Here is a 67,738-nt window from a genome sequence, read left to right on the forward strand (position 1 = left end):
ACAGTCATTCAGAATAAACAATTTAATGGAAAAGTGCAGAGCCCACAGGGGGACAGTGAAGGAAAAACAGATGCACAGACCTCTGCAATCAAGATAATCACAGCCCCGAATATTATATTTCCAATATATGCATCTTCCATTGTCCTTGATTTGACCTCACAGAGACAAATAAGTTCCTTAAGTTTTGAGTGTGGTGGGCAGGTTCACACAGAGGAAGCAGGCGTTATGAAAATGTTTAATTGATGCAGACCTTCGGGACAGAGATTCTGGACCTCAGCTTGCAGCACATAAGGTGTGATGCGTTGATGTTTAAAGGTCTAAAACTCAAGTCCTCATGGGCCACATTTTCCTCCCCTGAGAAAGTATACCAGCACTGAATGCTGCAATATGGGGAGGAAAACAAATCATTTCTGGTTAGGGCTGCAGAAACCATGTGTGAAATTATGTATCTCCACAAAACACCCTCCTTATTGAAATTAAAGGGATTGAAATTCAAGTTTCTATGTATTCAGCATATCAATTAATTATTTAAACAGTTGCTGGTATCAGGTTTTGACTAATTCCTGCTAATGCTAATTTCTAATATATATAAGGAAAATAATCCTTAGCTGCAAGAGTCATTGAGACAATCAATTGTCTATTCAGACAATAAATTATACAATAATTGTCTATAGAGAGACTTAGTAATGGATGAGGAGTGGTGGGAAGGGCAGGCAGGATAGAAGATGTCCTAGAGGAATAAGGAAAAATATCGAAAGAGGTAGCAGTTAAAATGTTGATAGACGATCATAGTGTTTACACTATGAGCTCTCATTGGTCAGAGCTCAAACCTGCACTGATAACACATCACATATAACCCCGAGGAGATTTCCTCTATAAATATACAAAGGACTCAGTCTACAGAGCACTTACTACCATGGGTCTCAGTTAACACAGGGCTATGTCTCTTAGACTGATGCAGTAATAACAGCCACGGTGAGGCCGACTCTGCACACAGGCTTATTTGTGCAAGACTGTGAAGGTTTGACTGGTGCTTCATCAGATAAACAAGAAGACTCCAGGATTGTTTTAACAATGGGAAAGTGATTTGGCTTTGTGGTCGTACACACGGCTGGACAAAGCATAACTGGCTGGATGAATGTTTCAATGGATTGGTAATAACAAAATTAGTATTCTGGTCCTCGCAATAAAACAGGTGAGAATTACGTATTAATCTTGATTGGATCATCATCGGGTGAAAAGATTCTTCATTGAACTCCAGTTAGGCATCCAATTTTGTGATTTTCCACATTTTCACCAAGGGCCTGATATTTTTAATGAGGACCACCAAATAATGGACGATTCCAGTTTACCAGATTTATTACGAGGACGTTGACGACATGAGATTTTCATGTCTTCATTTCTGCCTCGTTTTGTCCTCCACAGGAAACAGACGTCTGCGTGGACATCTGCTTTCAATTCCTACAGGTTTACTTTGACCAATCTGGCAACCCCACCTCCAGTCCGGTGTGCTGTGTTTTCATAAGACCCATTTTCTTGTGTGATTGCGTTTGAAGGAGTAGATGTCTGTCATGAGCATATTTATGTCATATTGTCGTGAACGAGGGGAAGGTTTTGCATGATGTGATTTGTCAAATTTGTTGAAAATTCACCTATTTATACAGATATTACTTTAATTACAATTTCGAGTGTGGGCATGTGTTCATGTTCATGTAATGCAAAGGTGATGTTGACCCAAGTGATTCCGCTTGAAACATTATCCTCCAGCTAATTCATGTCTATCATGTTCACTGAAGTCCTGCCTTTGAGCCTCAAATTAGACTCGCCTGTTATCAACATCCAGGGACCAGGGTTTAACCTCGCGTCCTGATCCTGCGGCCTGATTCTAGTTTCATGTCTCTTGTCCGCGGTTAGTGCTTATGGGACTCACTTTGACTTATGGAATTCACACCATTCTTTATGCAATGTTTCTGATGGTAAATGAGCTGTAACATCTGTCAGCGAAGGCACTCAACGGGAGGCAATTAGAGGGGTGACCTGCACCTTTGTTTGTTTATTCTTTAATGGAATGACTGAGTGGCTCGTGGTCTGTTGTTTTAGCGTTTTGTGTTACACGGAGCAGAGGAAAGATCTCGTTAAGAGTCACAGACTGAGTGTAACGTCTCTGCGCAGTTTGCTGGCTACAGTTATGGCTTTTGTTATGAAGTCTGCTTTCTCTCTGCACGTTTCCCTTCTAGCGTACAATCACGCAGTGAAAGTTACAGACGTGCCACATGTTCAGTTGTGCATTTACACGTAGGGGCAGAGGAAAGGTCGGGGGTGTCGTTTGTCAGAGAGACAGATTGCAAAAGCTAAGTGATTAAGCTTTGAATTCCAGATGTTATTTAGCAATCAAATCAATCAAATCAAGCAGCCTGGACTCGCATTCATGTGATATTGGACTATTTGGAAAAAATGAGGCCCAGAATTGGAAAATTAACATTGGTGCCCCCCCGAGTCAGAACAGCAGCTCGGAAAGTCGGCGAAAATTTTGGTACAGGACTTCTCAAGTTTGACATCATATATGCAGAAACGTGGCAGATGAAAGTAAATGTTTAGCTGATAATAAGAAACTTTTTATTAGTGCATATGTTGCATATTGAATATGTTTTTAGCTGACATGTAATTTGGAATATGGTGTTTGGTTGCAACCATTAGATGCTGTTCATGCAGAGTGACTTAGATCTGTTAGAAAAGCTAAAATACAACACATCAAAACAAAATATATCCACGAGTTTAAAGGATAACTTTCGTTTTTTACAACCTGGACCTTATTTCTAGCATTAAATACGACCATTTACTCACCCAGACAACTTTGGTGGCATTTGGAGCCCGTGGTGGCATGTTATCAATATCCAACGTCTAGGCAACTACCTCTGACGTGGATGATGTCATTTCCGAACACTGCTTACTCTGCGGCGGTCGGCTACGAATACGCAATAACGAACCATAGCTGTGCCAAACTACAGCTAAACTAGCCGACCGCCGGCTCCGAGGGGAATAGCACCAGCATATCATAACAAAATATTGGAATATGAACGAGTTTCGCCGCAGATTATGTGTTATATAGAGGCTGCGCATGGAAGCCCCGAGTATTCGCATTATACGGATATACGCGCCGCTCCTATGGGGCTAATTTCTTCAAAACGACTCCAAATGCCACCAAAGTTGTCTGGGTGTATAAATGTTGGTTTTTAATGGTAGAAATAAGGTCCAGGTTGTAAAAACCGAAAGTTATCCTTTAAGGTATATCACCTGTGTTGTTTAGCAATGTTGTAAAGTAAGAAATCAAACAAAGTAGACAGAGAAAATGATCAGTTACATCTTAATAAGTACTTTCTGGGACAAAACCACCTTCCCCTCATACCTCACACCTCAATTACACCGATAAATCTTGTGCTCCCTGTCTGAACGTTGCTTGTGCACATCAGTTCAGCACAGACCTCTACGGCCTCTTCCAGCACACAGTCGCTCCTAAATCAAAGCACAAGCTAACAAGTCAATTAGCTTTCTTTTCCTGTTGATATAACAAATCAATTAACTCTCATTTCCTGTACATCTAAAGAGTCCCTTAGCTCTGGTTTCCTGTTTGTTTCCTGTAGGACCGACGTGCGCTTGCCGGGAAGCTGCCTTGTTTGTGGCAGACCACATGCACACATCAAACAGCCTCTAATAGCAGCCTTATCACAGCACATTAACCTCACATAAACATGCCATGAACCCTGGGTCAGGTCAGGAGGGAAGCATGTGTGTGTGTGTGTGTGCGTGTGTGTACCCACCCATACATTTGCTCAGGACAGCAAGAACTCTCAATCAGTTGTGATACCAGACTAATGGCTTGTATCAGCAATTAATAATCTGTTTTAAAGTGTCATATTACAAGACATATATATTAAAGACATATTGCATCGTAGTAACACTAAAATGTAGGGTTTTTTTTATTTGCTTTCAAATACAGTGTGCTGTTACCAGCCATGACAGCATGGTTGTGTGTGTGTGTGTGTGTGTGTGTGTGTGTGTGTGTGTGTGTGTCATCATGGCAAAATATGGTCCTGGAGTTATATTTTGGCAGGAATCACCACAGAAGTGGTTTGAGGTGTTTATGTGTCTGTTTGTGGACAGATTTTGTCAAGTGATAGCGTCACAAAACTCCACAGGTGTGTAGTTGAGATCAAAATTGAAGGCTGAGTTGGAAGATGGGTTTGGTCAGAACAAGGGCATCGGACAAACACACACACACACACACATACATTTTCCGCCCCTGGCTCACACCTATTCATTCACTGTGTGTATGGTGCAATTGAAGTTTGGCGAAACATGTGAACTGTGCCAGATTTATTTAATATGCCTTAACATCCTTGCATGGTCAACTTTAAAACTATTAAACATGGTCTCTCATCAATGTAGAATGTCTTATTATTGGCAAGCAACAAACCATCAGTTGTTTGGCAAGAATATTGAATGTCCAACTACAACTGAAAGCCGCTCATGTATCCTGAGGGACCCTCACTACTATAAGATCATGGTCGGAGTAGAAGGCGCATCTGTGAGGATTTCAGAACACACTCTGTTGTGATAGATGTGAATGGTGACACTTCTGTTGTCTGCAGCTGCTTCTTGTTACCTCATTGGGACTATTTTAGGTTAAGGTAAGGGATGTTCACAGTTAATGGAGCTAAATGCAATGTTCTAACGAGGATAGCACTGCAAACTTGTGTGTCTAATCTATGTGTTGTGTGGTTTGTGTGTGTGTGTGTGTGTGTGTGTGGTACGACAACAGAACAGAGGAACAAAACAGAAAGAGTAATTGTAAATGGGAGTAAACCAGCACTGCTGACAAGAAGGCAAGTTTGGTGAGATGAGATGACTTACTATCAAACACAAGAAGCCAGCTAAACCTGTTTAGCAGCATGTAGGATTCAAGAAAGATGTGAAAAAGTAGAAATTTCTTTTTAGAACATATGCATCATGAATAAGTGCAGTGGAACATGAAAACACAGAGGCCAAAGTCGAGTAAGTAAACACAGATTCCAGTGGGATCAGTGCTGTATGCAGCTGTGATATCAGAGCCGGTACTTTTCTCCTAGTGAGTCTGAGTGTGTGTGTGTGTGTGTGTGTGTGTGTGTGTGTGTGTGTGCCTCGAAACTTTACAGGTGTGTAGATGAGAACAAAATAAAGGTTCAAACGTGGTCAAACCCATGAGCACTGAGCACTGGTGTAATGGGCGCTGTGGCTGGTGTGATCCTTCACAAGATGCTCTCTAGTTTGCAAATGCATGCAGTTAAGCTAAAAGTTTAAAGCTGGAAACACCACATTGACCTAACATTACCATATAAGTTGACACGGTGAACGTGTTGGCGAGGAGTTGCTTTTTTATGCGTCCAGCATCCACTAATAGTCTTAAAAGTCCTTTAAGTGTCCCACCTATTCAATGTAAGTCAGTGCATTCACTTGCCTCTCAGCTCCGTTTTGGTCTCCACCGACTTATGAGAAAAACTGGCTCTGTGTCTGCTTGATGCTCCACAGTGTTCACCAGCCAGCTGCTAACTTTGTCAGTCTGCTGTTTTAAGGAAGGCCCTCACTGACGTCCCAGGGATTTGCTTTGGAGCCAACCAATGAGCAGTAAATCTCAGATGTTAATCTAGATAAATATTTTATTGTTGTCATGGTAATACTATTACAATCATCTCATGCCATAAGTGAAATGTGAAAGACCTAAAGCTCTATGCTGTATGTGGTCTATCTGTATCTGACAGCTTCCCGTACTGAAAACTGAATTATCATTACCATCATATACATTTGAACTCATACTGGAAAACATCTGAAATAACACACTTGGACATCATAGAGGCTGCAAAAAAATACAAAAACAAAAACTGGGAATGTTTCATATGACCTACAGCAAGACTATAGTAGTTAAATAAATTAAACAAATGATCTCTATGTGAAAAACACACATACACACACACATTACATGGATCCTTTCAGCAGACACATACAGCAAAGCAAGTGTGTAACACTGATACATGAAGTACAATACAATCATACGTCCCTTCCAAAATGTCATTTCAGTGAGACACATGACGCCGGCTATGGTGGTTAGTTCCTGATTTTCTTTTCAAAAAAATATACTGCATATCTATTTATATATTTATATAAACAACCACAAAACTTTTGATAATTTTCAATTTTTTTTATAATTCTAAAATACATCTATAATATTTAGAAACAATATGTACAATTTCCCCCCTCCCCCAGCTGGCTTTTCTCAAATTCTTCTAAAATGGAAGAATAAATTAGGGTCTGAAGAGGAACGCCTCTGTTCTCAAGGCCGGGGGGGTTTAAGAGCTAATAGACTTTGTCTCTCACACACATGCACACTCTCTCTCTCACACACACACACACACACGCTCACAAAGGACATATGGTTCCTGTTGTACTTATTGAAGGTATTTGATATTCAGCAATAGTTTCAACAACGTTCTCGTGTTCAGTCACTTCAATGAGATCTCGTATTCTCAGCGGCTTGGTTGTTGAATGATGGGTATCTGCTGTAACACTGTAACCCATGAGGGAACGGCATGTTGGGTAATGTCAGTGAGACGTCCCGTAACACTTCCTGTTTCCTTTCCTGCTGCATTCTGTGTACTCGCTCCTGCTGTGTGTGTGTGTGTGTGTGTGTGTGTGTGTGTGTGTGTGTGTGTGTGTAAAATAATGGAAACCTTATGAAATGTTCCAGCGTTATATAAACTTGCTCGTAAAGGCCTCAATTTGTGAGAGACATGCCCTATTGACATGATTTACCATTCAGTCCCAACAACATAACTTTATCATCTTTAACATCCATGGAGTGCAGCGTTACCTGACGGCTAGAGCTGATTTCACACCCTTTCTCCATGCATGAGACTGTTTTGCAGCCTCCTCCAGACATTCTGAATCATGGTCAGACCTCACTTTGAATGAGCTGATACATGAAGCCACCACGTGTTAGAGTTTATACTCGAGGAGGCTGACTGTTTTCATGGAGTCCCGGCTGATGCTCTACCAGCAGAGGAGCGCAGTCCAGGTCTGCGCTGCGAGCAGAGCGCAGAGGAGGACAAGGACAGGCGAGGTGGAAGAGGAGGAGGTTGATGCCGAAGACGTGTGATGGTAGTTGTAGTGGCTGTGGACTCTGTCAGGTGGCTGCACTGTGATGTAACCATTGATGATGCGAACCAGCGGAGGTGGTGGAGACTGGAAATTACTGCTGGGGAGAGAAGAGAAGAAGACTTTAAAAATCTGTTTTTATTCATGTTGGTCTTTTAAAGCTACATCAGCTTCCTAAATGTGTGTTGAGGTCCTACATGAACACAGCTTTCTACCAAAGTTAAAACAGTTTTGCTTATTTCTGAGTTTGTGTGGTTCTCTGTGACTCTTTAAACTCTTTAAACTTAATTGCTGCTTATTTTCACAAGTGTGTAACATGATGGAGTTGTGAGCAACACAATTCATCGATTGGGATTTTTATTGAAAAAACTACTGTCCAGCTTGCATTCATATGTTGGTGAGTTTAAAAATGGGCTGTTGATGGAAGAACGGGACTCTCTCTACATCTATCATCCGCACTGCCAGAGAAAACATTCAGACTGCAAGAGAAAAACAATGGAAATATAAATGATGGGAAGATTTCTTCACAGAGGAACTGTGACAACCCTGATGAATCAGCAGAGCTTGTACCTGGGCGTGCGACTCATTGATCAGCTCATACCAACTGCCAACTCCTTTCCCAGTATTATATATTCTGCCTCGACTGTCTCTATTTCTCTCTCTATCTGTCCTTTTCTAAATAAGCCTGGCAATTAAATCATTTCTGCTCTCCCGTTTGATGCAGGGACTGCAGTGCTCGGGTGGTTTCGACTGGGACGAGGCCAGGCAAAACAAACACGCGAGTTCCTGAAGCCAGGATCTCCTCATACCAGTGGGCTGCAGCAGCAATCTGACATAGCATTATAACATCCAGCATGAAAGGAAAGTGATGGCAAGATAGTGTTTCCTTTTTGCCGGATCTATGTTTTGTTGGGCAGGATATTTGACAAGCATCCGCACAGAGAAAAATGAAAACACGCCTATCATAATTCAAAGAAATGGAATTAAATCCTGCCCCAGTCCTCATCCTGACTGCAGACAAATGAGAGTGTGCTTACAGGCAGGCTGCAAACTCCTTGGCTGGAGAAGGGACACATTTGGAAACGTTTGGAGAGTTTCGTGTCAGTCAAAATTAGATCGCCAAAACACGGCGTGTTAGAGTCGGTGATAGATGAGAGAGCCGGCGCACAGAGAAGCAGCAGAGCAGAGATCCCAGCGACAAGCTCCACCACGTAGTTTCTAATGCAAGACCATAATTTTTCTTGAAGCTTGTTAACACATTAAGCTGCTTCGGGTACTGGTCAGTTTGAAATATTTCCTGCACAGACTCTTATTATAATATCTGCTTTGCACTGATTTGTTTTTGCCACCTGTAGCTCTAGACTTTATTTAATACATTTTTAATATGGACGATTATTTCAGACCAAAGTAGCAGATAATTTAACCTTTTTTAGCAAGACTTGCAGCATTTTTTTAATGTTTCTGAGAACAGATATTCAAATGTTGAGAGGATGAAATTATGAAGCGGGTTTATTTAGGTTTGAGGGCCAGAAGAGGTGGAAGGAAACCAGGTGTGGCACATTGCTCTGCGGCCCTGCATCAAACACAACAGAGACCTGTGGCGCTGCAGTCGCTTCTGTTTCCTGGCCTCCCTCTCCGTTTCTCACTCGGCCACCTTTTCAGACGGTAAAATATACAAAGATGTGCACCGTGTACACTTTGTAGCGCGTACACAAACAGTCTGTTTCCTTTCCGTTCAAGAGACAGGGTCTCTCAGAGAGAGAGAAAACATCTCTGCAGACATAATGTACACAAACGTTCACAAACCCCCTCTGTTCCAGTGAAGAACAGACGCTGCATGGTTGGTTTTCTTTCCGTCGGTAATTTGGAGCAGTGTATACTGTACATGGAAAAATACATGTTCATACGGGGGTAAAAAGCACAACATGCCGAAGTTCTGCATGGGTCCAATGCTGCAAACTCTTACCCGCCTTCGCCACAACTGATTTCAACTGTTTACAGCGTCTGATAATCATGATTTAGAAATGACTGGCATAAATTTAAACTAATTATTTTATTCATCATACTGTTCTATTATCACACTGTTTTATGTGGTGTGTTTGCTGTTTTGTCTACCTGCCCAGGCACAACAGATGCAACTTAGCTGTTAGCTAACAATACTTCTTTTTTTTCTCATTTTGTCTGTTTCTTTAATGTATGATCTGCACACACCCAGTGCAGGACTCTGCTCAAGGGTCTTACAGCATCACAAAGTGCAAACCAATGACTGTATTATGTGTAATGGCCCTAAAATGATCTGCTTTCAGCAGCCTTAAGATGCTGGAGATGATTGAGCTTATACACTGCACTGTTTCTATGCAACTTGCCATCTGCGGATATAGGAAACAAGATCTGCTCTTAGCAGAACTGCTGAGCCTATCCCAGCATGCAGGCCAGGGAACCATCCTACAACATGCAGAGAAATATATATATGGATCGCTGAGATGAATCTGACCTGCATGTCTTTGAACTGTGGGAGTCAACTATAGCACCCAAAGGAAAATGCAACCAAAGGTAAAGAGAATTCAAAGCTACGTATATAAGCGGTGGAAGAGGGAGTGTCAAGAAAAGTAACACCAACGCAGAAGGAAACGTCCACATGGGAGGCACAGCTGGTAATTTAAGGCCATGTGCAGACATCTTGGAAATGTGAACCACAGATTTCAAATATTGTACTGATTGTTGCCCTGAGGTTACGGTAAGTTTCCCTCTGCATAATGTTAATACTAGCCATAGCAAACAAGCTCTATGTTCCACACAAATTAAGAGCCTGGGAGGTTTGATTCCAGCATGCAAAGATACGCTCATTCAGGAGACAGATACCAGGAAAGAAATTCTACACACACAAAAAGACAGAATTTAAGAACCAGTATGTGCGATTTAGAAGGATCTATTAGTATTTTTATTAGTGTATAATCACATAATGTGTTTTTGTTACCTTACAATGAGCTCTGCAATCTGCAACCTCACTGCTAGATGCCACTAAATGCTACACACTGGTCCATTAATGGATGGACGGTCAAATGAACCTTTTTGTTTCCTGCCCACGTGCAGAATCACATCGATGAAAACATAATATTTTGGCCTTACGCCAAACTGAGAGAAGTTTCAACAAGGCAGACCACACCTTGTGCAGAGGTCTCCTCTTTGTCTGAAAGGTGAGCTTGTTTTGTTGTCCGGTTAGTCCCTGCCTGGAGCTACTGTGAGACCAAAACCGGATACTTGGTAGGAATTCCCAGGCTGCTATTTTCACATCCAAGACATTTATACCAGCTAGGAACTAGTCTGGACTCATACCACACTGCAGGGTGCGTGTGTGTGTGTGTGTGTGTGTGTGTGTGTGTGTGTGTGTGTGCAGACTGCATGAAGAGCGTGGTGATGTGATATGGTGGCTGTTTGAGCCTGCGGCGCCACACCAGGAAGTGTCATCTTTATTCTATAGACCAGTGGAATGACTGCATTACAAATTTCCAGTTCTCCCCTCACATCCTCTCTTCTCTTCTCTTCTCTTCTACTCTTTTCTTTTCTCCCCACCTGTGACCCACACTCTCACGCTTTCGACGTTTCCCCTCATCCCCCTTTCGCAGCAAAAGAGACAGACAAGTCATTGATGACAGATGTATTGAAAAAACAAGACCCCAAGCACCCTCCTGTTCCTTACCTCTCCTCGATGCGGACCCAGAGGTCGTTAAAATGCCGGTGCCGCTGTTTCTTCTGCTTGTTCCTCCTCTTTTTCTTCAGCATTTTCCTCTCTGCTTTCTCCAGCAGCTCCAGACTGTCCGGCGGCAGAAGCATGTGGGGCAACAGATCGTCCTCCAGGGGACGCCCCTGATCGTCCTCTTTGTGGGGGAGCTCATGGAGGAAAGGCTCCAGGAGGGGGGGCTCATCATGGTGCTCCTCTGACTCTGGCGAGGCGGGTCTGGATGATGACCTCCTAGAGGGGGCACATCACAGGAACATAAGATACTTTTAAAAGAAAGAGGACGGGGGAGATTTTTATCACGGCATGTGCCGTTTACACTTAACTGTTGAATGTGACCTTTAATGTCAGCATATGTGTGATGCGACTACGCAAAATCATAAATAATTCTTGGGTAAAATGGAATAAGAGCTGCGAGTTCTTTACGGTTTTTAGTTTTTCTTGTATAGAACTTGGACCTGCAGCAGCCTTGTGACTTTACCAAAGGCTGTAGTTTTAAGTTTTGTTGCTGGCGGCAGACAAAGGCATAGTTGTTTTTCTCCTTGTTTATGCACTGCATGAAGAGAAGAATCCTCCACCATCAATCTGTCTTTCAGATACCAACTGCCTGTGAGTATTAGATGCTGGAGCGATGGCAGAGAAATGGATTATGGTGCAGGAGTGGTTTCTGTGGATGTCGTGACACATTTTGGCATGTTTTCTTTCTTTCTTGCATTTTTTTTTTTTTTTTTTTGCTGTGACTCTTCCTCCTTTGAGGCCATTGTAACTCTTGTGAATCTAGCCTAATTATAGCCGCCATTCTCCATTAAGGAGCTTTCAGAACTACAATATCTTGAAAGTCTAAAGTCAGTCAGCTTTAAATTACAGTTGTTCTGTGGGCCTTTAATGTGGCCTGGTGAAAGCAGATGTGGCATTGAAAATGCCACTGGTGTCACATCCAGCCTGGAAAGGACAGGTGAAACCACGGTGGAATGAAATGAAAGGGAAAGAATGGAAAGGAAGGGAGAAGGGGAAGAATTCCTGCTATGCAAGAACAGAGTGCCGCGGACCTTTCCGCGGCACTCTGTCTAATGGACACCACATCCAAGATTTTCTGGAAAAACAAATTAAAGCATCGGAATGGGAGGTATGAGAGAAAAACCAAAACTCATCTTTTGATTAAAGACACTCTCGCTTCTGATGAGCTGCTGGCCGTCTCTAATGAGGTCGGCAACTATCTTTAACAGGCGCCGTGCACGCGGACGCATACACGCACACACTCGGGTTGGTTCAAATGCAGGTTCATCACAGGCCCATAATCCTGCATTGAACAGAACACACACGAGTCTGTGTGTGTGTGAAAGTAGATTCACTCCCTCATTCACTCACACACACAATAGAACACAGATTTGCTCGGAGATAGCCATCCGCACAGTGTGCCATGGTACACTGCACTACATGCTTCACAGCAGGAGGTATGAACTCTGCAGAGGTTGGTCTTTTCAACAACACTTCATTGGTGGCTGGCGGGGATTTTGTCAGATTTAGCTGTAATGTAATCTACACAGCGGAGGCAGCAGAATAAATAAAAGGTCCCGATGAACAAGAGACATCATGGGCATGTTTTCTTTCCCTAAAACTGCAAAATAAATATGAGAACCTTATGGCTATCACATACTCCACATACTCAGTTACACATACAGGACTGCAGCTCAGCCTTTCAAACCTCTTTTTACAAAAAGCTCAAGCTTGGTTTATGAGTGTTTGAGCTCTGCAGGTTCATTGTCACAAATCACATTACTACATGTTTTGATAATATTGTGTGATGTATGAAGCTCTGGCTGTCTGAATCTGTGAGAAGGTCATTGGTACAGTGCCGCTCCGAGGTGGAGACGCTCAGCCGTGGTGCTGACTGCTTATTTGACTCACTGTATGTGTTGTAGCATATAAAAAACATCATATATACATGATAACAACGTTAAAAACTAGATTTTCTTTGAAGGGGGTCCTCAAGATCCACATTGAGTATAGATTTTTGAAGCAGTGGCAGGATTAAATGTCAGACATAACATGACATAAATAGTAGCGCTGGATCGTTCTTTGAATCCCTCGTGCATGTGAGGGCAATCAGACTGAAGCACGGGAACGGCGGCCTCCACCACTAACAATGAAAACTAATACTGTATATAAAGAAGAAAATGCACTGAATGGCTATTGCTGAAGACATGCCAATGATAAAAAACATCAAAAACAGGGTTTGCATGAAAATCTTAAGAATTATCTACAACAGTGAAGTTTATAATTCTAGTGCTGAAAGTTTAAAGGCAATGAAGGTCTTTTTATCCCCTGTGATCATAAGAGTGCTCTGAATTTGGCTGTTTATCTTCTTTTCTGCGATGACCAACTTCCACACTAAAATGAAAAAAGAGTAGTGGCTCATTAGCAGTAAATTAAGAAAACGTTAACTCTCCAGTGTCGATCGTGCTAGTAAATTAAAAGAACTATAACAAAATTAGATAAATACTCATGTTTAGGGATGTTTGGAGAGAGTGAGTTCTCAAAAAGGGAGAATCTCTCAATGAGTAACTAGCGAGTGCAGTTTTTGATTATTTGCAGACAACACATTTCTCACAAGGGCTGAGGCAGAGCTCGAACATCTGTTTCGGGTCTGCAAATGAACACAGACCAACTATGGATTTGTGCTTACTTGGAAAATAATTTCCCATTTGAAATCCAGTCAGTGAAAAAGTTGAGAGAAACATATATTCCTGTCAGGGCCATGAGGCAGCGGTTGCCCTGTATCATGTGGCCGGGACATGAAACCTTACACCCGTTTAAGTGATAAAATATGGGCCTTCGAGTTCGACTGAGTTTTTTAAAGAGTGTTTTCGGAAGAAACCATAATGTGCAACAACTACGGCGAAACATAACATTTTCTGTCCAGTTCTCTATCCGTCATCTCGGTGTTTCTCGCTTTCTCTGCTATTTTCTTTGTTAGTCTCTCTCATATCTTTCAGACGTTTCTCCAGCTTTTAATGGAAAATCAATACCGAAAAATGAAATGGTCCCAGAACAATCTTTAAACTGAAAACATTAGCTCAAAAAACCTGCTGAGTCAGGAAAGGTCCTGAGAAATGAACTCCTTTATCTTTCTCTCCCGGAATTACTTTAGCTAATCCAGTAAGTGTTTAAATTCAAGGCCTAAATCAATCTCACCAGCAATTTACCATTTCCTGTCACTGGTGGAACTTAAGTGTTTTCCATTTTGAAGATTCAGCAAACATTACTCTGCACTTTGAAGCATTTGAAAGACTTTTGGCGGTTTGACTCATGAACAGAAAAGCATTAAAGTAGCATTATAAATCATTAATACATAGAAAACACTTTGATTTCAGGGGAAAAACTGCTGTAATTTTTTAAAATTAGAAGCTTGTATAATATTAGGGGGACTTATTTAATTTGCACAGTGTATGTTGTCATGATAAATCACAAAATCCAGTCTGTTAAATGTGCCACTGGATGATAGACGTGTGTGTTTAAGGGTATTTTAGCAGTAAATTTACCTGTTTATGGGCTGCCCAGCAGGGGTGTGCTCCACCTCGTATCCCTGGCGACGAAGCACATCAATGACTGTATTGTTGCCGAGAAAGTGACCTGCGAGCAGAAAAAAGAAAGAAGGGAAAAGTGACGACCTCCACGTCTGAATGCTAATGATGAGTTACTGCAAGAAAACCGAAGCAGACGTTTATGATCCGTCGAACTGCACCGTTTCAGAAGATCACAGGGAGAGTCCTCTGTGTGGGTGTAAGACAGAAAGAAAGGTTATGGAGACTCCAGAGAGGACAGTTTGTCCTCTGCTGTAACAAGGACACACACACACTAAACTCAGGCGGGGGGCATAATTTGCCAATGTTCTTTTCATGTTAGGTTGGAAGCGCACACATACGCAGAAGGTCACTGTCTCACAGGGGGTCCGGTTTAAATACAGTTTTGCTGCTTGAGACTTGGAGGAAAACCTGACAACGGGTTCTCTCTGGTTTTAGAAACATTCTGTTTGAAAGGATGAAAATGAAATAAAACCATAAATGAAATATGCTCATTTTCCATCTTGCCGGGAGTTCACTGAGAAGATTGATACCACACTCATGTCTCTGTGTTTACTATGGAGATGGGAAGCAGTTAGCTTAGCATAATCCAGGCTAACCGTCCAGAAATAGCTATAGTTTAACATTTGTGTTTGTATGGATTAAAAAAGATAAGATGTGTTATGTATTGAGCCTTAGAGCTGTCAGGAACTGTAATTTTAAGACTTTGGGCAGAGCCAGGCTAGCTGTCTCCCCTGTTTTCAGTCTTTAAGCTAAGCTATAGAAAGTAAGAATAAGGAAAGTGAATAAGGTTATTTCCTGAACTGTGGAACTATTTATTTAAGTTTAAGGGACATCCAAATGCAAGCTCAGTCTTTTTCTAAAAGGCTGTTATCATCAGTGGGGTGAAAATCCACTGGCAATCTAAAGATAGTATATGCTCCCATTCTTGCCATCAGATGCTCTTTTCCTCTTTCACACTTCTGCTGCCTCCTAAACGCTTCGGTGCTGAACTTTTCTCTGCACCCCGCTTCCTCTTCCCTCCCTCTTTCACGGACTGCCCTTTGAGTTCTCTTCGCCTCTTTATCGCTCTTCCTCCATCCTTGATCATATCTGGCTCCTTTCCTCCGCTTCCATTTTCATTCCTCCATTCTCCCTCCCTTATCTCGTGCTTCCCCTCTTCTTCCTCTTCCCCTCTGTCTCGCTCTGACCCTCTCAGCTACGTGAAGTGGGGGCATTGAGGCTTCAGGTTGCCATGTCAAGAGGTCTCCATTCTTCCCCCCTCCCTGACAAGGGGGAGCAGGGGCCCATTGTTTGGGCCTGCTCAGCCGTGGCACCACAGAGCTGTGTAAACAATGAGTCCCGGCACTTTAATTTGGCCCCGAGCCATCGACAGAGAGACGTTGGCCCGGACGCACTATGGATGCCATGATGCTGCCCCATCTCCACAACTAATGAGTGTTGGCTGAAACTATGTCCCAGTACGTAACAGCCATGGACAGTGTAGCGCCAACACTTGCTGGTCAAGTGACAGACTTTAATAACTTTTTCTAAACCAGTCTTCTTGGTAAATGCGAGTGGATTTTGCCTTCCAAGCCGCTCTGAGAGGAACAATATCCAAGAGAATCAAGATTCATGGAGCTTTTGAAAAAACTGACAAGCTTTGTAAGTGCTTTTGCCTTCTATTTGGCCTGTTTCTACGTTTAAATCGAAAATTATGAAGTTGAGTCAAGGTGCGTCTCTAAGTCGTCAGAGCTGCTGTGTGAGAATGACTGTTACCAAGCAAGAGAGCCGTGCATTTATTCTCACTCTGAGCTGAAATCATTATCATTACAGGTGGTCAGTTTAATGAATACCCAGCAGCTCTCAAACTCTCCGTGGGAGCTGGAAACCGGAGCGGGACAGAGAGACAGAGACCGAGTTTTCCAGCCTGCCCACGTTTAGAAACAACTCAGTGTGATTTATGTGAGTTTACGTCAGGGGATTAAGGTGGGACAAATGGAGCTGTTCAGCACAATGTAGGGCCACAGAAGGGTGGGCGGACTCCACAAACTTCAAAGGGTCTCACACACACACACACACACACACACACACACACACACACACACACACACACACACACACACACACACACACACACACACACGCATGCATGGAAATGCACAAACTCTAGTAGGAGGTAAACCATCAATTCTGACATGTCCCCAAAGGCTTTAGTGTGTTTTTGGGGGCAGAGTGTGTGAAGAGCTGGGAAAAAACATACGATTATATGCTTGAGACGAACGAGAAGAGAGAATATTTCTAAAAAAAAAAACATGCCATGACACAAAAAACTTTTTGAAGAAAGTTAAAAAGTGGCATTTTTTCGAGTTATGATGAAGTCGAACAATTCAAATTCTTCAAATACATATGCTTTAAATTTTTGTAGCAGCCTGAGTGTTATTAAGCAATATCATGGAAATCATAGATGGACCACATCAGTGTCACAGCATCGACCAACTGTACAATTTCACACACTTCTTTGAGAGGATCTGTTCTTCTTCTTCTTGAAATATGATGAATCTGAAGAACAGCGGTCCACCTTAACAAGAACATGTTTCATATTCAAAAACAAAAATACTTTAAAAAAGGCCAGTCCTGCAGCTTGCTGGTGTGGCGAAGTCACAGAATTACGAACAAAAACAACATCTTTGACTTAAAATGACTGATGCTCTGGAAAGAGGCAGAAAGTAGGAACAGAAAATGATGTTTTATTAGAAGGTCTGTGTTTTCCTCATGTATGACATAGCTGTTGGCAGCTGACCTAAACCTTGAGGCCCTATATGCCAGGTGATTTGTGACAACTGCCTCTTTCTGTTTCTCTCTCGGGCTACAAACACTTGTTATTCTGTAGTTTCTATCAAAAAGAAAGAAAACGCTAAAAACAGGTCCATCCTACATGTCTCAACTGATGTACTGAACTGCTGTAAAATTCTAAACAGGGCTCACAAAACACAGAAAAGACTTTGTGGTGAGAAAACACCTGTGCATCCCGTCTTAAAGAAAAACGTCTCCTCTCCATCACCGCCTGCGTTATTAGAGCATGGTGGTCAAACGGTGACTCGCTGCACACAGCAAAACCACTTCCGTGTTTACATTTTCAATTTCTTCTTCCATTTGCTTCTTCAATATTTGCTTTAAAACAAAGCGCACAGGATAGTTGTGAAAAATGCTCATGGCACGGCACAGACACATAAATATTTAGCATTCTTCTGTGCTGTATTAAGTCTGGCCCGCTTTCACAGATGTTTTCATTTCATTGCATGTTGACTCACAGAATCACCATCAGTTTTTCTGCTTATTGGTTGTCTCACAGCAAAACCAAATGAAAACAACGCTTTCTTTGATAATTTCACGTTCTTACTGAGCATAATTCTACTCTTCATTATGTCACTTATTACAGTTTTCCATCACGAGGACTCACTTCAGTGCTGCTTTAGGTTCCCTACATAAGAAATAGTGGTAGTCACATTCATTTAGGCTCCCGCTAGAAACCTGCAGGCCACATTAGGCCCCAGCCCACACTTTAAGAACCACACTTCTGGAGTAACATCTGGAGTGACATCTGACATATATTTCCACAGACTATTTATTTAGGGCAATTTCATACATTTCAAATCTACCAAATGGGCCAAAAATATGCACATTAATGCACAATATGTTGACTGTATGTCTTTCCAGCAGCACTGAGAGAGGGGAGATGGTAGAGATAAAGACCGGCAGACCTGAAAGCTCTCATTCACAGCTACCTGCCGACATGCAGCAACAGTCACGCATGGGACCACTGAGTAAGAGGGTCACAGATTAGCTCATGTCACGGTTATAGAAACGCACAGAGTTCAGTGTCTAATGATCACCTGATCATTAGACACTGAACTCATTAGACACTGATGGCACAGTTTGGTTGTGTATGCTTAAACGAGTGCAAACCTGCAACTGTAATACAAACACAACGATAACTACATCTGCTAGAAAATGGGTTTGTGTTCTGCTCATTTGCTTGGCCAAATGTATTTTGGAGGAAACACAATTGCTGCCTGGATCCAGGAAGTGGGTCGTTCTTATACTATACAGATGTTGCAGGAGGAGGACACAGGGCCAAAGCAAATTATTTTTACACCACAGACCAGAGTTCACCTCCTGCATCCCTCATGTTGTTAGGTTACGGCTCCTAAAACATTCGGTTAAGGTTAGGGCAAGATTGTGGCCTCAAGTCACCGTCATTTAAGGCAACATAACATAACCGTAAAATCTTTGCACACGAAATACGCTGACCACAAACATTTTGCAGATTCTGTGCATTTAATACAGGAGTCTCCTTGTTATGCTGTTAAAATGTAAACTAGCTGCATTATGTTTCCTACAAAATGTAGTTGAAAGATGCATCTATCTAGCGTGGGAGAAATCTTTCCGAACACCTGCGCTCAGTCAGAGGAACATCAGGTGAGAGCCGAGACGGCGCCCGTCCTCAAAAAGGCACCCGGCCTCCACAATGAGCGGCTCCGATTATTAGAACATATGGTAAGCTTTAAATAGCGTTCCTTTTCCACGCACATTAATGTTTACATTACGAGTTGTGACCAGGGCTCAGGCTGCAGTTCTCATAACATTACAGCATGTTGGATAAACAAACGGCGTACAGGCAGCACCGAGGCCATTCTGCGCCGTGCAGCCTCCGCTAGCTGTTTATGTACACACGCTGCCTGCGAGTCAGCTGGGCTCAGCAGCACATAATCACCACGACTAAGAACTGAATGAAGCCTTTTATTGAAGAAAATGACAGAGAGGTGTCTGGTACTTTCTTTAGTCTGCAGTGTTTCAGTTTGTTACTTCCTGGAAGTAACAAAGTGCCAGTGACATAAAGCCACAAACACTTGGCTTGAATGTACCTTGCGGCTGGCCAATTTTCTGGGCTTTCTCTTGTTGCGTAGATATTTGACACGACAGTGGTTTTAAGAACAGCAATGGTACATAAATTACAGCACACACAGGCAGAAAGAGAGCTATTAAAAGAGAGATTTAAGCTATTCAAACTATTGTCAAAGCTAAATAATGGACTGAGTTTTAGGACTTGACATTTCTAGGACATCGGAAGTACTAACCAGGCAAATATTTGACTGGAAAATCACTGTTTTGGCTTGCGGCGCTGCTAACAGACAAGCAAAACTGACTTTCCTTAACAGTGAAGGAGATGCAGCAATCCATAAAAGTGACAGTTGTGTCAAAGACAAATTACAGGAAAATTACTGGTTATCCACTGGCATACAGATCACACAGTCGTCCTGGTGTTTTGCAGACAATGCCAGATCTATATTAACACACATATCAAATGTCTGGAAATACAGGCTCTGCTCGCAGAGCACGTCTTCATGTCCCTGGTTTATGTGTTTGACAGACAGTCAGTTCTTCCCTGTATTAAATTCTAACCATCTACTTCAATAAACCATTATCAGTCAAGTGCAATTTGTTTGAAAAGAACTGGACACAAAACATGATTACATGCTGTCAAGCTGGTTGAGAATTATTAAAGGTGGTAGCTTTCGCTTTCACACATGTAGTCTACGCCTCAAATATTCAGGAACATTTCCTGCAGGGGGGGCGCAGGGGTCAATATTCAGGGGAATCCGTATCACCAGTTTCCACCTGAAGACTGAGTCATACTTCAGGGAATATGCAGGTATGTTTGTTCTGTGAATGAAAGCAGCAACATTGCAGGGACATGCTGCTGTTTAGCATCAGATGACAACATTGCCATGTTCGCAATTTTAATATAGCATGTTAGCATGCTAACATTAGCTAATTAGGACAGTACAAAAACATAGAGCTGAGGCTGATGGGGATGTCATTTTGCGGGTATTTGCTCATAAATTAAAGATTAAAAAATAAAAAATTTGACCTGATGATGGTGCTAGATGAAAAATTTTGTGTGAATCAAGTGACTCTGATATCATTCAGAAACATCACGTGGGAACCATGAATATCTGAATAAAATTTTATTGTTTCAACATCTCTTGGATGTTGAGACAGATATAAATGGATACGTGAAAACTTTGATGTCAAGGTAGTACTAAGATCAGTAGGATTCATCCTCTGGGGACTATCCACATTGCACCAAGTTTAGTTGCAGTCCACCAGATTGTCGAGGAGATGTAAAAACAAAAGTGTCAATGGCCGAGCTAGAGGAAAAGCCAGGGGCCCACCAGTCAGTCATCAGTAGGATTCATCCTCTTGGATCATGAGCTATGGTACAAAATTCCAAAGAAATTCATTAAACAGGCCTTGTTGTTGAGATATTTCATTCTGGACCTACCAACCAACCACCACCAGCACCCTTAGGACCACATTGCTAGAGTGGCTGAAAATGTTAGAAGGAGACCAGACGGGAATGCAGCGCAGCAGTGTTTTATGTAAAGAGATCTTTACCACAATTCAATTACTGGACAGCAGCAGTTAATGTTGTTTTTTTAAAGTCAAACTTTCATAATTTATGTAGCGTAGCCAACTTGTGGTGTTGAGAAGAGCCTCTTAATGTTAATATAATAGTCATCCTCGCAGGCACCAAGATTCTTTACCACCGGACGGGACATGGAAAAATAGCTTCAAAAATGACTGTTTTCGCCTGGAATCAATTTGCTATGATGTTGCTTGCAGCTATATGTTGTCATTTTCATCCAAACTCCCTGCAGGATGAGGATACTCCTAGGAGAGAGGCTCAGTAGCCAAAACCAAGATATGTTTGGTTAAATGAGTCTGCATACAAGCCCACAAATTCAACTTCAGTCGCAAGAAAAAACAAATCTTACCGTCAATGATTCAAACCCGTCCAAAACCTGTAACATATTCAATTTTAGTTCCAATCTGTTGCATCTCTCAATTCTTCTTCCCCTGTCCTCTATACCATAAAAATAAATGGTACGCTCTAAAAACAAAACCACACATGATTTAGCCCACTTATGTGTATAAGGATATAAAAAAAAACATGGCCTGAAGCAGAACCAGAGAAGTCCAGTTTAATGGTGAAACCGGTGACTGAGCCAAACCAAACCTCCGAATGTTGTTTTAGTGCTTCTGCTGCTCGGTCGTTAATGACCTACTGTACGGGCCCCGCTTGTGAAGATGATGTCACAGTTTCCCTCAAAACTATGTCAGAGTTAAAACTTCAAACCCACATTTACACGAGATCCTGGATGAAAAGCATTAACAGAATATTTTAGCAGTTTATTCTCCTTATTGAAATTACTGGGAGCTTTATCAATTCTTTGTTCAAGAAATTGTGGTGGTTTATATTGTCTTCTTTATACTGAAGCCTTGAACGAAGAGAAAAAATGTGTCTCATAAATGGCAAAATGAGCTGTGATGTGATTCCCAACAATAAAATGCATTTCACCTCCTGCTGCGGCTTCCCCCTGGCCCCAGAGTGTTAAAATCCCTGTTTTAGTTATTGGCACCTCTTGAAATGGTTCGATATTCTAGACAGCTTATCCTAAGAGGTCGGACAGCCTTCCCATTCAGATTCCTCCAGGATATGTTTTTGAATGTAAGACACCAGCGATGTGAGAAAGCTGTGATAAAAGACAGCTGTGATACGGCCGCGTGAATCTGAAAGACACAAATGCGCCTCTGTTCCGTGGAAAAAGCCTTTCTTAAGTCAGGCCAAAGAATGCTAACATCTGAACCACCACCAAAACATTTCTCTTTCTATCGCTCTCAGCCAAAGCGAGGCGCACGGTTCAGATACAGGCTGAATTCAACAGCGCCTTCATTGTCGAATTGATGCCGGTGGTTATTTCGCAGACAGAAGCAGGCCGGCGAGCGAGTGACGGAGGGAAGATGAGGCAGAAACAACAGACGGGACGTAGACGCGGGCAAAAAAAAACAAAAAAAACAGGCAGAAGCAGAGACGAGGGAGCGGAATGAGCGCTGATGTCAATTGCTGAATTTACATGGAAAGAAAAACACTGAGACAAAGGGAAAAAGCATGCAAAGCAAGGCAGGAATGTTAAGTCGTCAGATGGCAGACTGTGATAGCCAAGGATAAGAGCATCCTGTAAGGCCTTCAGTATGAGACTTAAACACTCCTCTGCTGAGGCTATGTGGACTGTATCTTGACGTGGTGCCCATGTAAAGTCTGGGTGCAGAAAATGCAAATCTTTGAAGACATGTAAGCTAAAACTCCTCCACGAGAGACGATAACATACAGTAGTTCAGAGGAAACGTGAGCCGCGGCTTTCCTCACTTTCACCTCATCTGTAACTTTCACCCATCTGGACAACCTGTTGTCCACCTGAGCGAATTTATTGTCTCACAGTAGACACGTCTAAAGGTTTCCAGCACTAATGTCACTGCCCCAGACAGGAGTTCAAGACTGACGATCTGTTATAAAGCATCTATTTGAGATTTATAATGGCGAGTATCTGGGGGAATGTGACGGGAATGATGGGAGAGGTGGTTTGTTTAGCTTACAGAGAAAGCTTGATGAGGAAAATTGCATGCAAAATGTATCATTTGCATGAAAGAAAAGAATTTAAAAGACGGATGATTAGACATGCGCACATTATAATTGCTTTATCTTGCTCTGGGCTTTTTCTTTAACATGAGTTACGATTCGTTTTTGTTTACTATTCGAGTGAAAAACAGCTAAATTGCCTGCACGAGTTTTCCGGGGAGCGCGCCGGGCGACTCCGGCTTTGAATTTATGCTGAGAATAAATGAGAAACAGAGCACATAAGAGGCCTGTGGTGTGAGGTTGTTTTTTAAATAAACCCTCACTCAAACTTTGTGGTGGCACACAGCACTTTGGAGCCGTGTTAGGGATTACATCTGTCAAGCTGCAATAGTCTCTACACTCCCTCTCAGCGCAATGCTCCGTTTGGCTCTTTCTGTCAAGAGATGATGGCGCTTGAACACACACACACGCACACACACACACAAGCTCGTTCGCTGTAGTCGTATGAAACAGTGATCAAAGTTAGAAAATTCTGTAAAAGTGAGCAGTTTCATTTTTTACTAAATAAACCTGGGCACTGCCAGCTCCGAATGTCCCTGCCACTGAACGTCTCGAATGAAGTTTTTGGGGCGGGGGGGGTACCTGCCCAGCCGACCTCAGGCCGGCTGAAAAGAGCTTTCTAGGTTGACCATAAACGTATCATATAAAAGCGTCATATTATTTAGGTGTAAAATCTTAATTTTCATAGCAGCTGCAGCTGTCAAATAAATGCAGTGGAGTGAAAAGTTCAATACTATACTTCAAAATTATACCTAAGTGCTACATAGAAATCCCGCTGTGACTTGACCTGTAATACAGTCATTATTGTTATTATCCTTATTCATAAATCTAGTTTAGTGTGTTTTCTATCACAGCAGTGTGAGTATTAAACAGTGTACAAATGAGTCTGCATAACCGTTGGTTTATCTTTCTGACTTTAATCTTTGCATTTTGCGAATTATTGCATGATTTTGCATCTTTAGGGCCCAAATAAAACAATCTGTGTCAATCTGGCTGCAAGCTTTGTCTGAAGGGGTCACAACTCAAAACTTTTCATTTTCAGGACCCCTGTGATTGACCAGGCTCACTGAGTGAGACCACATGGGCTACACTTACTGCAGAGAGGAGGGCTGAGTTGTTGGTTTTGCAGCGGTTTTCAAACTGCGTTTGTTCAAAGACAAATTCATCCAAAGTGAACTGAATTGAGATTGGTCTCTACCAAACAGCGCAGCCGGCCATGTTGTGCTTCAGATCAGCTGCAGACTGTCGTGAAATGGGGGTCTGATCGCAATCATTCCGCTCCTTCACTCAGCAGGATTTCTGAAGCCATAACTTCTTTTTTGTTGGATTTTCTTTCTACAAACGCGTGCTTTTGCTCGTCCGAACCTGCCAAAATGTCCTCCTGCAGTTTGCATACTGCGGCCTCGAGACTGCTTCCTCGGAAAACACGCGCGCCCCTGCCAGCCTCGGGTCCTGCTGCGAGTCTCCGCTCGGCCTTTCGACTGTCTCGGCCCAGAGAGAGAGGGGTACCGAGGGGAGTCGGGCGCCCGCTCGCGTTTTGGAGAAGCATTCCAGGTCGTGCTTTTTCTCACAGAGCTTCCATCTTAAACATGTGGCTTACGGTGCAATTTTGTGCCTATTTAGTTTGAGTAATCTGCGAGAGATCTTGTAGATGTCAAATGAGGCCTGCGTATCATCAGTGATTTAGGTCTAGGTTATAACTAAGAGCAGATCCACAGGATAGAGGCCTGTAAATTCACACAGGCTCTGTTTTTGGCCGTCTTATCTCTCCCTACATCACTGTCAAAGCCTTTGTTTTCCTCTATACCTCTATTTTCTGCCAGATTTCTCTCTCTCTCTCTGTCAGTTACCAAACATCCATTAATCCCGTTTCATCCCTAATCATTCGTCCCTCTGTCCCTCACTAACTAGTTAACCGGAGTGTGTTGTGGATAGGGCTTCGTTTTCCAGAAACGTCTCCGGGCCTCCCTGCAAATACTTCAGTGTCACGGCGAAACATGGCCAACTTTTCCATCTGCACCTACTAAAGCATCTGAAACAGCCTCAACAAAATCGTGTTTTTATGATTACAATCTCTCATTTGCTCCAGACCTTCGGTGACGTACAACAGAAGTTACAAAACCTACTATGGTCATTTCTGCACAAGGTGATTAAAGCTGGGCCAGTTTGTGTTGAATCAGGAAGATTGTTTTGTTATTGTGGCAAGTTTTCTCTTTCTTTCATTTGCTTAATATGTTTTAGGATTTAGGGCCGATGAAACTCTGAGTTCAATTGTTAATTTTAGGATTCTTGTAAGATATGAAACAGTCATATCAATAACTTTGACCAAGAAAGGAAGCAGCAGTTTCAACAGCATCCATATCTGTGGAACCTGCATGATTCTTTAACATGCACTCATGTGAATATAATAAAGCTCATTTGAGTATAAAAACCGCTGCTCTGCGGCCCCCCAGAATCCCGCACTCTGTGTACATAGGCTGTGTACGGCCAACAACACGGGCTCATTCATACAGTGATCCAGAACACGGCCCGCTCCAGAGAAAAAAAACAGTATTGGGGAGAGTGGGAGCCACAAATCACACAAGTCATGTTTTCCTCTGTCTCTTCATATCTCCATCCCCTCCGGGCACTGTGCTGCTCTGCTTTATGTCCTAGCCCCCAAATGAAAAGGGACAGCTCCTTCATAACAATCCCCGCTCAGAATCATCAATAGATGCATCGCTGCTCGCTAGCCACATGTATAATTTTCCTTCCCCTTTCCCTTTCATATAGGAGCGAGGTATTCCTGCTGCAAATGAAAGTTTAGCCCCTGGGCAGGCATGCCAAGAGGCCGTTCCAGGTGGATCAGGAAATACTGCCGGGTTTGAATGGGGTCAGGGGTGAGGAGTTCAACTCTTTCAATAAATCACAACAAGCTGTTGTGACAGGCGTTCGCTGCAATGACTGGGAGAGAAGTGTGGGCTCGAAGAAATATGTCTTTCAAGTACAGAGACTGAGGCCTTTGACCCGATGAGTGCAACAAAATGTATATGTTTAGGTGCTTTTCACTCAGCGGCTTAACAGACAGTTAGTTATTCGGAGGGGCTGACAGGTTTATCCTCCCATTTAAGAAGAGACAGAGATGTACCAGATGACACATCACAGGCGCTCCCGACACGCTGACGTCCCACTGGCTTCATGGTTTTCATGTTTGTCTGGCTTGTATTCGGGACTGTATATATGTGAGCTACTCCAAACTGAAGAGACTTGCAAACAGTGAGAGGTGGTCAGTAAGTCAGTGTGTCGCGTCTGTTACAAACAGATGTATTTTAAAGCAGAACGGACGAAGTACTTTTACTTCAATACATTTTACGAGTATCTGCGTATTACCTGAGTGCTTGAGTGTTGTGGAAACTCAGCAGATGAATTTCCTTTTCTGTCCTACAATGCGATAGGCCATACGCTGCGTTCATCACAGCAGAAAAACCAATCACAGCGAACTGGTCCTCCTACGGTGGCAAAGATGGCTGCGCCAGATAAAGACAACGATTCTTCACCATCAGAGCACCTGTGACCTTCACATGCACGAGGCATTCCTCTTTTCCATTGATATCACCGTTTACTATCATTATTTAATTTATTTATTCATTTTCTACTCCTGTTAGTTCACATTAAAAGCATTCAACTGGTAAACCACTGGACTTTTATTGTGAAGCAGTCCCAGAAACTCAATCGAAGTGAGTTTGTAATAATTTATTTGATGGATTATGGATAAACTGTTTTTAGGTTTGTTTGGCTGGAAACAGACAGACCAGTTTCCTCTGTTGTATTTCTGACAAAGTAGCAGATCAACATCTGTTTTCTACCCCCAGAATTGTAGGACACGTAGTATTTGACTGACCTTGATGGTAGCATCAGTAACCACGAGCACTGGCAAACCTTAAGAATTATAACTTCAAAAGACCAATCAGAAAAAACAAATAAGGTGGTGGAGTGGCAAAGACCGTTTTCTGTTCAGAGACCCCGATTGGCAGGACAACATTATTTGTCAGAGCCTTCCAAAACCGTTACAAATGATCACTACAAAAATGAGTCACAACTGTTTTCTGATCTGCCGCTTCAATAGTTTAGGCACAGAAACTGTGCAGTTAATCTTAGGGGAGGATTGTGGTCATGACTAAAAGAAAACAGTCGTGAATGTTGCTAGAAAACAGGATGTGAACAGCGGTCTTCTATGTGAGCCACGTCACGTGTCCTGCTCATCCACCCTGACCTCCTGCGGTCCTTGTTTCCAGTAGAAATTAATCCTACAAGATGTAACTTTTAAAACTGAAAACCTAAAGAGAGAGCTGTAGCATAAAGGTGTCATTCAAATTTAAATCCGGGACTTAATCCAGGTTTGGCAGACGCTTCGCCCCCGCCTGCCCGCTTCCTCACCGAGCGTGTGGTAGGTCTGGTCTGGATTTTAATGGAGCTGCATGACATGTGTGTACTCATGTCAGCGACTGCCCCAAACAGTTGTAAACTGGCTGTTTATGAGGCCGAGGTGCTGTGAAGAAACACCACGTTTTTGACTTTCACACCATGTGGGGAAGGAAAAAAAAAAAGGCGAAGGAGGGCAGCGACCGCAGTGATGTAGTGCTCGGTGTGAAAACACACTGGAGGGATTCGGGCCAGGTATGTGTAAGGTTTGGCCTGGGGATTTATGAGAGAATTTGAACCTGAATGTCCCATCAATCAGTTATAACTCAAAATCTAAATATTATGCACATGGGGGTAGTTAAAGCACAGTTTGTATACAAAAGACATTAGAAAGCTATATATTTAACATATTTCCAAATTCCCTGAATTCTCTTAAGACTACTCACTAGGGTTGAAGTGATCTTACTCCACACTGAATGACAGTATATACTGCATATCATGCATTCTGCATGATTATTCCAGCTCCTTACTGAAGCTACATGGTGTTTACACTGAGGGAAATACTCCACACAGTGCAACTTAAAAAAGCGTGTTAAAATAGACAGAACACAACAAAATTACAAGAACATCTTCATCAAACTGATAACACATGTGCTACAAATGCACACATAACAGCCAAATACGCAAGTGCGCTGCAAAATACAAAACTGACTGCCCGATTCAGATATTATAGCAGATCTGCCTGCCAATTCAAACAATCCCCTGGAAACAGATCAGTTGTCGTCTGTGCTACTTGTTGTATTGTGAGTATTTGCAGCACATTTGTCTATTTGGGTGTGTTGTGTGTATTGCACGGTGATGCAAACTGATGAAGTTTTTTTTTCATTATTTGCTTGTGTTTTGTCTATTCGCATGTGTTTCTCTAAGCTGCAGAGTTCTCCCTGCCACTGTACAGCACCATTCATTCCAACGGAGATATTCTAGATGTCCTGGCCGCCCTTTCAGACACATTCCCCACCGCTCTGGCATATTTGGTATCTTTACAAACTTTGAGATCTCCCGTCGAAATAAAAACAGAGTCCTGTGGGTTTGAACAAAGTTTGGAAAACGAGTTTGTAATGATGATATGCAGGATTTTGTGACAACCAAGCATAACTTTGTAGGTTTTGCTGCTGTTTTACTTTCAGCACAGACTACCATGGTCACTAATAAAATGCAAATTCATTGTATTTGTTTTGATTATTTGACTATTTCACTGATTTATATGGGGCAATGCACCATGCATTTGTTGCACCATAAGGCTCAAATCTCATTTTTACCTGTGGAGTCTGGGTATTGGTTACCACTGAATTAAAACATGAAAGACTTATGTTTTAATTTCTTTGCTTCTCTGTTCATATTATCATTGTATTTGCAGATAACGTATGGGATTAACTGCTAAAGCTGACTCTGCACCAGGAAGCACTTAAAAATATACCACCTTTGCCAGCCATTACATCAAATTCCTTCTTTAGTATTAAATGTGGCTCTGTCAGCAGACGATGCTGGACTCACTAAGTACAGTGTATTAAATGACTAATTCCCCACTCCAGTACCGAGAGCTACCCACATACTGACAAGGCAAGGTGCTCTGTGTGAGTTATGAGTTCATGTCAACCTCTGTCATGAGCCGCAGCACACGGGCCAAGCCATCCGTTTATTGCAGCCTACCCACCGCACTAAACAGCTCACTAACCGAGGGGTATTCACTTTAGCCTGGCCATACCAACCTAAATAGCAAAAAGATCCAAAAGCAAACCTTAATTGTCTGTGAAAAGAGTCAAACATTTCAAAGTACAGTAACCGTTAGAGCCTGTCAACCACACTGGCAATTACACCACCGCAAATATTCAAATTTGTGGTTTGGGAGCGGAGTTTGAGGGGAATCATGATGTGCTAAGCAGCTTGGGGCTGAGACTGAAACATGGATGCATTCAAGTTCAGCCTGGAAAAAGACAAGAATTAGTAAGAGCCTGCAGAAACGGAGCCCTCAGCCTTCAGCGATATGTAAACACATCATTTTATTAAAGTCAAGAGTGCCAGGGCATGGCAGAGATTATAAAGGGAACACGGGTTCATATTGTATACATGGATTGGGTTACTGTACCTATGGAGCGCAGCAATAACCGCTTCCATATGCCTGTCTGAGCATATGGCGCTTTTTCAACATCATCATTTGCGCTGAGTGATGGCCGTGGTATTTCAGACAAACAGATGGGGGGAAAGACAAATTTCTAGGAGGTATTTACTTACAGTACAGCAAAGTATAGCAAGGCATGACAATACCTTAAACTCAAAGCAGGGTGAGGCAGGGCAGCGCTTTACTTGCATCGAAAAACTAGGGGAAAAAAAACCTTCACATTTCTACCCTCACGGAGACTGAGTGCTTTATGTTAAATTTTATCTAAGTTGCTCTTCTAAAAATACTGCAGGCCTGCAGAGATTCAAATCCTTCCTGACAGAGTGTAACAAAAGGCCAATTTTATCTGTCAAAAATACGAATCCTGCCAGCGGGCACACTTTGGAGTAACGCTGCTTAACAAAAATAAGCAGATCTCTGAAATCTTGCCAAATTCCAAAAACTGCCATCACAGCATTTTTATTCCCAACCTGTTGAATGTGGATGTCAGTGAATGTGGAGGCAACAGTTCTGCTACCCTACTGACCCCGTTTTTAGCCTCATTTAACAGAGAAGCTGAAGGCTGCTCCGAAAAATATGTGTGTGAAATTAAGGTTTTCTCTAATTCCATTAATCATCTACCGCCGTACTATCATCGCCCGCCACAGTCAAACAAACTACTGGGTGGTCATCGCGGGTGTGCGCTTCATAAATGTGACATTATTGTAAGCAGCTCTTATCGTCTCTTGCTCCGTCTGCTTGTGAGAGAGAGAAGGAGAGACATAGAGAAAGATGTGTGTGTTCTTCCGGGCTGACCGGTGACCACTTCTGTTTGTTTGACTGTTGCCTTCCTGACCGACCAGACCACCGCAAAAACAACAGCGAGGGCTGGGATGCGAGGCCGGTCGCAGGCCTCAGCCGGGCGAGTCTGTGCACAACCGGGATCAGAACCTGAGAGCTGGTGAGACGGTGGTTTTCTATGATTCAAGATTCTGTCGACTAATTGAATGCCTGATTTCGTCGAAAAATCTCTCCAATAGCTTCTCATAAACAAACTGCATCCTGTAATGTGTTATTCCTCTTCCAGCGTGTTTACTGACTTGGCCTCCATGTGCAAATGACTCTTGATTAATGGCACATGGTTTCAGACAAAAAAAATCTCACAGAGGGTGTTCTGTCCAACCGGGCGCAGCCCTGGCGTTCTTCGGAACAAACGCCTGAAGGTCACAGGATATCTAGACGTCCTAACTCGAAAGCGACTGGATTTGTTGTTTTATATTTTTTAGGCAAGAGAGAGAAAGATTCTTATCTGATGATGGGTCGAGACTTGCTCCACAAAGAGGAGGCACTCGTAGGAAACGAGACAAGACAGAGGGGAGAATTAGTGTGTGTGTGTGTGTGTGTGTGTGTGTGTGTGTGTGTGTGTGTGCGAGCACACGAGAAATCATTTAGGGTTAGAGAACGTTAGCTCTGGTTTGGCAGTGTGTGACTGTCGGCCATTAATGCTTTCTCCATAAACAATTTCCAAAACCTCCCCCAAAAAAATCACTAAATATTTCTTCCCCATAAACACAGAAAACAATGAAAAGCAGCACATTTGCTCATTTTTCTTCACTACCGTTTCACTGCGATCTCGCTGCTGCAGCCTCCGTTTGCCGTTCAGCTTCTTTCAATTATGATTTTCAAAACGTCTCTGCAAACATGAAGAAGCCATTCAGCTCCAGACCAAGATTGATGATCTTCTGGGAGCATTTTGCTTCGCTGCAGCGGCAACAAATACAAATAGATTTTCATTTTGAAAATCATTCATGAAGCAGGGGTTGTGTTTATGTGATGGCCTTTGCGAAGAAGTTTACAGCGTTTGCCTTAATGGATTAAAATTTGTTGCAACACACTTATTCAGATGCTTACTGTCATCAGTCCTGACAAACAAACATGAGCGAGGCTTCCATAAACACTAAATCACCAGGATACCCAAACACTTTTCCGTCATATCTTAAGTTTCTTTTGGCAAAGCGCAATCTGCATCCAACCAGGCAATTTGACAGGGAATAAATTATCGTGTATAAACTGTTTTGTTAACTTGTTGTGGCAATAAAGCTTATTACAGGGAAAAATGAAAACCCTCAGCAATTTTCCACATAGGTCAGTCAGGAATCTGCAGGCCAACTCCTGCAGGCTAATGGGATCATTACTCGGGAAGAGAAATATGCTAAATATGTGGTTGCTCTTTCAAAAAAGCACAACGCTAATTCCTCTCAATCCGATTTGAAGTGAAGTTTGGATGAGTTTCTAGCGATCTTTATTTATCTAAAGCTTGCAGCGTTGCAATTTAAGGACCCCTCACACTGGCAAAATAAACAGACAGCCATCCCGTCCTGAATGTGTCGAGACTCCGTTTTGGACGGATTCACAGAGACATGAGATGGTCACTGATAACACTGGTCTCACACCTGATAATAATGGGCTTCATTGTAGAGTGTGTGTGTGGGTGTGTGTGTGCATGCGTGCGCATATTTGTGCATGTGTGTGTGTCCCCTGACCCCTCCAGGGATAATTAAGGACACATTTTACCCAGGTCTGTCTTGGGTATAGCTTGGGGGTTGGGGAGTGTCTGTGTGAGTGTGTGTGTGTGTGTGTGTGTGTGTGGGTGGGTGCGTACTTTTGTGTGTTCACATGTGCACATGTGCATGCACCCTAATGTGCCCCATCCCGTTCCTTGTATACGCCGACCCAACCTGCCCTCCGTATGTCTAAGACTAGTGCTTCTGGGCTGATTGCCCGTATCACTTTCACTCCGCAGCACACACACACACACACACACACACACGCACACACACATAAATGCACACAGAGGCACACACCTTTTTAGCCCTTGTAAAGACACCTCCTCAGGGACACGCCGTGAAATGTACTCCTTGTTAGGGCTCAAGTGTGTATGTGCATTTTGTGTGTGTGTGTTGTGTGTGTGTCTGCTTTTCCTCAGCTGTTTCCTGCCAGCTCAGAGACCAACAGACTGTGAAGGCCTCTCTCTCTGCTTAAAGTTCGCTGCTTCTCTGCTTCTAAATGACCAAAGAATCTCTGGATGAGGACCCTTCTGACGACGTCTAAATATCTGCCTGTGAAACCGATGGCACTGACATTTGATCCTCAGAACGTATCCCATAATGAACTACATCGAACTATGGAAGAACAGATTCTCTTCTAAGTGTGTCTGCCCTTCAACTTAAAATCATCCTGAACTTTTTTAAGGCTTTTACGCTTTTTTAATGCTTTTTTCATGCTTTTTTCATGCTTAAAAGCCCACATTTATGAGTGTGATGCACGACAAGCAAAATGGACATTTTAATTTAAACGTTTAACTGTAGTACATTTCTTTAAATGAAAATTTCTGTTATAACTGCAGCATTTGTACTCTTTCACCTGCTATTCGGTGCATAATTAAAGTGACATTTTCCACATAAACACATTACTTAAAGTATTCAAATATAGTGTTATGGTTGATGTTTAGTCTTTAGATATGTGTAGCCCTTTCTGGTGTGGGAAGGGTTAAATTTTACAGCATGACATAAAAACTAACTAACTTTATCTGGACTGAACACTCAGGTGAGTCAATGATTAGAAAATAGCCTCGTCTTCTTTCTTAGGTGTGAACAATGCTTTGATTAAACAAACCAATACGACTCCCAGGTGACAAAGACCGTCTGCCTTAGATACGCATTGACACATGAATACACACACACACACACCGAGGAATGCACGGTTAAGTAGACAACTTTGTGCTGTCTTTTTGCTGTTATCTCGCCTCTTTATCCTCCCTTTTTTAAGTCTCTCTCTTACCAGGCGGGTGCTGCTTATGAGGTTGCTGCATGGTTATAGAGGAATTTTAAGTATTGGACTGACATGTCTAAAACTATGCGAAAGGGCTCCACATGTCTGTTTCTGGTCAGTCCTCAACTGATAAAAGGATGTTTTATTGAGCCTCTGCTTCAGAGAAAGACCCGACACAACTGCGTTTTATTTGGACCCCAAGCTGATAAAGCTGTAGATCAATGGTTTAGTCGAGTCTGGTTTGGTTTAGTCAGCTAAGCCACTGATCAATTGCAGGGCTGCGTATTTCCCCAACTGAATCCACAAACAATGAGAGGGGAAACAGAAAAAACGAGACTTTGTCATAAAAGCAAAGTAAAGAAGCACCCTGGGAAAGATCCTGAAAGACAGAACGTTGAATTTGTTACATCCAATGAAGAAAAAGGGGGACTGTGGAAATGTGTTTCTTCATATCTCCATTTGCATTATATATTATATTTCTGAATCTGACAGAAACTGTGTTGCCATTCTGATGAGAAAGACAAAAGTAATTAGTGAGTTCCACCTCTTTGATTAGCTGGGATTTGCGTCCTCACTTTGTTAAAGTGTCTTTGTTTTCTCTTTCCCTGCATGAGTTTGTTAAGCTGCTCAGACTAAGACGCCCTTTCAGAAGTGCTCTCCGAACAATAAGAGGAATTTAAATCATTTTGTTGCAAGGATAAAAGTAATCTGAGCGCTTAATAAAGACCTAAATGTTTTCTTTTTGTGTGTGGAGGATCACAGCAATATCATACTTTGCTTCTTTATCCCATTTCATTGCTTTATAGAGTGTATTTTACACCAACCTGCTCCAAAGGCGAAGAAGAAGCTCTTGTCGGGGTGCTCCTCGAGCAGCGCCTTGACCCGCTTCCCCATCCTCTCATTCCTTTTGTAGATGAGCTCCTGACGAAAGTAGCTGTCTATTTCCTGGGCGGTCACCTGCTCGCTGGGTGGCAGTGTCACGTTATTGAAGTTAGGGACCTAGGGTGGGAGGGGTGATGGTTCAGACAAGCCACGAAGGTGAAAAGGAGGAGAGGGAGAGCCGGTTTCTTTTGTTTCAAACTTTTTCACAGCTTTCATTCAGATTTCTCAAAAGAAACAGGAGAAATTCTAAAAACACATTAGCCAAAATTCCCTCCACTTTCTTGCCAAAATACAAAATTAACAACAAAGCCAAAAAAAAAGGAAAAAAGAATAAATGTGAGTACTGCTAGGAGGAAGAATGGCGGATAATAGAGAGAAGGTCACAGCAAGGATGATGAAGGGAAGAGCCGAGCAAAGAACAGAACAACTAAATTGGCAATAGTATAAAGAAGCTGGAAGAAGGGAGGGTGTAGGAGTTGGTGTGGGGGATGAAAGGTCAGTCAGAGGGTTAGGGGTTAAGGCAAAAGGTCAAGGGTCATGTCACCGGGACACTCCAAAAGGTCAAAGGGCCAAAATGACTCTTAGCTTATTAACTAGAGTGAAAGTAGTTAAAGTCCACTGCTACATAAGCTAAGCTAAAGTAAGATAAGACAGGACAGGATGCGATAGGACTGACCTGTGAGGTGTCATGATTGAAGATGATGGAGTTGAGGTCTCCACAGTTGTAGTGCCTGATGAGGTCCTCAGTGGTGTAGGGGACCTGTAGGCTTCCTGCTCTTAAAGACTCCTGCTGTAGTAATGTCTGGTTCAGGGCAAAGATCACCTGCAATGAGACGACTTTTGAAATTATCCAAAGAAGTACCATTGCTCATGTTTCCAGATCTAAAGGGGGTTATAGACGGAAGACGGGAATGTCATTAGTTTTGCAGGTATTTGGTCATAAACTGAAAGGACATTTGATCATGATTTGATCATGAAAGGTATTAGGATTCATCCTGAGGGGAGCATGAATGTGCGCGCGAAATTTCATAACTATCGATCCAGTCCATCAAGACGTTTCACTCTAAACCACAAATGTGAATCATATGTCACTAGAGGAAAAGTCAGGAGATCACCAAAGCCATCAGGATGCATCATCTGGAGACCATGACTGTCTGGACCAAATGTTGATGTCTGACAGGATAAGTAAAAAAAGCTTGAGCAGCTGGCAGCACTGGAGGAAAAATAGGGGGATCACCAAAGTTGGTAGAATTCACCCCCTGGGGACCATGAATGTGTGTACAAAATGTCATATCAATCCGTCCAATAGTTATTGAGATATTTTGGTCTGGACCAAAGTAGTGGAGCGACCAACTGACGGCCCAGAGGGGAAACAGTCACATGATTAGACAAGACCCGTAAGAGATGAAAGTTAATCTTTAGCGATTTTGATTTTATAACATCTTTTTATTAAACCTTGTTGACTGACAGAAACAAAGACGTGACCTCAAACCCAAATAGGTGACCAACTGTGTGAAAGATTTAGATTTACTGAAGCAACTGTTACAGCAAAAGACACAGTTTGAGTTTCGCCTGCCAAAACACTCGGCGCTCTGCTGCAGAGATTCGGCTTTTGTGCGAGCGTGAAATCAGCCAGTGTTTGGCGAGAGGGCCCCGGTGAGCCTGCCGCCTATGATCGGCACCGCAAGGACACACATATGCATACATGCACACCAACACGCATAAATACACACACACACACACTGAAGGTCCTGCAGGTCCACACACAGCGAGACTTAGGCCGACACACAGAAAGCACCACTACTCACCTCTGCACATGGTCTCCCTCTGATCTCTCCACCACACACACACACACACTCTTCACCCTGCGAGCCATTGATGTTGATTCCCATAAAGGGGGAAAGTTTGTATGGTTTATTTGTTTCTCAATGGGAACAATCAGTCAAATTGAAGATGTGTTTTGTCAGCTGTGGAATTATGTTAATGTGTCTACAGTATGTCTGCACGTTTTTACAATTCGGTGTGGGGCGTGCACATATTCGTTTGTGTGTGTGTGTGTGTGTGTGTGTGTGTGTGTGTACTCAAATCTTTGTCAGATGAGTTCTGTATTGATATGCATACCCCTGTGCTGCTTCTTTTTCTTTTCCGTGTTCTGTTTTCTAAGGTGCTCTGATGACACTTTTCTCTCTCCGCTGGCCCATTGTGGGAGCTTCGGTGTAGCGGAGGAGAGGAGGAGAGGAGGGCAGCGTGGAGCAGATGCCTTCTTGTCAGGGGACAAAGAACCCCTCCGTCACCCTCTCTTCTCCTCTCCTCTGCGCTCCCTCCAGCTTTCATCGGCCGCGCATCAAAGTGGCGCTCTGCATATGAAAAGGGCCCCGTCTTTATGCCACGCAAATTAGCCTATCGCCGCCCCTCCCCGACTCATTTCACAAAAACACCCTCACATCTGTGCCATGTCCGTGAAGGAAGGCCCTCATCTGCAGGGTCTCCCCTTTTTCTCAGCTCCCTCTTCTCCTCTTTCTCCACTCGCCGTGCCTTTCAGCCCCTTAAATTATGGCTGCGAAGGGAGGGAGGGGGAGGGAGACAAGGAGGGGGGGAGAGGGGGGGTATCAGTCATAGCTGGATAAAAAGAAAGAGAGTAAAAAGGTTTGGGGAAGGAAGGAGAAAGACGGCGAGAAAGCGCAAGCGAGAAAGTGGGGAAGGATACGGAAAACAGGAGCACAGAGGAGGAGTGGAAGAAAGAAAGAAAGAAAGAAAAGCTTGATGAATGATTTCTTTCTTTCCGCTGTGATCCTCCTCTTCTGTTAGTGCACTGCGGGTCAGTGGGTGCATTTTCCCACTCGGCTCCTTTCATCAGGTCCCCCTGTTTCTCCTTCTCCTCCACTGCTGCCCCCTTATCCCGCCCCCTCCAGCACGCACACACAGACACACAGACACACCCCTTGCTGATATCAAAGCAAGCGGAGCCAATGAAAGTCAATAATTGTCCTTTGTCATGGAAATGCCCCCTCTTGTTGAGATGGAGTGGGGCGGGTGTGTGCATCCAGAGCAAACATCATCACAGTCAGATTCCCACATGTGGAGATCTGGAGTGCTTCGGCGGCTCGGCTGAAAAAAACCTTGCTCTGGAGTGTGTTGGCTTAGTTTAGGATTAGCGAGAAAGAAAGTGGCGAGCATGCTTAGTGGAGTGTCTTTGAAGAGAGGTTACATTAATTGCATTTATGAAACGGTGGATCGCTTTCCAACAGTCGTAAAATCAGTCCGTTGAGAACTGTAATATAAAAGAAAGACGGCAGCTATGTTGATTGAAACTGAGAAAAAAAACTGTAGGCATCGTTAGAAGTGAGACATTTCAACCTGTTTCACTCAGTTCCACAGAAGCAGGCGACGCACTGAACGGTGTGTTGTTGCATTATTTCAGCCGCTGCAGCAAAAGATGACGGGCCAGAGTTTTGGTACTGATCGGGATGGAGGCGTCAAGACCGCCTTCACCCTTCACCTGACGACACCACTAACATTTATTATGTTATGAAGCATGCGCATAGTGTCTCGTCACATGACACACACGACGATTTTCAAAGCGATTTGACACTGGACTACATCAACATGCATATTACCCAGCAATCTTCACTGCACATCTGTATATGAAAAAACCAAACCATGATGGAGACAGGTTTGCCTTTTCAAGAGCATGTATAACAAACGGCACCATGTTTTATTTAAAGTGAGTTCTTCTTCTGCAATAAAATGATTGAAAATGGCGAAACATTTTCATTCCCAAGACAAACAAATCCGACGAGTCACCTGTTGGCTTGTCATACAAGCAGGCGCCAGAAATGAGCAGGACAACGTCAGTTTGGCATTATAGTTTAGAATTAGGGGATTAGGGGATGTGATTTTACTGTATGTTTTAGCTCCAATTCATTCAAACATGTTTGCTTTATAACCCTTCGGAGGAGAAGGAGCAGCTCTAAGAAAGGGACGGGATGGCGTCGCAGCAGCTTGCAACGTTCAACCGCGGCTCAATACCAACTGCTTTCCAGTTTCATCTCCAGTATACGTCAAGCTTAACGCCGCCGTCTTATTTACCGCAGACATAACAAGGAAAGATAAGAAAACCTGAGGTATTTAATCTCAGCCAGAACGTGTCAGCAACACACTCTCTCTGTATATAAATGCATAGTGTGTGTAAACTGTATGTGAGGTCCTGTCACTGGACCGATCTGCTGCAACGTGAGCTGCTGGTAAACACTGAGATAAACCCCTTGTATGGTAAAGCCTCCGGCTAATTGATGGTACTCTGATCGTAAGTGCTGGCACTGGAGCTGGGGGCGTTTCGATAACTTCATTGAGTTTTGATAAGAAACTAAAGAGGAGCATGTGTGTGTGTGTGTGTGTGAGTGTGTTAGTAGAAAAGCATGTCTCTTGGTTGAATCAAGCCGTTAAAGTGCAGCCTGTCCACACTGTTGACAAACCATGAGCACACACACACACACACACACACACACACACACACACACACACACACACACACACAAACACACACACACAGTTGCAGCCAATTCAATGAGCTTTGGCCATCTCCCAAGTACAAATGAAGACTTCCAACAGCTCCTCTGTTTCCTCCTGACTCCTGATGTTATCAGAGTAACACAAGTCGCTCTCTTTCACCCTCTCTCTGTGTCCGTCACACACACACACACACACACACACACACACAAGTAGAGAGAAGAAGAGAGAACAGTCTGTAAATTCTCCCAGAAATCAGCAGAGAGAGAAACACAACGATCCAGTAAGAGGGAGGGAAAGACAGAAAGAAAGAGAGAGATAAGGAGAGAAATGGACTCTCGGTGCTGATGTTATCGGTGAAATCTCAGAGGAGGAGAGCACAGACAGAGATGAAGGCAGACAGAAATAGACAGAGATAAGGAGTCTGAGTTACTTATGAGCGATGTTATCAGTGAAACGTTAGTGGGAGCAGTCAGCCCTAAAACAGGACCTATCAGGAGCACAGCAGCACTGCCGGGGTTTTACGGAGCGGGCCAACACCTGCTTATTTGACGCCATTGTTGAAATTCTGAATTAAATCAGCAACTACCTGCTCAAATAACCCCTTTGCACAAGGTTTTGGGAGGACTTGACAAATGGGTTGCTCTTGTGGCGGCTCACCTTGTCAGAAAACTGCAAAAGTACTTCGAAAATTAAACAGTGCACCTGCCAAGGCAAGGCTGGTCCCTAGCTTGTTGCACTGGGAGCCTCAATGCTAATGCCGTTCTGCCGTTTCTTAAATATTCCACTGAAAGCCGGTAAGGGGGGGGGGGGCGGCTGCGGCCGGCCTGGATTTACAGCAGGAAGATGTGAAACCAAGTGCTTGAACCACACTGAATGTGTAGATAAACAGAGGAGAGGTTGACTATGCTGCTTTGACATTCTGATAAATTTTGACCTGTTTTTGCCTTGATACTGGGTCAGCACTGGAAACCATTACAATCTAGGTTGAGTACAGACGCCATCCACTGCAGAAAGGCCTCAGCTGCTTTTGAAACCTAAATGATTCGTGAAATTGTAATTCTACATACATTTCTGGTGGAGAAATGCATGTTGTTTGTTTATTCAACAGCAGTCCAATGCCACCGTTTTCCAAACTGCAGTGCAAGATCAGTGTTTTCACGTGTGTGTGTGGAAATTAGCAAAAAAAAAAATTAGCAAACTTTTGGTCCACATTTATAACGAAGTGACTGTAAAGAGATGATAATGGCTACTGCAGCTGCAAAAAAGGCCACAGCTCCATTCAGCAGGTATTCATTGACACTCCACACACACACACACACACACACACACACACACACACACACACACACACATACACATCTGCACATACATAAATCTTTCACCACTACACAAGTGAGCTTTCACTCTCTGGCAGAAAACCCACCATTTCAAGACAGTCTCACACATGCACACACACACACACACACACACACACACACACACACCTGTCAGTTTGAGTTATCTATATTGTTTTTGTCCCTCTGTCCTACCTCTGCCTCCTCTTTTTTCCTCCCATCTCCCCGTTTCTCTCCTTCTCAACTCCCCCTGAGCACATTTTCTCTTACTTTTCTCCCCCACGCCTACACCTCCAATCTCACTCCTCCATTCATCCTCCCATCATTTCGGTCTCCCTTCCTTTCCCCTTTGATCCCCCCTCCCTCCCTCTCCTCCTTCCATCCATCTCTCTCTCCCTCTCTCTCTCTCTCTCTCTCTCTCTCTCTCTCTCTTTCTCTCTGTCCTTTGATCCTATACATCCCCTCTATCAGCCAGGTCTTTAAAGATTTGACCCCTGCATTCCTCAGGTCACTCATGACCGCCTCTTTGCATGTGTGTGTGTTTGTGTGTCTTTCTGTGCATGTAAGTGTGTGTACACCTGTACAAGATTAGTTCGTTTCTCTGTGCGTTTGTATGTACATGTATACTGGAGTGTGGTTGTGTGTGTGTGTGTATATGTGTGTGTGTGTGTGTGTGTGTGTGTGTGTGTGTGTGTGTGTTCAAACGCTTCATCATCGTGGATTACTGCAGTCTCTGCAGAGCTCAAAGCAGACCTTTGAAGATAGCTTTATTAATTTTCCAATATGAGACAAAAGAAAGGAAATATGGGGACTAGAATTCCCACACAGAAGAGAATGAGAGGAGAGAGTGAAAAAGAAGGAAGATGAGGGTTTCTTTGCCAAACCACACAGAGAAAAATCCCCCGACCCACATCTTTGACAATGATGATGACTAAAAAATAGTTCCCCCCCTGATTTTGAAAAGGAAACTCCGTCCTCCGGTATAATTGATATATCTTATTCCTTTTGATCTTCAACAGTTCAATCAATGAATGCTGACATGAACAACCCTCTCACAGAGCAAGAGAGCTGAGGTCTGCGTGCACACAGGACGCGTCCCTCTCTTCAAAATGTACAAGAAAAAATGTGTTTTCACTGGACAGGATACATCTCAGCAGGGTTCACTCTTATACGTCCTGTACACTCTGCAATGGCACTGACACAGAGCTGCAACTAATGATTGTTTTCAACAGCTATTCCCATGATCTAATTTATCTTTTAGGCCATAAAATGTTGGAAAATGCTGTCACAACATATCCCAGAGCACACAGTGATGTCTTCATGTTGCTTGTTCTGGCTGATCAACGGTCCAAAACCCGAAGATAATCATTTTACAAGGAATAAAAAGGGTTTCATTGTTTTACGTTTTATGTATCAAATGTTCAGGTCAGTGTGAGCTGATGTCTGAATGAATTAATGAATTTCCTTTTGTGATATACAGTATATGTATGCAAGCATATAAAAGGGCAACTGTATTTTACTATATTGGCATTCATTGTGTGTTTATACAGGTTGATGAAATACACTGTTAAATGCTTAAATATCTGCTTACACCTCTTATAGTGCATCCTGCCTATAAATGGGGGTGGGTCTCTTAAATTAACATTTGATCCAGGGGATCATACTGATGGCCAACACGCAAACCACATTTATATGAAGCTGTCGATACAGTTCTTCTTCTCTTTCTGTGTTGTCTGTGTTTCTTTTTCTTTATCTCTGTCCAAACACCCCCGCCCCTCTCCCTCTCTCTCTCTTTCTCTCTCTCTCTCTTTCTCTCTCTCTCTCTCTCTTGCTCTCTCTCGCCCTGTGAAAACATTCTTGTGGGGCGCATTTACCTTGGTGCCCGGACGCAGCCAAATATTTAGGCTGTCACAGGGAATCAGCCTCAAACCAAATGGCTGGAGGTCTGTGTTGGTGTGCATGTGTGCGCATGTGCGTGTGTTGGGGATTGCGGTGATTGAAATGTCAGCCTCTCAAACCCCCCACTCTATCCAGCTTCACTACACCCTGAACAAGCTGTACATGAGTCCCGGCCAACTCGCCCTGAGACACACACATGCCAGCTCTACATCTGCGCACACCGGCCGATAAAACATGAATGACGAGTGATTGAAAGCTGAAAGAAATAAAGGGTCGGTCACAGTCAGCGACTGGCCGATCAATCCCGCCGAAAGGAAATGGATCGCCAACAATTCACAATTAATCATCAAGCAAAAACACCAAATATTTCAATGCTAAATATTTGCTGGTTCCAGCTTCTCAAATGTGAGGATTTGCTGTTTTACATCATTGAAAATTGGAGTCTGTGACAAAACAAGCTGTTTTACAATCATCTTTGGCTCCTTTGCTTGTTCTCTGACATTTTATAGACTAAACGATTGATTAAAGTCAAAAAGAAATCATTGGATGGTCACTCACACACACACAGGAACACACACATAGTGTGTGACACACACTCTGACCAAAGAGGAGAGTTTGTGAGAGCTGGACACCTGATGCAGATTCCCCTACCTGTGTCTTTCTATCTGTTACCATTTCACTCACACACACACACAAACCCCACAGAGCAGCCACTCAGTCCATCCGTCCACTAAGAAATAACACGAGGGTCTTGAAATCGCAGCGGGCCACAAGGAAAACAGCCATCAATCTCTACGGCTTGTCTGTTGACTGAAGGACCGCTGTTAATCTTCAGGACAGCACGAGTCAAGAATAACACCGCCGAGCTGTTTCATGCCGAGATGCAAACCGATACAGCTGCGAGCACTTAGTATGGATACACACTGACCATCCGTACACACACGATATTCACACTGTGTGTGTTTTATCACGCAAACAGGGAGAGAGGAGTTAATAAGATCAAGATTTTGTGCAAGTTTAGCATACGCGTCTCTGTATTAGCCATATTTATTGCATGTGTCTTTAGAGACGCACGTAAATGTCTGCACCCATGCCATCTGTGTGCATGTCAACCTGCTGTCTCAGTTTGCTGACACCTCAGTTTCTATTTGTTTTACACACACTTCCCAAAACACACACAAAGACACAGTTTGAGGCTCTATTTCAACCCCCCAGCTGTCAATCTGAGGCAATAAAACTGAATCAAGCATTCATTACTTAAACTCTTCTGGTGCGCTAAATATTTCAGGACAGCACAAATACACACACACACACACACACATATACTCATATACACATAGCTTCTGGTGAGGTCAGACAGTTTGACCTCTCCGCCTCCTCCAGGCTCTCGAGGTCACTAATGGACTTCCTACACTGACCACTGCATTACTAAGGTCACATAAATAACTTTGCTAAAATTGCTCAGAACGGAGGAAAATACCCCGTTCACACTTTATTTATTCCCTCGTGCCTGTGAATGTGAAGGCAGATAGTTTGTGTGATGTGTGTTCAGCAACCAGCACCACTAACTCGGTGTGGTTAGAAGAATTTACACACACTCACTTGAATTCAGTTGGAATTATGTGTGACACAGTATTAAAGGCACAGTTGGAAAAACAAATCTGAGATACAATAAAGTCATGATATTTCAAGACAAAAAAATGCTTTTTGAGAAAAGTCCTAATATTTGTATGTGTGTATGATATGCACACATGCTCTTATGGACTCAGAGTATTCTTCTTTTCTCAAAATCATCTTTTATAACTTGTCTTCCATCTCTCTCATAATTTTCCCAGCACAGATTCTGCTACTTTTACATTTTAATAATGTATTTTCTTGCTTGGGGTGTTTTCAAATGAATCAACGTCCTACTTTTGAACTACTCCGTCAAACAAATGTATAAAGCTTTTTGCAATATGTTTGCTTTATGCAATTATATTGTCTTAGGCTGCTAGGTAACTTGAAAATAATGAGTTTAAGATAAGTAATAAAGTGCAGAGACTGCTTATTACTGCAAATCTTTTCCCCAAAACTTACAGCCAGTTTAAACCTTTATGTTGGCCAATTTTCAAAGATTCGATGAATTACCTATAATAAGGAAAATGATCGAATTATTTTCACAGGAAATGAAAATCACATAAAAGCAGGATATTCTGTCGCTGTCCAGTGGAAATAATGAACACTCTCTTGAGCATTGCTGATTTTGATTTTTTTTTTTTTTCAGATAAACTGGAGGATGAAGTGTTTCTTTATGGGCTGAGAAAACTGTCTGACATCCTCAGTTGGATTTACGTATTTCTCAGCTCCTAAAAAGGTAGGAGATACATGTTTTATACCCATCACATCTGTGCAACTATCTTGTGCAATATTACATCTTCCGTACTGTGTTATATACTTTCTACTGTGCAACAGTACAAAAACAATGTTTTTTTATTATTCATATCTAACTCATGTGCAATTGAGCCTTCACAAGTCTCCACAAGGCAATATTTTTTCTATTATTTTATACATAACGTACATTACCTCTGTAGTTCATTTATTGTAGCTGTCTATCTGTTCTTTTTCAACCTCTTTTTATTTCTTGCTGTTGTAACAAGTAGATTTCCCCCATATGGGATCCAGTAAACCTTACCTTATCTTATCTTTTTTAGAGATCATGGACAGTTTGAAAGTTTGAAAGATGTGACTTACTATTACATATTTATTGGATTCATATTTCATGCCTTGAGTGACTGCTTGAGGTGTTTTAACGGTGCAGTTCAGGGATCACAACACTATTACAATAAGGTGTTCAGACATCGGGATCAGAACTTGTGTTGTGAATTGATCGAGCTCCTTTTCAAAACTTCGGCCTATAAGGCACCAAACCTCCTTCTGCACAGGCTGATCGGCACAGTTTTGTTGGGACGTGCTCTCAGCGCCGGGCAACAAAAAAAGCAGACAGCAGCGCCAGAAATAAATCTCCAACTTTTGACTCTACAGAAGTCAGATAGAGAAAGACAGCAGGAATCACAAACCCACACGGCGCTATTTACGAGGATCTGCAATTCCCTTAAACCACTGGCCCAAACTCAAACCAAACTGAACAGGATGCGCACACACACCAGCACACAGCCAGGGACGTTCACATTAATACGCACGTAAACACTTTTCGTCAGCTTGCATCAATTCCCTCGTTCTAAACAAAAACACAGACTCAAAGCACAATATGCTCAGTCTCGAACTTTAATTTTCTAGCACAGTCCCTGAACCTCACACGCACATACACAGAGCGAGTCTGTGTCATGGAAAATCGGACTTAGGATCCAAACCATCTGAGAAACGCATCTGTTTGTTGTGGCGAAAGACTGATCAATAAAGGAGACAAAGGGATAGAGAGAGATAAACAAAAGGCGAAAACAGCGTTGAGAAGCAGGCGGCGGGAGGAAAGAGCGCTGCCTGTAGGGAAGGAAGAAATGACAACGTGATGAGGCGCGATAGCTGGAAAGACAGAAAGACAGAGAGCGGGAGGCAGACAGAGGGAAGAGAGAGACGGCTGTTGTTGTGCAGCCGTCTGCCACGACCCACGGCCTCACAACCACAGACATATAAACAGCCGACAAAATATGAAAAACATCCAAACATCCGAAATGTGTTGGCAGTTTTTAGAAAAGTGTCCCCTTGCATTCCCTGAGGATGAGACGCGCATAAACACACTCCTGTCATGTGAGGTTATGACCAAAATAACAGCCGTCAAAGCTACACAAACGGTACGACATACATTTAAAAAAGATCTCTACTGAGGGGGAGAAGTTCTGCGGCGAGAGATGCAGCAAATGAAAGACATGCACTGACAGATTCGGGGACAGATGGCGGTTTGCCTTTTTTTTTTTTTTTTTTGAGATGACGAATTGGGGATTCGGCTGCAGAGCGTTCTTATGAACCAAACCAGGTTTCATATCTGCAACGTCTCTATGGTGACACACATTACAATTTCCCACCGCCTGCTGTGACTTCTTCAAACAGCAGTCCCCCCCAGACCCAGAGCAAAGCAGCTAAACCTCACGCTCCACAAGCTGGAGTGTGAGAATACTTAAAGAAATAAATTTTCTTTCAATCAAAGCTAATCAAGCAGCCAAGCAGCCTGTTTCGGCGGTAGACTACGCTGAACTTTAAAGGTGCTGCAGAGTCTCCGTTATCTTTTAGGAAAAGAAGGCGCACGCAGCTTTCGCAACTGACGATTTGCAACTGACGACTGCAGATTTCCCCCTCAGACGATTTTGGCTTCTTCAGCGCTTTGTTAGTTGTCTCGAGTTTCAGTGGAAACTCACAAATCAAAGTGCTGACTGTACTGAGCTCTTTGAAAGCTGAGCATTCCTGTTGATTAGCATTACAGCTGATATAATGGATATTTTTGACAATAAACGCATGTTTGCAAATGTCCCACGCAGTTCAAGGTAAAGCAGAGTGAAGTGTGACCTTGTATCTGTTGAGTGACAACAGTAAGAGTTCTCAGTCACACTAGAGTCTCTGTGAGGCTAATATCCTGAGCTAAATGCTAATTTCAGCATGCTGCATGCTTATTAGCTTACTGACAGTGATGTGATTTACACTTTAGGTATCATAATTTAGTATTGAAAGACAAAGCATTTTTGGATACTGGATATTATTTAAGCAATTCAGGAAGTCCATCCCACAGCTGTCTGGACATTTCACTAAAAAAAACAAACATTTTCCCCTCAAGGTAGCGCTAGAGGAAAAGTCAGGGGATCGCCAAAGACAGTGACATTCATCCCCCGGACACCATGAATGTCTGCGCCAAATTTTAAGGCAATCCCTCGAAACGTTGTTGAGATATTTCATTCTGCCCCAAAGTGGCGACCAACCAACCAGCGGACCAACGCTGCCATCGCCAGAGCCGTGAAGCTGGCATGTCTGAAAAGCTATCGCATCCAGAAATGGCGCCCAAAGCTGTGAAAGTAACACCAAGGCTGTAAAAACCTCCGTAAAAGGACCAAAACATAGAGAAGACAGACAGACAGACAGAGAGAGGGGGAGAGTGGAGCAGAGCGGTGAAATGAGCTGGGAGGCCAAACAGTGGCGTTGCTGTTAAGCTCTCGCAGGTTTTATGATCTCAGCTACCGCAGGCAGACAAAACCCCCAAAACACAAATAGTCTTCGGGTAGAAACAACCATGAAAACCTTCATCCATAGCATGGAGCTGACTCTGGGTGGTGGCAGGAATCTGATACACGTGTTTATGTATGTGTTGCTCTGTGCGAGCTATTATACGCACACACGTCTGTGTGCTCTTATTTATCGTGTGTGTGCTTCAATCTGAGAGACAGATCTAGGGAGACTGTGCATCCACCGTCACTTTTATCTCTGCAGATACTGATTCTTGCTTTGGTTTCATGCATTCTGAATTTTTAAATTTCATCTACACACATTATTGAATTTAACACAATATAGTTCATTGCATGGAGTGGAGGGGAAGAAGAAAGAAAAAAAGACATAAAAGTGTCTCTATTAAATGTCTCTATTATTTGCGTCTACTTGCTTCATAGGAAACTTCCCAGTTAAAAGAATACACACACACACACACACATGCACAGAGTGCCAGAGAGATGCACAGCCAGGCAGACAGATATGCACCACACACAACAACACAACCACACACCGCAGGTTTATACAACATCTTTCCCTTTCTCTCCTTCATGGATGCGAAACAAGTCCGAGCAGCGGACCATCACATTTCCAGTTGTGTTCAGACCAATATCTGTCCGTCATCCAAGAAGCAACAGCTATTAATCAAAATGAAATGTGCTCCACTGTAAAGATCTTATCTAGGAGCTGCAGCTACGGGCTGTTAGAGCTGGCAACGCTGTTTTTTACGTACCGCGGGGAAACAGTGTGCAGACCACGTGATGCTAAAATCCTCAATTAATGTAAAAACTCCAAATTGACCTTTTAGACATTTTATTGAGACTGTTGTCTGGTAAAAGCGCAGCCTCGTGGTTCTGCAGTTACGAACACTAACTTGACGCGATCATACGAGCAGTTACATGAATATCAGAGATCAGCTTATGTTGGTTGAAAAATTCACAGAGCTGAAAGAAACTCTTGTTGGCGTTCTCTTGCTGTTGCTCTTCATTTTATGCCGGTACGTGTGAAGATATGTAACGCCGTCGGGATATTTGCTTGTCTGACTCTCGCTCCGGTCAGAACATCTGTGCAGAACAGCGAAGTCTCACAAAAACCTCCTGTGTGGCGCTCACCTGTGAAATTCCAGCAAAGCCACCAAAAATGTGGACCAGAGCCAGGAAGACACAAGTGGAGTTATGGTCAAGTCAGCTCAAAAACCATGTGGTCCTTCTGACTCTGGTTCAGCTCTCTGTAGGCTACAAGCAGTGAGCAGCAGTTTAATATTGTGTGCATGCACTACCTACACTGCAATGATACAAAGCTGATTAAATATATTTCACCTGCATCTGTATAATATGTGAAATCACTCTTGTTTTCAATGTGGACACCACTTTTGTTAATTTTAAACAATTTCAGATTCTATGATATTTTTATATCACTCAGTTTTTGCTTATTCTTATTATTCTTATTATTAAATCAACATTTCTATGCAAAAATAAGGTTACCTCAAGGTATACAGTAGAAACATTAATCCTTCTGGGGATCACAAATAATAAACTAATTTAATCCCAAATGTCAAAGTGGCTCCTGCACTAAACCTCTCCACAAGTTCCAGGTGACTCAGTGAGGAGGCAGGAACTATTAATCCTCTGTGCTGGAGCCCGTGGACAGCTTTGGCTTCGTATTGCTCGGCTGACGTCCGGCCAGGTTTGGCTCATTTCTAGCTGCGGTGGAGAAGCTTGATTTAACCCAGATCAGCCACGAACCTGCCCAGCACAGAGAAAGCATCTTCTCTCTCATTTCTTTGCATTTTAATTCAAATCGATACAGTGCAGATGCAGGTTTCCTCTCCAGGTTACTTCAAATATATGTTATTTAGGATAAAACAGCTGTTAGCATCAGGTGTGTCATTTCATGTCTTCTGAATTAAAAGTTGACTACATGCACTAGAAGCGTAGGTGGTCTCCTGCACGTCTGCTCAGAGGTCACCGTACCTCAGCTGAGATAAGATCGCAGTCGTCTGATTCACTTAACATCAGACTGTAAACAGAGGCATTAGGCTTTTCACCGCTGATGTTTATCCGCATGTCAAAAGGATCATTACTCCCATCTCATCTGATCGCTATCATGTCTGTGAGCACTTCTTCCTGCGAGCGTGTCGCCACGAGTTTCTTTTTACGCACAGGCAGCACCTTAAACATTGTTTTAATGCTTTGTTATGCAAGAAGTAACAAAGTAAAAGCTGCACGCGTGAGAGCAACTACTAATTTAACAAGTTTAATTAAGAAGCGGTGATGAAAAAACCACCCAAAAGTCATGCATTAATGTTCCAGTCTGCTAAAAGTGTACAGATTCTGGATAAATTCTGGGAAAAATGAACTGCAGGATGAGATTTAATCACAGCGCAGTCTGAGTTTCTCATCACATCAGTCATTGTGAGCTGTGCCCTCTGGGTTAAAACATGTTAAAACAATGGAAACAGGACGTGTGGCTTCAAGCTGAACGACATGTTTTTCACAACTCGTCGAGTTGTATGTTTTCATTACGATTACTTTTTTTTAAAGATCATGTATGGAATTCCTTTTTTTTTTTATCAGTCACATGCAAATGTAGTGCCAATTGGTCAAAGCTTAGCAATGACAATGACCCTCAGCCACATTCCGCCTGCAAAAACCTTCACTTACACAACAATAGAGGGCATGATGGGCACCAAACAAATTGAAATTAGCATCGTAATTACTCTAATGGCGCTTACGTATAACTTACATTAGCTTTCAATATGGGAAGGCTGCTGTTAGTGAGTGCTAAGCACATTTGTAGATGCTGTGCTTTTCTTACTTAAATGAAGGTGGAGGCACACTGCGAGATAGCACAATCGCAAATGTGTCTCTCCATGGGCTGTTTGCCCTCTGCGAGATTTCACAATCACATGTTGGAACAGTGAATGGAAAACTGGTTTCAGCAGTGGCAGACACATCTGTTATTTCATCTGTAATTACACCCAGTAGAGCTATTTTTACTTGTCTCAGCTGAGTTATTAGACATTAATCTTTGGAGCAGATCGAGTCATTGATTAATTAACTGTAATGAACTGTGTTCAACTTGGGCCCATTTGGCCAACTAAAGCATTACTGTGAGTTGTATGTTGTGTGATCTGAATCTATTTTAACAAAGTGAGTCGTTACAGTAATGCACATTGGACATGTCATGACGGAGGAATATTTTAGGACAATCTGCACTGATCTTAAAGCAAAAATGTAGAAGGCGAGTCATGTGTCATGTGAGAGCGAAAATGTGTTCTCTGGTCTATTTTGAATAAATGATGGAACAACGTGAGTTAGACGGGACCATGTAAAACTTGCATGGATGCCTTGCAGACGCCTGACTAAGTTTTGTGTGCTTTCAAAGGTGCAGATAAATCACGGTGATAAGCATTAAGCAACAGGCCCTAAAGATTATTTTAGGGCATAAAACATTAGCAGGGGCGCAGAGCAATGAAGGTGCTACTCGGCCTGCACACGTTTTCATGACCTGGTCTTAAGTCTGAGAGACAAGCTATTAAATCCCTACTTGAGCTGCATTACAGCACCAGGAAAGCCTGCAGCAGCCTCCAGAAGTCAGCCTCTCCTCCGCTGGACTGTATTACTGTACATGCTTTCAGGGATCTAAGATCTTTCTCTTGGCATACGGTTGGTATCATCCAGCTGCATCCGATCCGCTTTCACTCAAATGTGCTTGAAAAACAAGAAGTTGACTTACCCGGGAATGGAAACTCTTAATTTTGTGAACTTATTCTACCCTGATCGACAGCAGCAGGGAGCGGAGATTTGCTCGTGATCACATGAGAAGTGTTTCGTGGTTCTCCACAGAAACGCTCGAAGGCGCTTATTAGTCTTTTAAAAAAGGCTGAAAACACAAACATGCAAGAGTTTGTGGGAACAAAAAAGACTGAACAAACTAAAAAAATGCTGTTAGTTAATATGTCTAGAAAGAGCTCGGTGCCCTAGTTGACTTGACACTCAGTGTGATGAATTCTGTGGCAGCTCGGTGGTTTTGAGTGTCGCCTGAAAGCGTGAGGGTCTTTGGTTTGAAGCTTAGACGCGGTTCTTTCTGTCTGGTATTGAATGAAAAAGGCCACTTGTTTTGGGAGATCATTAAACAAACCCAGCACACATTCATCTCCTTATCTATGGCTTGAAAAGCAAAATCTCTCCATCCTGGAAGGTTACCTCATCTAATAATCAATACAAACTCACCGGCGTTAATCTGTATTACTTGTTCATACAGCAAACAAATCACACCTCTGACCTCTGGGGCTTCTTCACTCTGTAGCTTTTCTTCATGATGAGCTGTTGACAGACTTTACGCTTCAATTTCCGTGTATAAAGCTCTTGAAAAAAAGGAAAGTGAGACGAGCTCTTCATCTTCATCTCCGGTGTCATGTATCCAGACAGATGGACAGATAATATCTGAGGGAATGTCAGACATCTAATATGGAAGTGTTTGGTCAACAGCGGGGAGGAAATCAAGCCCCTCAGAGCCACTTGAAACCAGGGACACGAAGAAAGCCGTGAGGACATGCTGAAGATGCAAGCACAGAACTGTATACGCACAAATGCACGCGCACACATGTATGTACACATGCAAACGCCCACTCATACACAAGCATGAAATCTTGCAAACGTGCACAGAAATGCGCATTCATGCACACGCAGACCCAAACAATAATAAACAGACCCGAGCAATTACATGCACAAGTACACACTGGGCTATTACACACCACACCGCAACTAAACATGCAAAGTTTACTGCCTTTGATCAAAGTAGAGCAAGCAAAATTATAAAGAGGAGAAAAAAAACACTTTCTACAGTTTGTAACATTATACAGTATCATGCAGAAATAATACAAATCACTTCCTACTGCAAAAAAACGAGAAGCTTAGCAGGTGTATCTTATAGAAGACTGCTGAGGTGCATGTTAACATATTTCTCTTTAATCTTCCTTGCTGACATCTACTTTTTCTGGTTTTAAGAAATTACATAGCGCACTTCCTGTTAATATCTCATCCGATGGCATTTACTTGGAGTAACTCTTTCATCAGTCATTTGAAAATGTCCCCATGATTCATCATTTGTCCGAATAACAAATGAATATTCTTTTTCTTCTGGCAGAGCATTAAAAGCCCCACTCGAAATACCTTAATGAGCTTAATAAATTTGACTACCGGTTTAGATTTATTGCATTCTTGTCGTTTTTCTGGCCGTGTCTACGCATGTGAGTTTCCGTATACGTTTCATCACTGCAGGCCATCCGGCTCTGATGATCGCTAAATCAATTGACCGGACATTTGTGGTTCTTTCCACAGGGACAAACAAGATTTAATCAGATTTGCTGCCTGCGTGTTGCTCTTTAATGCTGTCATCACACCAGCATGTGCTCTCTCCCTCGCTCACACACATGCGCATGCATACGCCCGGTGTGTGCAGTGACCGGGAGTTAGAGAAGAGGACTGATGAGGCTGCAGTTAGGAGACGCTTAGCTTAGCTTAGCTTAGGTTAGCTTAGCAAAACGCTTGGAAACAGCTGGCACAGTTCACCTAGCAGAGCCTCTAAAGCTCTTTAGATCTTGTTTTGTTATTTGTAAAAACCTAAAAATGTGGTGTTCGGGGGGGGGGGGGGGGGGGGTCCCAAGCAGGTTGTTTTCACATTTCTTTTGCACAGATTAAACCAACGACATATAATGTGCTAATAAGTGAGCTTTAGAGGTGCTGCTAGGCTAACTCTTTCAAACTCTTTCCAGTCTTTGTGCTAAGCTAAACAGCAGACATGACTTACATTTCCAAAATACTAAACTCGAACATTTAGGACATTTTCAAACCAACCGATGACAACGCGTGAGCACGCTGGACGCTCATGCACATGGAAGACTGCAACATGCATTGGTCAGAGAGTGCCCTACTTCATGACCAGTTAATTGTCAGTTATGTTTCATGTTGCAATCGTAAGAATCCCAAAGTCCCCCGCCTATACTAATCATCATTATCATCGTCATTCTCATTTTGCCATCAGGAGGGCTTGGGATGGATTTTCCTCTGTGGGCTACCTCTGGAAATCAGCGGCGGTTTGCCCCGTGCCAGGCTGGAAAATAAGGACACCGTGCTGTCCACGATGTCGAGCTCCACTTTTCATAGACTCCTGCAAAACCGACACACTTAGCAGTCGTCCGGACCGGGACAGCGCGGGCTGTGGGAGTTTTCAGATGCTCACGCTTTGTGACAGCGTCTGTCCCGTCCAATGAGTTCTCGTTTCAGTGATTTTAGTGAGCCGTCTGTTCACATGTGACCTCTGACCAGCTCTGATTTATGCTGCTAGACATTTTCCCACAAATCCGCTGACTCAAGAACGAACTGTACTTTGATTTATTCAATGTTAAAGTTTAAATCCACTAACCGAGAGGGCTTTGCCTTTTCGCTGTAATTGAGAACAGACTTCGCTCCCTGTACGCGGAGAATATTTCTGGTCCAAGGGGTCAAGATGATGTGTAAAAAAATAAATAAAAAACTGTAACTCAAGCCTTCAATCCCAAATCTTGAAAGGAGTTACATAAGGAGGAAAGACAAAGACAATATTAGATGTAAAAGCTTGCTATGGGCTGATATGCTGAGAGTCATATTCAAGGAGGAGCATTCTTCTGAAATTGGGAATGGAAATGTCTAAATTACAAACAGGCAGTGAGATATGATAATTGGGTTAAAATTGCCAGTGCTATTGAGCCTGGCTTACATTGAGTTTTACTTTGGGCAGCAGTAATGTTTGGTTTTGGTTAGTGAAATACCTTTCCCGTGTCTTATGTTTCTCCTCGGGCAAAGGAAGAGAAGAAGAGAGATGAGGATTGAAAACGTAATGAGAACCGAATTGCTCCATTAAATGAGAAAACAACTGTATCTTCAGGCCGACAACCTTGTCGTTTCTCTCAGGTTAGAAAAGTGGGTTCTGTTTGGATTTCAGCAGACCTCGCCTCGTGGAGCCCGGCCGATCCAGGGCCCCGTCAGTTCAAGTGAAAAGAAAACACCACAACTGAAGTCACAGGGCTGTCAAACAGAGGTAACGTCATGATACCTTTAATGGAGACGGAGTCACGCCTTCCTTCCTTAATGGCTCCTCCACTGATCTCAGTCTGCATCTCAGCTCTCCTTGTTCCAGTCCCTCCTCGTCATGAATGAACCAAATGGGCTTCAAACATTCCTTCCCTGTTCTCATAGACGTACACTGAGACCCGCATTCATCGCCTCTCCATGCACCATTACTCCCAGTGATGGGAGGAAAGAAACAACACTGTCATTAGCAGGTCCGCTCCACTGAGGTGTGGAATGTCCCGCGGGTTTCCAACAACAGTGACAGAGAAAGCCGGCCTTCATGCCGCCATTGTTGTCCTCAACAAGCTCACTTAGTGTAATGGGCAAGGCTGAGCCCGCTCTTCAAAAGACGAGGGGCACCGCCGTGCAAGAATAAGAGCAGTCATGCTTAGCCAGATTAGAGATCTGAGTAAAGAAAGTAGAATTCATTGCAGATTGAAAACAATGAGCTCAATGGGCTTCATTTATTGTGGCAGGCAAACTCAAAAAGTGGACACATCGCTTGTGACATGAGATTAAAAAAGTACGCTGTTTTTAAAAATGCATTAATTAATCTTAAAAGCTTACACAGCTGTGCAAAGCCAGAACTATGGAAATGTTACATATTATTTAACTGCACGTTAAGAATCACTGCGGAGGCGGACATAATGAAGATCTTCAACAATTAGAGGCGCAACATAATGATGAAGAGAAACTTGAACAGATGTCAACAGGTTGTCTCACAATATGTTACAGTTGAGGTGCACTGCCTTGCCTGAAATAAAGAGAGCCTCCGACATGATTTTATATCTATTAATCATAATATTAGGGTTATTAAGGCTTCATTACACAAGAAAGGATAAGATGTGATGCGTTGGGATCTGTCTGACCAAGCTCAGCAGTTAGTCGATTGTTCACTTTGCAGTAGTTTATCAGAAAAACTCTTAAGTTTTCACAAGTCAGGGAAAATAGAGACAAACGGCCCCATCAGTCACAATCAGGCGCTCACGTGAGAGAAACACCTCACAGCTGCACTGCAGGTCAGACACCTAGCTGAAGCCGGTCTGATAATCACGAGCCTGAATCGAGCTGAAGTCAGCTTAAAGTTTGTACTGACGAGGTAGAATTGCGGGATTCGCCACCTCTTAAAGCTCTCGAACCTCACCAACAACTTCTTACAGTCGAGGTAACATGAAGCACGGCCGCGAGGCCTCAAACTTCCTGCGCACCAGATTTCGGTACGATTCCAGAAAAGCCACGGCGGTTTTCCAGAGTGGAAATCAGAAACAAAGACCAGTGACGGGCCGGCCAGAGGTGCGCTCAACCAATCAGCTCTGTTGTGTTTGTGTTTCACTGAGGAGGAGAATGTCTGCATGAACTCTGGCTGGAAATCCACAGAAAATCAATTTGTATCATAGCCACGCTGAAAGTCAGCACGCAAGCGAGCCCCTCAACGACGGCACGAGGAGAGGAACTTTCACGACTTCAATACACGAAGTGCTTTATTTTCCATTCGCCCTTCCCTTTCCTCTGAGCTCTGCTTCTTGCCAGATGTAAATGGCCAGTGAAAACATTACAGAGACTATTACAGACCGTAAATACGGCTCTCCGGTCGCAGCCTGATTAAACAGCGCTTTCAGTCAAGAATGGCGGCCGAGGCGGCGGCATTGTTTCACCATCGTGTATCTCACTCATCGCGCTCTATCTGGACGTCTCACAGCTGAGTTGAGCTAAAAGGCTTTAAATGGAATTGGCCTTTTCAACTACACTGCCGAGCTGTGAAAAAAATATTTACTGAAATATTAAGCGGGCCGCCGTGAAGCCAGCAGGGTCGAGGCGTCCGTCAAGCTGCTGTTGATTAGATCGAAGCTGAGTGTGGAAATTATGGAGTGCCAAGCTGTGTGCTGTGCTGGTGCAGTGTCAGGGCAGGGGTTGTTTCTGGGACACTACAGCTCATTGTTGAGCCCGCTGGAGGCTTTGTGGGCCTAATTCAATGAAAGCTGTGATGATGGGAGGTTTTCTCTCTTTATAGCCCTGTTGACAAATCCAATTTAAACCCCCCACTTTCTTTCTCGGATATCCATGACAACAAGTCCCCACGCTTAAGTGACAAAATAAGTCGTTTGTCAGTGTCTCCCAAAAGAGGCCAGTATTAGGAAAGTGATGTGCTAACTCACGCAGGATCGATACAGTCCTTGGTTACGGTTTGAAAAAGATGATCAGGCTTCATTTATAAGTCTGCAGGGGGCACTTCATAGCTACTCTCAGCGGTTTTCTCCTTTTGCAGGAACACACAGCAAGAAAACACTGCAAACCTTCAACTCAGCACAATCTGCTCCATATCCGCGTGGAAGAACTTGGTTTGCCATGATGTTATCAATCTGACGCTGAACTACAAATTAAAACCCAAGTGACTATGTCCAGACTCCAGTTAACCTTTATGTCAATCATGAATCCACCTTTAAAAGAAACCAATGAGCTAAAGCTAAACTCAATCATCTTATCTGAGTCAGAGATGAGAAGAAGTCCTCATTACTCACACATCGTGTGCTTATCAAGACATTATCGTGGAGAAAATCATCGTTAATTTTACATTTGGCTAATTGTATATGCTGTATGATAACTGACATTATTCCTCCACAACTCAAGAGTATGCTTCACAAAGTGCTGCTGGGGGGTTTAGGCAGAGACTTGTAGTCTGAGGGGCCAACAAGGCCTGCTTTAAAATAACAACACTTTAAGCTTCTGGGTGTTAGGCTAAATGGTCAAGTGTAATCCCCTTAGCTCCTGACCAGCATTAGCAGAAATTCCTCAATAATACGCAACATGATTTCATAGTGAGAGCTGCCTTTGAGAGATGTTTGCAATGCTGAAAGGGTCACCGGGGGAGGGGGGGGGGCACGGCCGGACAGACAGACAGGCAGACATGGCGACTTAAGTGCGCTGTTTGAGGAACAAGGTTCCTTTTTTTCGGGCGATTTCAGGCTTGAGTCATTAGGATCCATTTTTCTTTAATAAGAACGTGCGCGGTGGAGCACGGCCGAATGTTTGCACAGCTGATTATTAACACCACACCTTTATCTGCTCCACCGGGCTATGGGGGAAAAAAGGGCTGAAACTACAGGGCTCTGTGCAGTCTTTGTCATTTGGATTACATGTCTTAGTCTCTTGATCTGGCCCTTTTTTAAAAGAGCATATTTGACATCGAGTTTATTGAAAGACATTTTTAACATCTGATGGGTAAATCCACCAGCTGCGTCAGGCAGCACGCATCAACGTACCATTCAGAGAGAGGAAGTAGTCGTGGTACAGTAACCAGGATGTGCCGAACTGCACCAAGCTGTCTTTTCTCGCCCATTGCTGATTCCGCTTATGAAAATCAGACCATACTGAATACCAATCTGATCCCAGTGCTCTGTTAACCTGTACTTGTGAAAGTCATTAGGACGAGTAAGTAATTAGTAATTAATATTAGCTAACGTTAGCTAACTGCAAATGTCACCTGTCAGTCCAGGTTCAAGCTCACCTGGGAGAAGTTGAGCCCGTTGAGCGGATGGCACTGTTCCTCCACCTTCTCGACAGCCCCCGTCCTCTTCCTCATCCTCTCCGCCTCCTGGGCCAGGTACAAGTCCAGCACCGGCACCCCTCGCGTCTTAATATCTGCCTCAGTTAACGAATTCACCATCAGCATCACCCAGACAGGCCGCTTCCTCTCCCAGTTCCCAGCGATGGCGTTGAAGAGGTAGTCCGCGTAGAGCCCCTTCCCCCTCTGATCCGGCGTCATCCACGACGGCATCATGAGCTTCACATACTCGAGGTGTCTTTTGAGTCTCCGATAGATGTCCCTGGGTAGGACATCCTGCAGGTTCTCGCCCTGAGGGAGCAGCTGGCAGCTGGTCAGGGCTGAGATGGTGTAAGGGTCCGTCAGGTCCAGCTCAAAGTAGACGATGTTGCTCTCCTGGAAGGCCTGCTTGGAGTTCTCAGGGATGAAGTCCCAAACACGCGTGTAGGGAACGTGGATTGTGCCATAGAAATATGAGGGAGGGTCCCGTTTGATCGTCCAAAGGAAGGAGTTTAGGTCAGTTTGCTGAGGGGAAAGGCAAGAAAATGAAGATGAGAATATTTTCAGTGTTGATTAATGCGTTGAATGTTTTCTGATGTCTTCATAGGTGTCAGAAAGACCCAGAGACATTTGAGCTGCAGTGACAGAAAACAATGAAAAGCAAACATTGAGACATTTAAGAAGCTGGGAATGTTTGCTGTATTTAAAGATCAAAATAGTAGCTTAATTTTCAGTCAGTTGACTACACATTTCAGCAATCACTGAGTCTGAACCAAGTGAGGCACATGAGGAGAGAAAAAGCAAAAAGAGCGGTGAATTCACAAAAACAACAAAAATACACATCCTTTACTGTATATGAGCCGACACTGGGCCTGTCTGACACCAGCCGGCTACACCAGCACTTTGTCTGCAGCAGGCTGTTTATTACAGACCACTAACAGACTGATAATGACTTATTAACAGGCCACTTAGGACCCAAGTGCCAAACAAACAATACACATGTCAGTGATTGTCAGACTGTGAGCTGAACGCTTTGCCTTCCTGGATCAGACCTGAGATGGTCTGTGTGAGTTTAAAGAGCACAAGCTCAGAGCGAGAGACTTAAAGGTTATCAGTGAGAGGGAGGCTCTGCAGTCTCGCTCCACAGGAAAGCACAGGAAGGACAAATACACACACCAGTATGGGCGGCGTATTAAGACGTTCATGTTACTCAAAGCCAATACACAAAACTAGTGCTGAAGCAATTAGTCGATTCACCAATGAATCGACTGACAGAGAATTAATGACTCTGTTCTATATCAAGCAAAAACAAAAAAAACTTTAATGTCTTGTGGGGACTCCTGATGTGCACAGTTTTATACAGTTTATGAACTTAAGTATTGGTGGATTCATTGAAGAAATAAAAACAGATAAATCAATAATGAAAACAGTTTAAGGGCTCAAAGGTTCAAGTAGCCTCCAAAGAGATGCAACCAAACATCGAGAAGTTGGACTAAATATGTATAGAAAACGTGAACTGGATGTCAAACAGCAAAAAGAAGGAACATGGCACTTCAGGGCTTCTTTCCTCACACTTTCCACCACTTTTCAGAGGTCCAGTTAAGACAGTATAGAGGATATGACGAGTATGGCTACTTCTTGCAACGCTTAAGCAGCTTCACAATCACTTACTTTCTTGTGAAGCTCGCAGTTGCTGGAGTCCTTCAGCCTCCACTGGTCAGCCCGGACCAGGAGTATCAGACAGGACTGAATGAATGCGCCCAAAGTGCCCCGCATCGTCGCGCTCTCTCCAAAGTGTGCGCGGCAGCTCGCTCGCCTCGCAACGTGTTGCACCAGCTATTCCCCACAACGCACGGACGACGTCTTCACTTCCACAGCCCCGGCTCCACGCGCTCGCGTAAAATGAGCTGACAAGCATCCGACGACGCGCCGGGCAGAGTCATGCTGGCTTGAGCCCGGACATGGACGCGCTGACCGCCGTTTCACGTGTGCCTGGGAGCGAGAGAGGCGGTCATCGGAGTTTACGCAGGGTCACATCGGCGTCCCGCTGCCGCTCGGGCTGCTCCCTCCGCGCCTCCTGCCCTGCATCACGCTGCTCCGCACAGTTTGCGCGACTTTATCCGAAAGTTTGAAGCTTTCCAGCCCAGAAGAAAGCCAACAGGTCCGCGCCGCGTCAGCGCACCTGAAGCCAAAGTGGAGAAAAAGTCAGGATTATTCTTCAAGATGTTCAAGATGATCAATCTGGTGTAAATGAGCTACGAGTTGCGCTTTTCTTTAAACTTCTCTACCTGTGAGTCTGCCGGGTCTGCTCTGTTTCTATCTGCGCCTCTCTCTCCCTCCCCCTCTCTCTCTCTCTCCTTGCGACGTGTGTGAGCATCTTTGCCGGGCAGCTCCACTTCACCTACCCCCTGGGTCGTCTGCATACCCCTCCCTCCATCTCTCTCTCTCTCTCTCACACACACACACACACACACAAACACACTCTCACACACGCGCACGCACGCACGCATAGCTGTAATCAGATTAAACATCGCCCCGCCCGCGCGACACGTAAAGTCTCCATTCACATCATTCATGTCAATAAACAAGGTGTGGAAGCCTGCGGACCATTAGGACCATTAAGAGTTACAATAACAGCCGTAACTAATGCCAATTTATGGCTAATAGCCCGGTTAATATTGTAGCCCTGATTTCAATTCTCACCACTTTTTTTTATTTCCAGTGTCAGACTGATGAGGTCTCTTGTGGCCCCCCCCTCCCTGCAAGAAGCCTCCAGGCAATCAAGGGGGGGCTCCCGTGGATAGATTATCCTGCCCTGGTGGTTGATGCCTTCCAAACTGGGGCATTAACATGAAAAACCCCGCAGTAACAGCGCTGCAGAACCGCACCTTTGTGTGAAACTCTGCAGACTTCATGCAGTAGCCGGGACCAAACATCTGTTCATTTTACCCCCGTACATTACCAAGGTAGCATCTGCATCTGGTGACCTTTGTGCAGCCATGATAATAACAAGATTTGCTCTTTCCTAGTTAGGGTCCAGGTAGTTAAAATGAACATCTATCACAGTAAAATGCAACATACACATTAATGCAGCAGTGTACTGTAAGCAGATTGTCTTACTTGCCGTTAAGTAAGGTTTTTGAAAGCAAGATATTTACTTGTAATGGAGTATTTTGTGCAGTATTAGTACTTTTATTTAAGTACAGTATCTTTGTACGTCTTCCACCACTGGTGGTTGTAGAAGCCAAATAATAGTATAATAATAATAATAATCAAAACAGTATCATACTGGGAACCTGACACAATGATGACTAGCTGGAGTTTTGGACTTTAAGGGGACGTGCTGGGGATGTTTTTGTTTGCTGGCCATGTAGAAAATTTGTGGCGAGTAAATATTTGTGCAAATCCAGCGAGAGATTGTATAGAAAACAGCTTTGTTTCAGCTTTCAAGTATTCTGTTCATGATGGCAGATCATTGCTTACTGCAGACCAGTAATCTAACGCTGAACTGCAGATTCTGGATTGCACTAACACAGTACACGCAGAGCCCTTTGACTCACTGGGAGCTGTGCGATCTGTTTCCGCTGTGACTCTGTGCTCAAACTCCTGGTTCACACAGGGGCAGCGAACACATGCTGATGCTGTCAGACGTCTGAGTAAATACAAAAAGGTTTGTCGACGCGGAGAACGGCCTTGGGTCGTCATGCCTGTTGGTTGCTGTTTGTAGTCAAAGAACAGGCTGGAAAAATCAGGACGAGGCCCGGCTGCCTGGCACAGCAGTCAGGATTAGGCTGTCACACATCTGTGTACACTCACCCGTGAAAATAATGTTGACTAATAAACAGTTTTATCAGTGTTTTGCTGGTAAGGGGAGGACTTTTAGTCAGCTTAAAATTGATCTGAAAATAGAAAATTAAATGCATTTATGTATGTATGACCATTAAAATTATATGGGAAAATGTATGCATGCAGGCTATGCATACATAATAGGCAAATTCTACAGTGTTTCTGCCCACATGTGTGTAGTATTGACCCATGATTGTAATGCAGGATCACTTTGCCAGTGCCTGTTAAAGCTCCTCCTAGTGGACAACGTTATTTTTGCCACATGTGCCGCTCCCTGCCCAGCTTTAAGCAACAGCGCACCATGTTTTAGTCATGCCACACAGAGACATCTCTCAGTTTTCTACCCCTGGAAGAGAAAAGAGGAGGCGAAAGGATGAAAGTGAGTGAGTGATGGAGGGTGCAAGGACAGAACATGGACAAGAGGAGAAAAGATGGAGAAGACAAAGCTGAGAGAGACACAGTTAGAGACTGTGAGGAGTGAGATTTCATTCCTAAACACCTGCTTACAGGGGATACAACACATGTAAGTAGCATGGTAACATGGGATATGATCATGTGTTTTTTTTAACAAGGGTATCCCCTACAGTGTGATGCCAGGAGAGACGTTAGTGTCAGGCTTTACTTTCATTACTTTAAGAGTTTGAAGTCTGAATATTTGCTGTGTCAATCAGTTGTTTCCTGCCTCCTCCTCAAACCCTCAAATCTTAAAAACTATCCAAAGTTGACTTGCAGGTATAAAATGGAGCATGCAACTGCAGGTGCATGGTCCATTTCATGTATTCGCATTCAGATGCCACTTATTTTGATGGATAGGTCATGAGAAACGTGTGGAAATCTGACACAAAGACCAGCCAAAGCCCCGAGGAAAAGGTGAATTTGTCCAATCACGTTGGAGTAATGAAGAAACTGTCAATCATGCAACCCTCTTGAAATGATTTCTGTCTCAAGCTCATTCATCCAACCTGTTGACAGGTGGTGGTGTTGGTGTGTGTGTGTGTGTGTGTGTGTGTGTGTTTATGCTAATCTTTGTTTGTGTTGTGCATCTGTACAAAGGTAAAAAGAACACCTGCAGCTGCTTCCTCTTTAATGTCTGAAAAGGCTGAGATGCATGTGATTTGTAGGCATCTGCATGTGTGTGCGCACACACACACACATACACAGACACACACACCTGTTCTTTATTTCCATTATCTCCCCACTTGGCCCCGCTGAGGTTATTCTATATAAATACCCATCCAACATACATCACCCCTGGGAGCTCTGTGTAGCGTTACACATGTCAGAGGTGAGACCTGTTAACCGCTGCTCCTTTTTCGTTTATTGTGATTCATGGCGGCAAACTGAAACCGCATATTTTACCTCTTGACTTAGGCTGAATGTGGGATCAGGACCGGGGGTCACCACTCCCCAGATAGTTAGGAATCCAGTAACCAGCGTACCACCCTGTCACATCGCAGAGCAAAATGCCTCCATAACTTAAAACCATAGGACACAACAGCACGAGGAGACGTGAGTAAAATAAACGGCCTCATAATATGAGCTGAAAAGGGTTTTTTGTAGTATAGTTTTGTATTTTGACTGAATTCTGTGTTTGCGTGAGCCTTCACATACCTGTCATTTAAATAATACAAAATCGCCTTTTAAAAACAAAACATTCAAATGAACAGTGATCTGGAACCCATTTCCCTGCCAAATTTTAATGCAGCTGTATTATTCTATGAAAGGGAATCCATTTGAAGCCGGTTATGGACTTCAGTGATCACTGTCAGCGCTGATACTACGGCAACATCTGTACATTTCCACTTTAAAGTGGCTCTGTTTGTGAAGATCAAACAGAACGGGCGTCCACTGAGGGTTCCCGAGCAAACATCTGATTCTGCCTCTATAGAGAAATCTTCAAAAGCATTTCACAATATGGAAATGGACACATATGGTTCATTTTATAAAGACTGGGAGGTGGATGTATTTGATCCTGTCAGGTGACCTACACAACGCCGTCCGTCTCTGGAACATTAAAATGTAAAAAATAGTGACAAATATTTCTCAGTTAAAAAGAACATCATTTCTTCTGGAAAACCTAAATCTAAAGCAAAGATGGAAAAAACATAACACTTGCAAATGCTTCCAGGTTGATATCTATAGTGTATAGTATTCGCGTATCTGCATGTGCACTCGGTTTACACATTCCTGACTTTTATCATCCTGAAAACAGACCACAGAAGACTGGACGTTCAGGAAGTAGACTGTTGGACGGACGTATCCATTCATTTTACACATGGTCAGAGAAGAGGAGAGAGAGAAGAGGAGAGAAGAAGTGTGTAAGCCTTCCAGTAAGAGTTTCAGTTCATATGACTCAGTTCATTTACAGATGTTCAGTCACATTGACCATGGTCCGCTTCCTTCACAGCACATTAAACTCTGATTGAAAAGACCTGGCACCAGCATCTGCTGTCCTGCGTGCATGTGTGTGTGTGTGTGTGTGTGTGTGTGTGTGTGAAGATGCATGTCTCACTGCAGGCAGCAGTACGCCTGTCTGTGTGGGTTGGTCAGAGGTGAGGCATGTCCTCCACATGAGGCAGAGGCAACAAAACTGCAATTGTTGAATAAATGAGGTGTCAGTTTTAATGTTAGCATTTTGATAACCCTTCGCAGTGGTGAACTCAGTGTTGTTAAGCTAATGTTAACTTGACACCTTCGATGAATATATGAAACGGTGGGTCTGGAACTGCCCTGGCCACGTCTAGAAATGCAGGGCCGTCTGGCTCTGCAGGTCAATGATACTGGAAACGATGGGCAGCTTCCCAGTCTTCATGCAGATTATTACTACTGCAGCCGGTATCTTATATTTAGTGCACAAATGTGAGAGTAACATTGATGTTGGTGTCTAACTGTCTACAAAAAGGTACCATTCACAGTCTAAGCTTTCAGTCCTTCAATCTTTGTGTTTCAAAGTCAGAAGCAATGAAATTCTACACATAGTGGCTTTAATAGGTCATTTCGGGATTTCATATTCTAGCTTCAATCAAGAGCTATAAAACAACATTTGGGTACATTATCCAGCCTTTAGTGAGTGTTAGTTCGTTCATTCAATCAGATATCATGACTGTAAAAGCTAATGGTCTTCATTACAGCCAACCAGGCCAGTCTGCTAACATGAACATGCTGTGTTTCTACACCATTCATTCCCCGGGATGAGTTAGGAAAGAATTCCTGAACTTGCAAGCTGAAAAGAAAACACTTCATCCATTGTGTCAATAGGTACCAAGTGGTAACTTCGGAACTCATTTCCTGAGACTCAGTTCAGTTCAGTGAGAAATAACTGAATTGCTTGAAGTCAGGTGTTCATATAGTGGATCTTACTCCTCGTGTAGAGACCAGGTTGGACCAGACAGAAGGCAAAGTGGTCGACTGGCCTTATAGGACTGAAAGCGAGGAGTGGAAGTTGCTGCAAGGCTAAATATTAGGTGACTGAGCCCACACGTCCTCATAAATGACAGAATAGGTCCTTTGCCAATGGCTCCAAAAACGGCATATATGAATATATGACGGCTAGAGAGTAGCAGCGACAGGCATAGCGGACCTTCATCGTCGCATGGCTGATGCTGTGAAACAGTCACAGTTTGGTTAGATTTAGGCATCAAATTGCTTGGCTAGGTTTAGGAAAAATCATTGTTAGGTTAAAATAAGTATGTTAGTTATGATCTGATCTGGATTTTAACAGCAGAACCTCAGAGACATTTACAAATAACATTGTTTCCTGTGTTTGCCAGGCAGAGGGGAAAAGGACTTTTAGAGTCTAATTTTTAAGAAAAAAAAATCCAAACCACATATATTTTGCTTTGTGTGAAAGGATAATCTGACCTGACTACACTGGTGACCTAAACAGTGTTTTTGTGTTCCTTACAGTAATCCCATCTATTCTAATCTGTGACTTCCCAACACAAGCAGACCAACCTTCCAGATAACTCAGCTTCAGCAGCTCTCATACACCGACCTTCTAGTTTTAGCAGGGATGCAAACCACATGATTGCTGTTTTTGATATTCACAACCCGTTCAATTATCTGGTTCTTGTAAACATGTGTTGTTTCAGATTTCAAAAGCAAACATGACATTAACGCCGAGCGACACGCAGACCAGCAGAGGCATGACTGCACGGCCAGTTGCGATGGAAGTGGTTGTGTGACTGAGCCGTTAGTCACAGCATCAAAGCGAAAATGGTGTTCAGGGTAAAAAGCATTTACTGGAATCCAGGGTGTCCTGGCAGCTCTGTGGGCAGACACACATACCACGTACACTAGATCCAAAGGTCTGCTCCCAGCTCATGTCCTTAATTACCAGCACCAATCTCCTGGTTCTCCTCTCTTGATTAGGAAACATATTTTTCACATTTCACTGATTTGTGTTCAAAGACATTCCACATAATGATAAAAAAAAAATATTTATTTTTTCAGATTAGGTGTAATTTTGGTTTGTTAAGGGCTTTGTTGGGATGTTAGAATGCAGTTTCATACTCAGCACTAATGAAAACAGCACTCACTGAATCCATCCATGAAATTCACTTTGTCAAAGTCAAAAATAAAGATGGCCAAACAGAATTAGGATGAGAGATGAGCAGATGTTGCTCATCTCTTCATCACTTATTTAAACTGTTAACTGAATATTCCAACTACTTACATTTAAAGGGATGAAAGCAAAACAAAAATATTTCATTTCTTCCACATTAAAAGACTCAACATTTAGACCATTCAGACCACACCAAATGGCCTTTTCAGATGTATGATCATAATGACAAAAAAAAATAACATTTCCATTTAGTAAGTGAAAGCTACAGTAAAAGCTAGGCTAATCATGTTCAACGGCCAGTTATAGGTTTGAATTTTCCATTCTTTAAAAATGTTTTTTGTTTGTTTGTTTGTTGTGGGGGCCGGGGAGGGGTTCCAAAAATCTGTCCAGATGCTAAATTGCAGAGAGGAAGGAGGCACGATGTCCTGATGTCCACTGCAAAGGAAACTAAACAATGTTTTGTTTTGTTTTTTTTACTTATTTTTGTCCAATAATAACTGAAACAGCCAACATCCAAACAACAGTGAGTTCTCAGTTACTTTGCATCACATGACACGTTATGACTTCACATGCCGTGATGCGACATTCACAGGCTGCAGCGTTACCTTTGCAGCTTGACAAACCGTTCCAGCGCGGGTTCGATTTCTCAGTTCATTGGTATGTTTGGCATCAATACACAAACAGACCAAAACAATTACAATGAAACATGTTCAGCTCTGTTCCTTTAATTTGCTGCGAACAAAATCCAGTTTAAATGTGAAATCCATCCCGTTGCTTTTCCAAGGACTGTCTCCGGCTGAGGTCAAAAGTTGACTGTGAGTTGTTTATTGCTCCCAGACAGTGTTAGGTAAAGAAAAATAATAATTAGCTTTCCTACCATTATCATTCCAACTCCACCCTTTACTTCCAGCCCAGTCCGTGGAGACTCTCCCTCTGTCTCTCTGATGTGCAGTGTGTATTCAGATCATTAGTTTTTATGGCGACATGCTCAAATTGATGTGTCAGTTGTCACTGCCAGAGGCTTCAAAAGTGCTCAAAACCAACATTTCTTTCCACTTTGCAAAAAAGTAGAAATAGAAGTGGATTGTTCTGATACTGATCTCGACTCTGAACCTTACTGCTGCATGTGTGCTTCCAAGATTATCTCTCCACTCTACTAATACTATGGTAGTTTAAGGGCCTCATCTTGATGTGTTTCCAAGCAGATTTGATTCAGATATTCATTAATGATCCAGTCAGCATTGTGGGACACAGATATATCTGCAGGGAAACCCCCTTGGCTCTTTTTACCTGCTTTGTAATCCCAGCTGTATGACAGCCATGGAAACGTCTTCATTCATTTAAAGCATTTAAATCTTTCTTTGAAAATGAAATTGAACTCAGTGGCCACTTCTTCAGTGTGTCTGAGGGCCACAATTATATCCCGCAATAAAAGATGA

General features: G+C 43.1%; 1 protein-coding gene across 2 annotated transcripts; it reads right to left on the reverse strand.

Moving 5' to 3' along the window:
• Positions 1-5,675: 5,675 nt before the first annotated feature.
• On the reverse strand, positions 5,676-60,250 carry trabd2a (TraB domain containing 2A). Of its 2 annotated transcripts, XM_041960789.1 has the most exons (8): positions 60,178-60,250; positions 59,561-60,071; positions 57,854-58,414; positions 34,981-35,127; positions 34,247-34,421; positions 14,467-14,557; positions 10,886-11,158; positions 5,676-7,285 (listed from the first exon to the last, which is right to left on the reverse strand). In XM_041960789.1, the coding sequence occupies exons 2-8, from the start codon at positions 59,663-59,665 to the stop codon at positions 7,081-7,083; spliced, it is 1,557 nt and encodes a 518-aa protein (XP_041816723.1). In that variant the 5' UTR covers positions 59,666-60,071; positions 60,178-60,250; the 3' UTR covers positions 5,676-7,080. The 2 variants fall into 2 exon arrangements, with proteins under 2 accessions (XP_041816723.1, XP_041816724.1); XM_041960790.1 differs by having other exon boundaries at positions 5,676-7,282; positions 59,561-60,240.
• Positions 60,251-67,738: the final 7,488 nt, after the last annotated feature.

This window comes from Chelmon rostratus, chromosome 19, assembly GCF_017976325.1.
Source record: "Chelmon rostratus isolate fCheRos1 chromosome 19, fCheRos1.pri, whole genome shotgun sequence".
Taxonomy (NCBI): Eukaryota; Metazoa; Chordata; class Actinopteri; order Chaetodontiformes; family Chaetodontidae; genus Chelmon; species Chelmon rostratus.

Coding starts and splice junctions, on each gene's coding strand:
- trabd2a (XM_041960789.1), bottom strand. CDS start 59,665: ATGCGGGGCACTTTGGGCGCATTCATTCAGTCCTGTCTGATACTCCTG. Junction 35,128..57,853: donor ACGGGCTCAACTTCTCCCAG/GTGAGCTTGAAC, acceptor GTCTCATTGCAG/GTGATCTTTGCCCTGAACCA. Junction 14,558..34,246: donor CTTCTTCGCCTTTGGAGCAG/GTTGGTGTAAAA, acceptor TTCTGCTCGCAG/GTCACTTTCTCGGCAACAAT.